The sequence below is a fragment of the Heterodontus francisci genome, chromosome 33 (assembly GCF_036365525.1).
Source record: "Heterodontus francisci isolate sHetFra1 chromosome 33, sHetFra1.hap1, whole genome shotgun sequence".
Classification (NCBI taxonomy): domain Eukaryota; kingdom Metazoa; phylum Chordata; class Chondrichthyes; order Heterodontiformes; family Heterodontidae; genus Heterodontus; species Heterodontus francisci.
The window spans coordinates 31,528,480-31,600,568 of record NC_090403.1 but is presented as its reverse complement, the minus strand read 5'-3'; the positions used below and the strand labels follow the sequence as shown (position 1 = coordinate 31,600,568).

The window sequence follows — 72,089 nt, the reverse complement described above, 5'->3', positions numbered from 1 at the left end:
TGATGCCACTACCAAACGCATCATCCTCTCCCTTCCCCTGTCAGCATTCTGAAAGGATCGTTCCCTCCGTGACACCCTGGTCCACTCCTCCATTACCCCCACCACCTCGTCCCCTTCCCATGGCACCTTCCCCTGCAATCACAGGAGGTGTAATACCTGCCCATTTACCTCCTCTCTCCTCACTATCCCAGGCCCCAAACACTCCTTTCAGGTGAAGCAGCGATTTACTTGTACTTCTTTCAATGTAGTATACTGTATTCGCTGCTCACAATGTGGTCTCCTCTACATTGGGAAGACCAAATGCAGACTGGGTGACCACTTTGCGGAACACCTCCGCTCAGTCCGCAAGCATGAACCTGAGCTTCCGGTTGCTTGCCATTTCAACACTCCCCCCTGCTCTCATGCTCACATCTCTGTCCTGGGATTGCTGTAGTGTTCCAGTGAACATCAACGCAAGCTCGAGGAACAGCATCTCATTTACCGATTAGGCACACTACAGCCTGCCGGACTGAACATTGAGTTCAATAATTTCAGAGCATGACGGGCCCCCCATTATACTTTTATTTTTAGTTATTTTTTCTTTTTCCTTTTTTTATATATTTTTTGTGTTTATTTTATTTTATTTCATCTTAGTTTGCTCAGTTTGCTTACCCACTTTTTTTTCATATTTGTACTTGCGGCTGTTCAATTTTCAGTCTGTTAACGCCCTTTCTGTACTAATGCTTTGTCTTTCAACACACCATTAACATATTGTTTGCCTTTGCTCCACGACCTTCTGGTCAGCTATTCTGTGACCTTGTCCTATCTACACCTTCTCCTTTGTTATCTCTTGCCCCACCCCAACCTCACTTGCTTATAACCTTTTACATTTCTAATATTTGCCAGTTCTGAAGAAGGGTCACTGACCTGAAATGTTAACTCTGCTTCTCTCTCCACAGATGCTGCCAGACCTGCTGAGTATTTCCAGCATTTCTTGTTTTTATTTCATATTTCCAGCATCCGCAGTATTTTGTTTTTATTTAAAAGACGTTGTTTCTTTTCACTTATTTTTCTTTCATGCTGCGCAAGTGTCTTCTCATTCACTCCCCTCATTCAAATAGCCTGATGACACACGTCTAAGCTCACATACAGAAATTAGGCCCTGAAATTCTCTGCGCCTTCTCCCCATCTCCTGTCATAATTTCAGCGAGAAATCAGCAGAACCTCCGGAAAATAGCTGAACCTCCATGGAAACTACAGGTGAGGATGTATGTGAAACTATCTTCCAATAAGAATTAACAGAAGCTGAGTAAAGGGAAAAAAATAGGCCTGCTCTCTGAATTGCAGTGTCGACCTATATTGTTGGAGTGCCCCTTCTGATGTTAGAGGGTTAATCAATTTGAATTATTTTAATGCGTTCCCTGTGTAGCTCGAAACTTGGCAAGGGACTGTTAGGATGGTAAGGCCACGGATTTCGGAGCACACAGCTCTTAAATGCTGCAAATTAAAGTGATGTAGACACATAAAGGTAAGTAACCACATGGTGATGAGGCAAAAAATGTATGTGGCTTTTATAAAGGCTGAAAGTAGCATTAATGCATTTCTCAGCCATTTTAAAGGCAAATTCGCATTAGAACTGAGAGACATTTATGATGTTTAAAGGCTTATGAAGTTAACGTGCTGGTGCATGATGTTGCTGGCAGGTGACTTGCCCCAATTGGCACTCTAGGGTATCCTACTCAGAGCCCAGTAGTGCTTGGCAGGAAATGGCAGTCAGTGTACATTACCTACAATGGCTGGAATCAAGTGGGGAAGAAGATGGCGCACTTTAAAGGTTCTGATAGTTAAGACTAACCAGCAGTATTGTGTAAAGAAAGAAAGACTAGCATTTATATTTCACCCTTCAGCGGACGTCCCAAAGAAATTTACAACCAATGAAGTACTCTTTGTTTTGAAATGCGGTCACTGTTGTAATGTCACAAATGCAGCAATCAATTTGCGCACAGCAAGGTTCCACAAACAGCAATGAGACAATGAGTAGATAATCTGTTTTAGTAATGTTGGTTGAGGGATAAATATTGGTCAGGACACCTGGCAGAACTCCCGCACAATTCGTGCCGTGAAGCTTTTACATCCAAGTGAGAGGACAAATAGGGCCTCAGTTTAACGTCTCAACTGATAGTGCAGAACTCCCTCAATGCTGCATTGCAGTGTCAGCCTTGATTGTGCTCAAGTTCCTGGAGGACTTGAACACATAAATCTTTGATTCAAGAGGCAAAAGACCATCATAGCCAAGACCAACTATATGGAACATGCTGCAAAGTGTAATCTATCAACCTGCAAGAGGCTCTGCAGGAGGCACAGTGCCATGCTGAGAGAAGGACCCTGGGTTAGAAAATCAGATGCACAAGCCAATGCATAGACGGTACTTTGTATATTCCAGAAAGCCCTTCCAAAATGCAATTCGAGAGCTCTTAAGTCTATGGAGATAAAAAGCAAACTTGGCATAAATCCCTGAGAGTTGTGAATGAAGTTCATTTAAATATTTTTGTATGAAATTTGGGACTTTAATGATGTATATGCATAACACAAGTGGATATTCATTGTGGTGAATATATTAAATTGAGGCAATATTAGTGGGTATCTCAGAGAAGATCTCCCTTTAGCACCTCTGCTTCACACAGGAAGCTGCCACCTAGGCATCCTATGTCCTGGAGACGCATCTGCAGAGAACTCATACCACAGAGATGGATCTTCCCATGGGTGTAAAGGTCACTACTTTCACGTGGCCATATCAATTTAAGGTTTAACTAAAGCATGATTTTATAGTTCCCCTGTTAAGCTAATGCCAGGCACAAGGCAAAACCTGCACCTGCAGCTTACTGTGGTGTTGGATAGTTTACCCTCAGCAGCTAGCCATTCAAATCTTCACCAGCAAACACAGATTAAAGATGGTTGGCAAAAGAAACAGAGGCAACATGCAGAAAAACCTATTTTACGCAGCAAATTGTTAGGATTTGAAATGTACTGTGCCAGAGGGAGGTGGACAAAGATTCAATAGTGTCTTTCAAAAGGGATTTGGAAAAATACTTGAAGAAGAAACTGCAGGGATATGAGGGAAGAGCAGAAGAGTGGGACTAACTGCATTGTTCTTTGAAAGAGCTGGTGCAAACTCAACGGGCCAATTGGTCTCTTTCAGTGCTGTACTATTCATGGATTCTGTAGCGCGACTACAGAATCGCTACTAATAATTGGCCCATAAGCAATGATTTACTTTAACAGGCACGTCCCTTTAAATATGAGCTGTGAGCCATATTTTCCATGTGCTCCATTAGATTAGCTGTCAGTAAAAGGTCAAAGCTGCTCTGGGAGCTTATGTTAATTAGTTAAGTGACCTGGTCCTGCACGATAATGAGTGGCCAGCTGTGGGCTAGTTTCATGCACACAATTTACAATTTGCCAGGAGCACAAAACTAAAGCTTGGATGTAAAAATGTTCAATAATGTGAGACAAGCCCACTTACTATTTTGATACTATTTTGATCTCATTGCTATTCTTTTTGGCAGGAGGTGGGGAATGGTAACAGGGTAAGCAAGTGATGCAGATATGTCAGAGGTCTTGACAGTTTAATGGCGATTTCAATTGTACAGCACTTTACTGTCATGTTGTCACTGAAGAATGACTGCCAATAGGCTTGCAATTATACCAAAGCATGGACTTCTGAAAATTAATCGCACACTTCAGAGCTCACACATGTTTCTATTACATTTTCTTTAAACTTATGTCTTCTTAATTCAAAAAGTCTATTGTACTATTTCGTCTACAGCATGTAAGGTTTTATTGCCTGTCATAGAATAAAGTGAAAACATTTTTTGTGTCACAATGAATCTGAACACCACATTGAGCACTTCCATTAACTGTCATGGAATTAAATTACATTTTTCTGTGTGTCACATTGGGTCTTTCTTACACTGAACATTGTTGACTGTTGTAAAGGGAGGCTGATATGATCAGTGACCTTTAGTCATTGATATTGTTTGGATATTATTGTGTAGAATACATGGGTGTAATGCATGGCTAGAAAGTAATGAATGAGAAGCTGTGTAATTATCATGAGTATTATTATAGCATGGGCTGTTTAAATTCATCGCTTCATTCTGTACAAAACAGAAACCAGGGCACATTCTGTGCTGTCTCAGAGAAGCACAGCATTTTAGTAATTACATTGGGAATGAACTGAACAAATTATAAAAGAATGCTGAGTAATACTGAGTAAAGCAAATAAATCTTTTTTAAAAAGTTATTCATTGGCTGTAAAAAGTGCTTCGGAACATTCTAAGGTTGTGAAAGGTGCTTTTTCAATGTAAGTTCTTTCTTTTAATACTTCATCACCACCTGAGAATTGTAGAAACTCCTTTATTATTGATTCCTGTAACTATCATTGACAGTGGGCAATGATTATTGAAGTCGAGTTTTCCAATTGAGCAATCGTCCTATACGATAGGTTATCTATTTCTCTCCTTGCTTGGTATCATCAGTGTTATGATCCAGACTTTCTTCAACACTCTTTTCTCATGTAAATAGCTTGATGATAGTTTCTGCAAACAGAATGCATTTATTATAAATAGAAAACTTATTTTTTTGATTGTATTGCAATGTCCAGATCACAGTAAATTGCTTGTGGGAAAATATCCAGTTTGTCCATCAAGGAAGATGGTTGTGGTTGTTGGAGGTCAATTATCTCAGCGTCAGGACATCACTGCAGGAGTTCCTCAGGATAGTGTCCTAGGCCCATTCATCTTCAGCTGCTTCTGCAATGACCTTCCTCCATCATAAGGTCAGAAGTGGGGATGTTCGCTGATGATTGCACAATGTTCAGCAGAATTCGCGACTCCTCAGATACTGAATCAGTCCATGTAAAAATGCAGCAAGACCTGTACAACATCCAGGCTTGGGCTGATAAGTGGCAAGTAACATTCACGCCACACAAGTGTCAGGCAATGACTATCTCAAACAAGACAGAATCTAACCATCTCCCTTTGACATTCAATGGCATTATGATCGCTGAATCCCCCACTATCAATATCCTGGGGGTTACCATTGACCAGAAACTGAACTGGAGTAGCCATATAAATACTGTGGCTACAAGAACAGGTCAGAGGCTAGAAATCCTGTGGCGAATAACTCACCTCCTGACTCCCCAAAGCCTGTTCACCAACTACAAAGCACAAGTCAGGAGTGTGGTGGATTACTCTCCACTTACCTGGATGGGTGCAGCTCCAACAACACTCAAGAAGTTCGACACCATCCAGGACAAAACAGCCCGCTTGATTGTCACCCTATGCACAACCTTCAACATTCATTCCCTCCACCACCGATGCACAGTGGCAGCAGTGGATACCATCTACAAGATGCACTGCAGCAATGCACCAAGGCTCCTTAGACAGCACCTTCCAAATCCACGACCTCTACCACCTAGACGGACAAGGGCAGCAGATTCATGGGAGCACCACCACCTGCAAGTTCCCCTCCAAGCCACACACCATCCTTACTTGGAACTATATCACCGTTCCTTCACTGTCGCTGGGTCAAATTCCTGGAACTCCCTTCCTAACAGCAGTCTGGGTGTATGTACCCCACATGGACTGCAGCGGTTCAAGAAGGCAGCTCACCACCACCTTCTCAAGGGCAATTAGGGAATGGGCAATAAATGCTGGCCTAGCCAGCGATGCCCACATCCCATGAACAAATACAAAAAAAAACTTCTTCTGTCTATTCATAAGGTAGAAAAATCCATGCTACCAAATCTCTTTGTTTCTGCTAACCTACACGTATCAGTGCATTACTGCCAACTGGAAAATCAAGCTTTAGCCAATCTTGCCTTGTCACCAATCAGAATGTGCTCACTATTTTGCATTGCCATTGCCTCTCTTTGCTCTCTGATGTTGAAGTTTCATTGTGGGTGCATATTCTAATTTGATCAGGGCATTGTGAGGCAGCCCACAATTTTCTGTGTTCACCAATTGAAAGTGGGATTTAAAGGCTAGGAAGATTTTTGCAAGTGAGGAAAGTACAGACCACTGATAAAGTTGCTTTTTTTCCCTGCCGCTATAGGGTTTGCTTTCAAAGTGTCTAACTTCAGAAGATCATCAAGTTCATGGAAAGCATGCCAGGGAGATTAGCCCTGCAATGATTTAGGGATTTAGGGATTATTTCCTAATAAGAAAGAACCAGGTCAGTAGTGCTTGTGTGTCTCGTAAGTTTAAATGTAATTTGTTAGATGACAGAATAACAGAATGCATTGCAGCTTCAACATGCATCCAGTTGTCTTACAGGGTGAAAGCAAAATTGGGTACTAAGTCACTGTGTGATTGTCTCGCACATTGCTCAAGGCAGCATTAGCTGAGGATTGGGATCAGGTCATTGCATGTCCTCATGGCTAACTGGAGGCCTGAGGAAAGGAAGCAGAGAAAATACAACAATATCTTGAAAAAGATGAATTTAGTTGCTGTGCTTCACTTAATGCCAAAAAATTCTCCAGGCCGTTCAGGTTGTTAAGACTTCTCAGTAGGAGGTCAGTGACTCCCAGTATCTTTGGTTAGTAGTCAGATACGTGCAGATAACTAGGATGAGCAGGCTACACATATAGGCCAGAGTCAAGTCTTTAAGGTACAAGGGGATGCCACTGGTTAAAATTGGTGTCTAGAAATGATAAAACATTTAAAAAAAAGCTGTGACTGAATTTTGTTATCACCTTTCACTATGTGCAAAGACTATTTATCTCTATGTAAATATTCAGAGCTTTTGTACAGATAGAGGTTTTATGCCAAACATTCAAATGCAGCCAGGCTCATCCCGATGACCTTTAGGAATAATGTTAGTTTAGCCCCCTGGAGATAACCGCCTGCATTACTACCCCGTTGTCTTCTGCTCAATATCTTTTGTTCTGGGAAGTTCTGTGTTAAGTAAAAATCCATCCAAGGCTGGGAATAAATAATTGTGTCCAGGTCATCACTGAACTCCATCAGTTTTGTCTGCACAGAAATCCAGAAATAAATGAAAGAATTGTGTTAACAGAGAAAGCTTATTCCAGTCAAAAGAGCAAAGACACCTTTACACTGTACAAATTGCAGTATGTATTCAGTATTCTTTTATTTTCACAATGTCAGTGATTCTCGTGTCTGCCCCATGTTTGCAGTAACTACAAGAGCTTTGTTGCTATTGTTCAAAAGCTTCAAAATCTAATTGCAACAATTTTATGCTAGGACCTGACTGCCAACTTTTAGAAAAGGTTCACAGCTCACAAGGAGGCCTTCCTCTGTGCATGATGTGTACTGTGTCGTAAATGTGGTTGTGAAGATTTGCTCTGTTTGCTTTTGTTAGCAAAATCATAGACATTTTAAAAGAAATGCTGAGCAGAGGAAAGGGCCAAGGTACGATTGCCTGTCGTTTGCCAACTCTAATGAAATGAAGCTTTGTTGTGAACACAGATCCCACAAGTTGGTACAGTGTCAGCAATACAGTGTGAAAAACGCAGGCACAACCTCACATCTTACGCCCTCGAACCACCACGTCTGTAAAGTTGCATCTGGAGCTTGCTGCCAAATGGAAAGGCTTTCATTGCCTACATAATTGCTCTATATTTTCCCACAAAGTTCATTCCTTCACCCAAAGTGAAATGGAGGCCAGGGGTTGGGATGATCCACCACCATCACCCTCCCCCCGCAATCCCCCCCCACTGCCCCCTCCCCCCACCCAACCCTACTTGTGGAGGAGTTTGGCTGCTGGTTTGTTTGGGCCATGCAATCCATAACTCGTTCATGGGATCCCTTGTAAATGGAAGTTTCCCCAGGCACTGCTCTTCTGACAAATGGAGGTACATGGGTGTGGGGTGCTAATGAGTAGGTGCAGAATTACTCTGATGCAGCCTGACCTACCTGGCCTCCCTCCTTCACTCTCCCTTCAAAAAGCAGAGATATGGGACAACCCCCATGAGGAAACCTGATGTGACATGAAGGCAGCTGTTGGGGATTAAAACATAGACTGCACCACAAAAACTGCCACTAAGTCAGAAAGAAAAGTCACAAGAGCAAGCAAAACAAATAAGGGCACATAACTGGCTTCAAAATTGTTCAAAGAAATCTTCTTTTGGGTTTCTTAAATAAACTTTAGCAAACACCTTGCAACCTACAGTGCCTGTTTCAGGCTGAGTGTAATTTATGGATGAATGTTGGGAATTTGCTTGCATGGAAAGTGATGCCATCAAAACATAGAAAGGAAGTGGGAGAGTCCAGATCAAGGTAGAATAACCATAAAATTGGAGCCGGGCCATTCAGGGGTGATGTCAGAAATCACTTCTTCACACAAAGGGTGATGGAAATTGAGAAATCTCTTCCCCAAAAAGCTATTAAGTCTCGGTCAATTGGAAATTTCATAACTGAGATCAATAGATTTTTGTTAGGCAGGGGTATTAAGGGTTACAGAACTAAGGTGGGTAGCTGGAGTTGAGATACAGATCATCCATGATCTAACTGAATGCTTAAATGGCTTGAATGTCTGATCGGCCTACTCCTGTTCTTATGTTTCTCTGTTCAAAATGTTCTTATTGATAGAATATTGTAATCAATCTCTGAGTTTCAGGCAGGGGCATCCTGCCATCAAGATTATTCCCATTGGAAATGTTCGTGATGTGCAAAATAATCAGGCTGCATTTCTCAATCGGTGACACCCAGGCCAGAATTTTAGGTTGGGCGGGAGGGCCTGCCCACTGGCCAAAAAATTGGGGGCGAGCCCACCTCCGCTGGGCCTGGGAGCCACACTAAGATTTTACGTGGGCCAGGCCCTCAATTGGTCTCGGGCGGGACTTCCAATCAGCGGGCCGGCAGCTCTCAGTCCCAGCAGCGCCACCGGGAGTAGTGACCACTGCTGGAACTGCAGCCAGGGACAGGAGCAAGAGGGACGCCAGCCCCGGAAAAAAGGCAAGAATGTGGGGCCTTGCTGGGGACATTTGGCCGGGCCCCAGCAAGGCAATGGGTGTCAGTTGGGAGGGGGTGGGGGAATGTATTTCAGTGGGGGCGGTTGGGCCTTGGGGTGGCCCTCCCTGGGGCACCGGATGCCCGATTAGGAGGGCCCCTCCCCCACCCCAGGCTGCAAGGAGGCCACCAAGTTTTACTGAGCCACCCACCCGCCACTGGTAAAATACCAGAGGCAGTGGGAGGAGGCCCTTAACTGGCAGTTAATTGGCCACTGAAGAGCTGTAATTGGCCTGGGGTGGGCAGGCTGTTTCTTGCCACCACCGCCCCTCGTAAAATGGCTGCAAGGATGGGAAAACAACGGGAATGGCTCCGCCTGCCTCCCATTCAATTTTATGATTCTCCCTCCAGCTCCTGCCCGCTCCTGTTTGGGGCGGGGGGGAGGGGGGGGGGGCGGGTGCGGGGGGTTGTAAAATTTCGACCCCAGATTTTACACCTGAAAATCAAGGGTTGCAAATGGGGAAGTACCCAACTAGAAAATTGATGAAATAAAATCATTCTAAGGAAAACTGCCAGCCTTGAGTTCACTCTGTTGACAGAATACTAAACAGATGTCAATTTTATGGATGAGACCTGTATAAGAGGATTAGAGTTCAAAGAGAAAGAGTTTTCATCCAGAAGGTAACATATTCAAACCTCTCTTAAACTGCATTTGTACTTTATATGTTCTTCCTCCACATGGGAGCGGAGGTGAAGGGAAGGGGGCAGGTTTCTTTTATCTCATTGGAGCAGAGCAGAACTCAGAGCAGAACTCAAGAGCACAAACAGTAGGAAGAGGCAGCAGGAGCTAGGGAAGAGAGAAGGGTATATTTAGCTCATGTTTAAAGAAAAAATATTTCACTAACCTGAGGTTTCTAAAGAAGGTTTTTTAACTTGATTTATAAAATGACTGCTTCAGTCAGTTATGACTCTGTGGTAGCACTCTTGCCTCTTGTTCAGAAGCTTGTAGATTCAAGTTCCTACTCCCGAGTCTTAAGCATATAATCTGCGTTGATACTCTAATACAGTACCAAGGGAGTGCTGCATGACAGTAGGTGCTGTCTTTCGGATGAGGTGTTAATTTGAGACCCTGTCTGCCCTCTCAGGTGGATGTAAAAGATTCCATGGTTTATTTGAAAATGAGCAGTGAAATTCTCCCTGGTGTCCGAGCCAATAGTTATCCTTCAGTAAACACCTTCAAATAGATTATCTGGTCATTATCACTTTGCTGTTTGTGGGAGCTTGCTGTGCAAAATTTGCCTGCTGCATTTCCTACATTACAACAGTGATTACATTTCTGGCTGTAAAATGCTTTGGGATTTTCTGAGGTCACGAAAGGCACATTCTTTCTTCTGTACTGTGTGTGGTAACTCTTCATTGCCTACAAAGGGGGCCATAGAAGGAGTGTTCACGTTGTGGTCCCTGTCAGGCTTTCTCCAGCCTGCGAGTCCATCTACAACGCGCCTGCCACCCAGATTTCTCCAGAGCCTGCGTGGAGCTGTGGCGAGGGAAGGTACAGCGACATTACAAGATGGAGATTGTCTACAAATAAACTGACCATTTCTGCTATGCCTATATACAATTTAGGTTGTACACAAGAATTCTTCATAATGTATCGTTCTATCTACTTATCTTAATGTAGATAGAAACAGACCTTTTTATTGTAATATAGTCAAGCATTCAGTGGATCTCTTTCCGCTACACTTTGATGTTATATTGAGATTCCCACTTGGTTGTTATTTTGGGACTTTGATTTATAGACTCTGTGGAATGTATACCTATTATTTGTTTCTGGTAATGCTCTGGAATATATCATTCTCCTATTTACAGGCATTTAAAAATAATCAATGTAATGTCTTTAAAAGTAGTAAAATTAATGTATTGAAATATATCCCAAAACAGACTAGTATTGTCCCCAGAGTCAGTATATATGATTGTCAACCTTACCATGCATGTGCAGGAGTTTGAGAGGGTGGATATCTCCCTGATGGGTGCTACAATTAACCACAAAGTCTCTGTGCTAAGGATGAAAAAGTCAGCCAGGATTCTGGTCTTGAATTGCAATCTCATGAACCCATTGGAAGTGGATGCCTGTAAAAATTGGGTGAAGACAAGGATCAGACTGGAGTATAATTACCTCCCCTCCCGCACCCTACAATGATTGAAATGTCTATGAATCATTGTTTGATTTGATTCATGAAGCACGATCATTTGGATTAGATACCACAATCATTTGCAGTCTGTGACAGCATTAGTCATCTTCTCCATGACAGGAGGGGAGAATCAAGGAATATTTTTCTCCAAAGAAATTTTCTGACCAACATTTGAGAGTCTTGCTGACAGTGGACAGATTATCTCTTTTATGACAGGGCTTAATGGAGGGAACCTTCTGACATGTTTAAATGAATCGTGCTACTGAGCCTGTTCAAAGTGGTGCTCATTCCTGGATCTATCTGGTGCCTTTTCTCTATTATTTTAAATTTATTCTTTCATCGGATGTGGGCGTCGCTGGTAAGGCCAGCATTTGTTGCCCATCCCTGATTGCCCTTGACAACTGAATGGCTAGCTAGGCCATTTCAGAGGGCAGTTAAGAGTCAACCACATTGCTGTGGGTCACATGAGGACCTAGTGCTGTTCCTGGCATGCCCTCCTGCACCCTTCATTGAACCAGGGTTGGTCTCCTGGCTTGATGGTAATGGTAGAGTGGGGGATATGCCGGGCCATGAGGTTACAGATTGTGGTTGAGTACAATTCTGCTGCTGCTGATGGCCCACAGCACCTCATGGATGCCCAGTTTTGCATTGCTAGATCTGTTCGAAATCTATCCCATTTAGCACGGTGATAGTGCCACACAACACGATGGAGGGTATCCTTAATGTGAAGGTGGGACTTCGTCTCCACAAGGACTGTGCGGTGGTCACTCCTACCAATACTGTCATGGACAGATGCATCTGTGGCAGGCAGATTGGTGAGGACGAGGTCAAGTATGTTTTTCCCTCGTGTTGGTTCCCCCACCACCTGCCGCAGACCCAGTCTAGCAGCTATGTCCTTTGGGACTCGGCCAGCTCGATCAGTAGTGGTGCTACCGAGCCACTCTTGGTGATGGACATTGAAGTCCCAAACCCAGAGTACATATTGTGCCCATTCCACCCTCACTGCTTCCTCCAAGTGGTGTTCAACATGGAGGAGTACTGAGTCATCAGCTGAGGGAGGGCGGTAGGTGGTAATCAGTAGAAGGTTACCTTGCCCATGTTTGACCTGATGCCATGAGACTTCATGGGGTCTGGAGTTGATGTTGAGGACTCCCAGGGCAACTCCCTCCCTACTGTATACCATTGTGCCACCACCTCTGCTGGGTCTGTCCTGCCGGTGGGACAGGACATACCCGGGGATGGTGATTGCAGTGTCTGGGACGTTGTCTGTCAGGTATGATTCTGTGAGTATGACTATGTCAGGCTGTTGCTTGACTAGTCTGTGGGACAGCTCTCCCAACTTTGGCACAAGCCCCCAGATGTTAGTAAGGAGGACTTTGCAGGGTCGACAGGGCTGGGTTTGCCGTTGTCGCTTCCGGTGCCTAGGTTGATGCCGAGTGGTCCGTTCGGTTTCATTCCTTTTTATTGACTTCGTAGCGGTTTGGTACAACTGAGTGGCTTGCTCGGCCATTTCAGAGGGCATGTAAGAGTTAACCACATTGCTGTGGGTCGAGAGTCACATGTCGGCCAGACCAGGTAAGGACAGCAGATTTCTTTCCCTAAAGGACATTAGTGAACCAGATGCGTTTTTACAACAATCGATAATGGTTTCATCGCCATCATTAATTAAATTCAAATTCCACCTTCTGCTGTGGTGGGATTCGAACCCATGTCCCCAAATCAATACCCGGGTCTCTGGGTTACTAGTCCAGTGATAATACCACTAGGCCACTGCCTCCCCTATCTGAAAGTTCTAAAAACTGATGTAGAGTTGGGATCTTGATGCGATCCCGCCCTTTTCCGGCCTCTCCCCCAGGTGGATTGCGAGTGCTGCAGTGAACCCCCGTGGGTTTGGTGGAAAGCCAAATGAACAACTTAAAAAGGCAATTAGAAGTGAGTTTACGCATGGATTCCCTCTTTCCCAGCAGTGCACGGGTCACACGCTGGGTCTGCAACCCCGCAGGTTGGAGAAGGCGAGTGCACAGTGGGAAGTCATTGAAGACTGAAACTGACCTGATATCATGTGATAAAAAGTGAAACTGGCAAGCGTGAGGTCAGCCACAGTCAGAAACTCGTGCTAACCGGAGCAGTTCCTTCAGCCTAAACTCACTGAATTTGCGTGGGGACAGCAACTTGGTGTCAATTATTTCAAATGCCTTGGACATATCTGAGGGACAAGTCACCTTATTGCCGGCGAGATTGCACAGTGCCATGGGATCCACATATCCGGAAGCTGGGTGGGCCACTGAGGAGGAGGTGCACCCTCCTCCAGCTCAGCTCCTGAATTGGCAGGGACAGCAACTCCAGGAGGAGCTGCAGCTGCAGCATTCTCCACAGCCACATGCAGCTGGATGGAACCGAGGGACGGACACAGGGTTGCACCTAGAAGGAGGCGATACCCTCAGCACAGGCTCTATAAGCCAAGGGTCAGCTTCCTCGACCTCTCTGAGCAGCAGTGTCTCCGAAGGCTCTGCCTCTCATGGCAGGTGGAAGAAGACATAACACCAATAGGGACAGGTGCCCATCCATTGCCTATGGTTGCCAAGGTTATCACAGCCCTCAATTTCTTTGCATCAGGTTCATTCCAGTACTCAGCTTCAAACGTATGTAGGAAATCTCAATCTGCAGCCCCCAACTGTTGCGCCAGTCAAGCCCAGAGGGCTGTCAGCTTCACCTCCTTTGCAGGTTTTCCACAGGTCCAAGGTGTTTTAGACTGCACCTATGTGGCAATCAATGTGCCATCATAACAGCCAGGCATTTTTGTCAATCAGAAAGGATTCCATTCCCTCAATATGCAACTGGTATGTGACCACTGCAGGAAGATATTGTAAGTGTACACCACATATTCTGGGAGCTGCCTTGACACGTTCATCCGTTGTCAGTCTCAGGTTCCGCAGCTCTTCTCTCTACCAGACAGCTTCAGTGGATGGCTCCTGGAGGACAAAGGATACCTACTGAAACCCTGGCTGATGATCCCAGTCACTAACCACCACAGAGGCACAGAAAAGGTACAACCGGAGCCATCTTACTACCAAGGTCACAACAGAGCAAGCTATTGGCTTGCATAAAATGCGATTCTGCTGCCTTGAATGATCAGGAGGCGCCCTTCAATATGGCCTGACAAGGGTATCCTGGATAGTAGTGGTGTGCACAACTTGGCACTGCAGAAAGGACCGGAGCTGGTGCCAGAGAAAGTTGGAGGATGCCCAGCATCCTGGGAGGACAAGGAAGAGGAACATCCTGAATTGTCATTGGTGCCTGCAGCCATAGGCCTGCATGGCCGAGAAGCCCATGATCCTCTCATTCAGGAACCTATCAGTTGCGAAATGTGCTTGCAGCATTGCACTCATCCCACCAAGATTCCTGTGGACAAAACCCCCACCCTACCACACTCCCCAGCAACAAACCTCCTCGCTACGGACATTACATTCAGAGCCTTATGTCCTGATCAACACGCCTCAGGTCATTCACCACTATTTACCTGCCCAGGTTCAATGTGGTATGGAGCAAAAATTACTCCATGACAATTTGATAACACAAACTCATGCCTTTATTGAAATAAACATTATTGATATCACACTAACAATGAGCAACTGAAACGATTTCCACATGCGTTTTCTCTTACTTCTAATGGTGTTACCCCTGTGGCTTCAGCAGAGCTGAAGGCAGGCTGCTTATTCCCCTGCTCCTGCACATGAGATGCCCATGGCGTACGTCCTCTAGATTGTGAGGCCCATAAGGACCCCATCAAATACTGCCCCACCTGCATCTGTACAGGGGGCGGACTCAGCCATGGGGCAGGACGCAGCGTGTACAGCTCTGTCAGAGGGGCCGAGGGCAAGGACCATCAAGTGGGGGTAACCTGAGAAGTGTCACCACTGCTATCATCCCTGTCTCCCTCTTCCCTCTTAGGGCCAACTTGAACTTACCTGCTAACCAAGAGCAGGAGAGCTCTTGGCTGCAGTTGAGTGTGGTGTTCTGCCATCAAGGCGATTCTTTGATCAATGCTTTGTTTGCAAAGTTGCCCTCATAATGTTCAGGCCATTGTTGCAGGGTTTCCTTTTCTATTGCGGTCAGATGGCCATGGATGCAGCTCCACCCCCCGCTTTTCTGTCTCTCTTGAGAGTTGTGAGCTGTCTTCTCCTACAATGAAAAAAGGCAGTGAGATATGAGTGTGAGGAGTTAACTGATTGCTGGGGATGGAGCTAAGACATTTGATGGGGATGACTGTGAGGAATGGGAGTGAGAGGTCGTGGGTGAGGGTTAACGCTGTCTGCTGAGATGAAGATTTGAGGAGGAGCCTGGAGAGAAAGGAATGTGTGTGGCAACAAAGTGTGTCATTCAGCAGATTGCTGTGTGAAAGACTGCGAAGGAGGCGAGAGATTGATGGCTGCCAGTTGAGAGTTGCAGGCCACTCACTTTGCTGGACCTCAGGAGGTCATTGAGCCGTTTCCTGCACTGGATCCAGGTCCTCCGCACGACCCTCCAGTTGCTCATCTCCTCTGCAACCCCAGGCCATGCCTGTTTGGTGAGGCTGTCTGACCTCCTCCTGCCGTCCTCTGGAAAAAGGACTTCACTCCGTGCCCTGACTGCTTCCAGTATTACCTCCAGGGACGTGTCCACCAACTGAAGGGCCACCTTTCCATGATTTCCATTCATTTTCCTCCTCTTTCCTGCCTCACACTGAGTGATTTACACCACACACTGATGCCATTTTGAGTGCTGATGGAGTCCCTTTTAATACAGATTTGTCTTTCCTCCATGAGACGTGTCCTCCTACCTGCCCTCCCTAATTAGTTAGAGAGACCAGAGGCAGACTGTTTGACTTGCTTTGGAAAAGAGCAACCACAAAGCCTGCGCGTCAAAGAGTCAGATTTCAAACCCGAACATGGTCCTGCTGTTACTCCAGGTGCTAAGGCTGTAAGATTCTGCCCTATGTTTCTGGCCAGGAGCCTTGCCCACCAAAAGCACATCTTGGAAATAATCAGATTGTCTTGGACAGATATCACAGTTCCTTTACTGTTGCTGGTCAAAATCCAGGAACTCTCGAGCTTACCGCATTGGGGGAGTGTCTTCACCACACAGATTGAGACCGTTTAAGAAGAAGGCTCACCACCACCTTCTCAAGGGCATCGAGGGATGGGCGATAAATGCCAGTCTTGCCAACTACGCCCCCATCTCAGGAATTAATAAAGAAAATTGATTGAGTCAGATTATTATAAAAGAGAACATGAAGTACAAGTTATACAAGTACACTTACTTAATAATCATATCCTTTCAAATAAAGTTCATCTTTGGTACTTTTCTGCGGAGGTGGAAGAGGTTGCTATGGATATGAAGAGATCGTATCTAAAGCACAGTAATTAAGAAAATAGAGAGTACTAAATAATCTTTGCATAAAAACGCACTAACTTTGCAGGGTAAGGATGCAGTTTGTGTGTAAAGGTTGTGTGCTGATGACACTTAGTGGAGATAATTGGCATTACATCCCTTGAATTTAAACTAAAACAGCTTTGGACTGCCACCCTGAGGACACAAGTTGTAACAGTTTCCGTCAGTAGAAACTGAAGGAAGGTAGGGAGAAAACGAATGATTTGGTGCAATTTATTCAATGCACTTACTAGTAGACATGTTTCAATAGGTCTCCTCCATCCATAGGGGCTGAAGGGCCTACTTCTGTTCCCAGGCTCCTATGTTCTATTGCTTGTACCAGAGCAGAGTAGCAGACTTTTCAACTTCTTAACGATCTAGAAACATTACCAAGATCCGTAGCACTTTATTGGTGACAGATGATGTCCAGTTCCATTAGCACATTAACACATATGAAATAAAGCTCCCATATTTGCACCACAGCTCATTGCCAAGGGATGGCAAAGAGAGTGATAGAAACAACGAGCACACAATTCCAATTTTTACTTAAAGAAGTAACTGGAAAGGATTTAACTCTACACCACTATTTTGGAACAGCGTGGCTGGCTGTAACACTCAAAATTGGGGATATTTTCAATGCAGCAAGTTGACATAGGCTGATTCCAGATCCATTAGGCATTCCACTTGTAAGAAGTGGGAGACAGAAGGAGTGAATGTTAGTCCAGGATAGATTCTCGGGTGAAGTCAGGAGACCGAGTGCAATTGTAAGACCTGAGCAAATCACAAATTGAAGGAAGAATTCACCCCTTAGCGCATGGAGTGGGCCTCACATCAGGTAACAGTTAATGATCATTAATGGGTGCCACATTGTCAAAGTGTCAACAGTGACTACACTTCAAAATGTACTTCATTGGCTAGATAGCACTTTGGGACAAGCTGCAGTCATGAAAGGCACTGTGTAAAATGCAAGTTCTTTCTTCCCTTCTACATTGTAGGTTGACTGTATTGCTAACCTGAACAGGTAGCATAGACAATGCTGCTCAGTAACAAATACTTTGCTGCATTTGATCAGAATCTGTTGGAGGTGTGCACAGGGGCAGCAGCTCCCACATGCAACATTACACAAAGTACAGTTGACCAGATAAGCTTGGGAGGTTAGAACAGGAAAGATCAAGTTGTGTTTCATGTTTCAAGTTGTGTCCCATGCTTGGGACTGTGCAGGATGACAGTGAGACACAACTCGGATCAATCGGATTATTCAATTATAAGGAAGGGTTAATCAGTAAGGAATAAAGCTCTAAATCAACTGATGGTAAGAAAACAGAAGTGCTTCAGCAAATTGTTTATTGCACTGTGAAACATGGGCGACTTACAGCTACTAGGAAAAGAAGCTCAATAATTTCCATCTTCGCTGTCTACGGTGCATTATGGGTATATCCTGTCAGAACAAAATCACAAATGTGGCAGTCCTCTCAAAGGCAGAACTCCTAAGTTTGCACTAATCAAACAGAGGCGGCTTCGGTGGATCGGACACGTCCGCAGGATGGAAGACGGTCGCATACCCAAGCACCTTCTGTACGGTGAGGTAGCTGGGGCCAGACAACCAGTGGGGTGCCCAAAGCTCCGCTTCAAGGATGCTTGCATGTGTGACATGAAGGCTCTAAATGTCGACTATCGCATCTAAGCTGGCAAAAGAAGGAAATGGCGACACATCCTGTGGACTGGTGTACACTACCATGACGACCAGTTGCTACAGCAGTTTGGCAAAAGGTGCCAACGTCAAAAGCAACAATTCACAGCATCACTTGGCAGCTTGCGACAGAACCTGCCACTCAAGGATTGGCCTTCAGAGCAATCAGCAAAGGTGCACCAAGAGAAGACACCCCACCTAAATGGATTATTTGCTGTGTGTCCATCACCATTCATAGATGCAAGGACGCCAACCAACCTGAAACCTGTAGTATATTGCAAAGAATTATTAAAGGGGGCCCAGAACACTCCATTCACTCTACTGAGGAGGATTTAACAAATGAAAATGCCATGTTAAGAATGAAGCTCGGGATTTCACATAGATGGATCAGTGGAGACATCCATGAGAAGCCTTGTCACATGGGTGGAGACTAATAACACAATTTTATGTGTCTATATATATTTTAAATGCAATGCAACAAAGTCAAACTATGTCCTAACTTGTTACATTCTAATGTAGGCTGCCCAGAATTTCTCAGTGAGAATCTGAGCATTGCTTTGAAACAATGTAGCCAGCTGTTGGCAGCTGTGTTTATTGAATGATGCCATATTCATGATATCTTTAGCCCTGCAGTCATGCTTGCTGTTTGACATTCCATGTTAGAGATGGCTAGACATGTTTACTGCTTCATAATGCATGATAAATATGGATAGACATGTTTGACCTTTGATATTACATATTCAAAATAGATGTATTTAACCATTAATATAACATGTATTAAAGATTGATAGCCATGTTTGCGATTATGTGTGAAAGCTGGGTAACTATTTTTGCTGTTTGCTATTACATGTTAAAGATAGATGTGTTTGCCAATTGATCTAACATATGTTAAAGATGGATAGTTCTGTTTGTTTTTGATATTACATATTGGTATAATCACCTGGTTCATGGTTTGTATCAATATTCTAGAGGTTACTTTTAATTTAGGAATTGATTTTTTTAATGCAAGACAAATGAAAACACCTAGTTTGAGAAGCTGGCAAACAAACCTAGGGTGGTTACAAATCAAAGGGTGGCCTGTGTTTATTTAGCAAGGTCATATTGGGAAGTGTAAAGACCCCCTACACAATGGGAACCCCTCTTAACTTGTTGATGGAGACTGTGTGTCTGCAGCTACCTCAGTCAGGCGTTTAAATTATTCATATGATTTCCTAGAACAAAGAGAAGATTTGGAGTTGGAAATAATTAGTTTAAATTGCTATCTGGGACATCCAACATGCACCACATTGCTGTGGGGATAGAAGTTGCCAGGGTGATGACTTTTGGGTCAGGTTTGTTTTTCAGGTGCTTTCTGACTCAGTTGGCTTTTAAACAAGCAGTTGGCTTGTGGAAGTCAGATGGACTCAAGAGCAAAGAGGCCATCGGGAACCAGGAGTGTTTCTGTTTTGAGGCAGGCCCATACTCAAGTTGGGATGTCCAGATTTTGGAGATGATCTCATACCTCAGAAGACAGCTCAGAATCTAAGGAAATCAAAGTGAATTTCTAAGAGCTGTGGTAAACTTTGGATTGGTCCCAGGAGAAGTGAACAAACCATAAAGATCTTGTAAAGTATAAGGGACTAATGGGGTGGAAGTAACAGTCAAAAAGGAGTGTTCTATTGGGATTTAGAGATTAAAGCATATGCCTTCATGTTCCGTTAAGATTTTAAGTTTAAAGTATAAATGTTTCCAAATTGTAGTGTTAATTTAGTAGTGGATTGCTTTGTTTAACTCTTGTACAGTAAAATTTTTGTTTGAAATGTGAAATCTTGTGGATAATTCTTTCAGTAATAACTGGGAATTCAACTTTCTCTTTTTAAAAGTTAAAGGTCCCTCATGGGATCGTAACAATGTTAAAGATGGATAGATGTGCTTGATGCTTAATATTACATGTTAAAAATAGATAGACATATTGTTTAAAATACTATTTCTGATGGTGCTAGCTATAATGTACAAAAGGTGTTGTGTACAGAGTTCATTTGCACTGTCATACTTACTTCCTGTAACACATTTTGCTGTCACACTTTGTTGATTTGACACAACAGACATATTCAGTCACCATAAATCAGTGGCTCTGACATTGTGTGTTACAGGGCAAAACTCCCCTATTGGGATGAAACTGCCAATTCTCTGCAACACAATGAGTAACATTAGTGGATACTTGCTGGTTATACAGTATAAATTGTCATTTTCCTTGCAGTGTGGAAATTCTGCCAGGATTGGTTCCTCTGTTCCAATCGGGCATCAATAAAATTATTGGGTTTGCATCACCACTTAAAATAGTCTCATTAAACATAGGGACTCTTAAGCAGTGAACCACTCACTTCCGATGCATTTGACCTTTAATTTCGCTGTATATGTATGTGGAGATTATTGCTCCTAAGTAACGTAATTAGAGTTCTTTTGTATGTGTTCCCTTAGTGACAGTGGTCACAGGTTCTGAATTGAGGGTTGATTGTTGGTTTGGTCAAGATTTCCTCAACCCAAAATCAGTTGCTGTCATTCTAATCTCCGAAAGTGTTTTCAATGTTCCAAATTAGCATCAGCAGCTGGAAGAAATCTCACAAGCAAGAAAGAATCAAAAAAAAACTGGGGAGTGAGGTGCTCCCTGCAATTGTAGATGCTGATTTTAACTTGTCCTTACTGACACCACAGTTAAATTATGAGTGGAGTTCACATTCTGTACTGCAGCAAGAGGCTAAAAATACACGTGAAATTGTTTGTTTTGATGATACAAACACAGTTCCAGTACATTCTCCTTCACCCCCCGACCCTATACATAAAATTTTAAATCAGACACTAGGCTATATTTTCCCATTCACTATTGCTGCTAAAATCACACAAATCATTCCTCTGAATATTCCCAACAACGAGCTCACACGTGACAACTAAATGAGGAAGATTAATTGATTCCAGAAAGTTTTAGATTAACGATGTGAATATTTTAAAGTGTCAGCAAAGCGGGTCTCTGAAGAATGAGAGACAACCGAAGTCAGTACTGACCAAAATGCTTCTCCATTGACTCTGGTGGAGTCGGCTGGTTTGGTGCACATTCTCTATTAAAATAGGCCAAAAAAACATGAGACACTTCTAGGCTGCAATAATATTTTTGTTATGTCTGAAAAAGGGGGATGGAGCAGAAAATTATGATTAGTTAGCTTAGATCATCCCAAGTAGATTTTTTTTTGATAAGAAAATAAAACATACACTGTGTTTGGCGAGACGTGCCCAAATTTTGCATCAATGCCTCATATATTCGGGGCTAGAATAAACAGTATGGTGCTCAACAAACTGAAAAAACAAAGCACTCTATGTTATATTTCCCCCCCCCCCCAAAGCAATCATAATTATACAGTTATGACAATAAAGGGAATTAATTAGGGTCCCTCCACAATTACATGTCTTGCTGCTGATATGACAGCTTGACTTGAAGACCGTTACTAAGAGGAGGCACTTGCTCACAGGCCTGGCCCTTTACCCTTTAGGTGAACACAAAGGGAGCAAGGAGGGAAACCCAGACATCTGCTCCATCACTTGAGAGGGCATAGTCGGGGAGTAGCAGATGTCAACATCAGATTGGAGAATGGAGCACAATTCTAGGTAACTAAAAAAGAGAGAAAAAAAGACATTGCTAAATTACCGTACGCACATATCTATCACAAGAAAACATTTACCAAACCCAAGTTTGGCGTACCTCTGACATTGCTGAGTCCAATTGTACAGTGACATTTTGTATGAGTGTTTTCAGTTGTGTAAGTTGTGTTCCTTTATCAGTGATGAGAGATTTAAACTCTTTGATAGTGATAATATTGTGATTCCACAAACAGTCGGAGTTGTACAACTTGTGAAGCTGAAGGGACTGTATGATTTGGATTACAGATCAGTTATCTCCAAACTAGGCAAATTAAATTCTCACAACAGAAATCTACACCTAAGATGGCTTTGTTAACAGGGACAAATATAAAGGGCAAAGATTTTCAATTTCTATTCATTTAGCAGAAATATTAAAGCTTTGCATCTCCTTGCTCCTTCTAATTCTACTTCTCTACCTCTCAAATTAGGTAGGTTTTGATATTCAACCATAAATCATAGTGTTATATAAAATAAAAACAGAATGTGTGATTTTAAAATGGGGACTGAATTATGTTAGTGTGCTCTGTTCCAAATATTCCCTGCCCTCTGACCCTGCTTCACCTGTAGACTACACATGGCCATGACTCCATCTGCATAACATCATGTAAGATTGATTCGAAAATAAAAATTTCAGAATTAATAAAAGTTTGCTGATTTAGAAAACTAAAAGAGAACTGCAAATATTGTAACAGAAAAAAATACAAAGTCTGTTCCCTTTTAAGAGCTCCACTGTATCTGAAAGTTCCCTTGCATCGGTTCAAATGGATTTTAAAATGGAAAAAGTGTCATCCTTGCTTAAAAGCTGGAAAATTACAAGTATTCAGCTGAATATGTTTTCACCAATTCTGGGACTTTAATGAGGCTAGAACACAAAATGTTCAAAACAAGCAAAATGCTGCCATACAGAAAATTTCAGGGAAAAGAATTGGTGCAAAAATATTTTGTGCAGGCCAGATTCTGAATTTGCAGTTTTCTCAATGCAATCAATCATTCCATGATCAAATGTTATAGGGAAATCAGCCCTTTAAATTACAAGAGGCACCAGCTCAGCCAGCGTCGGACTCCGGTAAAAAAGTATGCCTGCTTTATTCTGGAATGCATTAAAGTAAGGGTAAATGAAGTGAAACTGGCAGGAATTTTCACAGATGGGCATTATCCCCTCAGTCATCAGTCCTGCCTTTTTCAGTGATGTCTGCATGGGGGTGGGATGGGGGTGGTGGTGGTGGGGAGTGGGGAATGGTGTAAGCAGTGCCTAACCCCTGCTTTCAGTGGAAATTTCAATGAAAGAAAAAGATCTTTCACAACCTTACACCAAAGCATTTTACAACCAATGCAGTTCTTTTTTTGAAGTGCAGTCATTGTTGCAATGTAGGGAACCGTGGCACAGAAAGATTCCACAAAGAGCAATAAGGATACATGACCAGATAATCTGTCTTAGTGACGTTGGTTGAGTGATAAATGTGGACAAAAATCGGGATGGAGACCCTGTGTAACTCAGCCATGCTCTAAATTCCACCCCACCTTGCTGTTTAACAGTACCATTGCATCACGAGTATCCCAGGAATATTAGGCCCAATATGTGGAAAGACCTATTCACACAATTTCCCAATCCCAATTCTACAGCTGTGCAATTGGTACAATTGTTAAATATGTATTGCTCCCAATGTACGTTCAGCCATGACAACAAACCTAATGCACCAATTCATCTCACCTCAACCATATTACAGGTAAATCAAATGTTATTGTGGTTAAATAAAAATAATATAGAATTGATTGTTTTTATCTGAGGTAGTAACTTTAAATGGATGGATGATCTCTAAGCCATCTCTGTGTCTGCAATGCTATGTTACTTCTGTGCAAGAAGTCAACAATATGTTCAAAAGATAGAACAGATTGATTAAAACAAAAATATCAAAATAACATCAGTTGGTGTGGTCAGATATCCAATATGGTGTTTCTCTTTTCTGTTTACATATCTATGAAAATCTGGCTGCTGAGTTTTGAGAACAAGCCCCATAGGTGGTGCTTTGAATTGAAGAGAGGAGAGGGGAAGAGAGGGGCAGCTCAACCACAGGAGAGATGGCTGCTGGCACCACAGATAATTAAAAAGAGTTTTTTGTTTGGTTCAGTGTTGTTGACTGCTGCCACATTGGCCTTGCACAATTGACCCTAGTATTCAATTTGGTTGCACTATCTATGAATAAAACGCTTTGTCCAGTTTAAATCCTCTTTTAATACTGACCAGATACAACTTTATAAACATAGCATCTTTATCATAGAAAAACATCCCAAGGTGCATTACAGAGGCAAAAGGGAAAAAGTTCTATTTCTGAACTGAAAGAACACAGTTGCTTAAAAAATCCTACAAAACGACCTTCAATTGCTTACATGAAAGCCTATGTTTCTCAAAAAAAAGCACTCAAAAGATGCCAAATTTGTCAGTTTTATCTAAAGAGCAGCATTATCAAAGGGTAACTACAGTTATTTGGAGTTCTCACCTCGACATTTTTAGTAGGTTTTGTATGTTTCAAAAACTGGGCAATTGTTAAGTGAAAATCCATTGAGCCTAGGACACCATTTTCGCACAGCAGTTTCAGTGTGGGTAAGATCTGTTGGAGGTGGAAGGGAAGGAATCTCCATGTGCTACCCCCATGACCAAGCAAAGAATTTTCTAGTTTTACAGGACAGATTATAATTTTTTTCCTTCTTCAATTTTCTCTTCCCTCCATCCCCTCCTAAAGTGCTGATTTGTGTAACAGAACAGTTCTACAGGTATCAACTAATTCAACTTTTCATTTGTGAGTGTTGGGAACCTATTCAGTCATGGGGGCATCATACCTTAGCCGAATCCAATTTGCACTTGACGTCCGTTTTGTATTCACTTTCCAGCAGGGGTCACTGGATGATCCATAGTGGGAGTCCTGGCTGATTTCTTAACACTTTATTTTCCACTGTTGAGTTTTAAGCTTCATACAATACTTGAGTTGCAATACGGTTTTCTTTTCCCTGCTAACCAGACTCTAACCAGAGGCTCTGTCTGCTTGTTCGCAGAAGAACAGGGGTACACTGGCCAATATCCCACAATATCCTTGGAACTTGAGTCGGGTTCAACCAAGTTTGGTATAGGATATGAGGCAAAGATAGAGGGACAAAGAATGCAGCAGCTGAACACAAAGGCTTCTCTTTTTATTCTCTTTGCTAGCATACCTGTTCTACAGCAGCCTCTAGAGTACACAATGCACAATGCAATTGCAAAACATTACAACGCTACAGCATAGTGTCACAGAGTTACATATGGCACAGAAGGTGGCCATTCAGCGCATCGGGTTCATGCCGGCTCTCCCCACAGCTAACCAGTCAATCCCACTCCCCCGCTCGGTCCCATAGCCCTGCAACTTTATTTCCTTGAAGTGGCCATCCAATTTACTTTTGAAGTCATTCATCGTCTCCGCTTCCACCGTACTTGTGGTCATTAAAACAGATTGTTTCATTGCTGCTTTGTTCACAAAATAATTGCCCTGCTCGCCAATTCAGCCACAGTCCCTCAGTGTAATTCATTGCCTTTGGAAGGGCTCTGGGACCTCCTGAAAGATGTGATAAGGTCCTATAGAAATGCCTGTTCTTTCTGGTGGTGTTGGCTCATGAGCACCTCAGTGTCAAGTTATCAGCACCGCCGATCTTTAAAGAGAGAGGGCAGCACCGAGCTTCACTGTGAAAGCAGGAAGTTTCGGAGCGATCCCACTCGCTGCTGCTGCAATGTCACAAGGACTGTGAAGATGGGCTATTTCTAGGTGAACTTCTCTCGACATCATCATTAGCATCATCCGTGGATCTGCTCGACTCAGAACTTGCTTGTGACTGCTCTGGCGTGGCAATTAGCCAGACTTTCGGCGGAAGAAACAAAGAGATAAAGAGAGAAAAAAAGTTCAGTGCCTTGGAGGAGGGAAAAAGTTGAGAATAAAAAGTGGAGCTGGTGTTTACATGGGTTTCTTGCTGGGGACGGAGGCGCTGCTCCGACTGGATAAAAGTGCAGTGAACTGGGGGAAAAGTGACCTAAACTTAGTCAATGGATCGCCATCCAAACTTGATGGCTGTGTGGCTGCAGTTGGAATTATGTGTCATTACCATCCTGTTTACAAAAGGCAAGTAGTGTTACTGTCAAATAGCAACTGAAATAATCTAATCTCTCATTGAACAGGTTTGGGAACAAATCGGAGGAAACAACTTTTCTAACCCTTTCAAAGTTATAAAAATGCATTTTATAAACTTAAGTTTCCGAATAGTTTTTTTTGGCTTTCAATTTTAATTTGCGTTTTCTGATATTTATCTTGTATGGAAATTTCTTCCAGTAAAATGAGAAATGCAGAGGATGGTGCTCCCGCTTTTCGAACCAATAGATCAATATTCCCTATACTGTAAAGTGTAACCTGACAGTATACAGGGTTTTTAGCCTCAGTTTGCCGTTGGCTGTATGAAACTTGTGGTGTTCCTCGACGACCAGTAATTAAGGAACAAGGGATGGAATGAGTTGTGACAGGGGCTCACTGTGGAAACTCATTAATGAATGTTGAGTGAGTTTCCTGGAGCGTGGAACCAAAAAAAAACCGATTAGATTATTGACCAAGAGGACCTTGAACTGCACTAATTGCATGAGAATATTTGTCAAAGGTTCTTGGAACAAATTAGAACAAAGGGTCCTTTTCCAAATGCAGACATTGTTTTCCTCTTTGTTTTATTCGATGTGTTTTAATTTCTTTATCTTTTCCCTTCTCAAACGATGAAACTGAAATCCACCTCTTGTAAATTTCATTTTTCGCTTTATTAACTTCAACTGATTCTCTAAGGAAATCTGTAAAGTCCTAATTTGTTACAGATGAAAGCCTCAGTAATTCACTCTTTCTAATGACCTGAGCTAAGCCAACCAGGCTGGCAATGATCTGATGAAAGGGGTTGTTTAGGGGTCAATCATTGTTATAAGCATTATTTCAAGTTTACAAAGCGTGTGGATAAAATTGGGTTGAAGACACTAACCATTAACGTTACCTATTTCAGCTACTTATCTACTGGGCCCTCCTTCTCGGCAGTAATAACAGCCCAGAAATTACACGCTGAGATGTTTGCGCGCTAATGTTTAACACATTTATATGAAATTACCTTCTCCATGTTAATGGAAACATTTATTTTTAAACAACCTTGTTAAAATAGCAAAGTAACTTCATAGGAATGTAGCACATAGTGCAACCTCTAAGTGAATTCTGAATCACAAATAATTATGCTTTTTAAAATCCTGCCGCACCTTCCTCTCCTCCTTTTAAAACTTATCTTTTTGACCAGTCACCCCCATATCTCCTTCTTTAGCTTGGTACCGGTTGGTTTCTGATTATGTTCCTGTGAAGCAACGTGGGCCAGTTCTCTACAATTAAGGCTTTATATCCGCGTTAAAAAGAGTTTCTCCATCTGTAGAATAATCTGCTTGAGAATGTGTTATGATATCACTGGTGGTGGGGACAAAAGGATGTATCCCTATTTTATTTGGGATGGTTCATGTTCTCCCTCTTCTCCTCCCCCCATAAATGCCCCATGCCTTCCCTAATTCTTTAAGCATGGTTGGAGTTCTGAATGAAACAGTATAAAAAGTGTGTTCCATTTCAGTTTCTAAAAGACTGCACAGTTGGACAGTCCTTGTAAGTTGGCTTTACACAAACTAACAAAGTTCGAGTTCCTCATTTATAGGTCTATGCAGTTGTCAACTGATTGCAAGTTCTTGTAGCTAGTCTACCCATGATTTATCAAGTGTTCCCTCTGTAAAAACATGCTTTGGCCGATTCAGTAAATGATGAGGATATATAATCGGAAATGTTAGTAAATGAGATTTCTAACTTTCAATGAACTCGGGCTGTGAAGAATTGATTGTAATATTTAAGGACATTTTATTCAATTCTGGTGACAATACTGCAGTTTGTTTTCCTTAAACAACGTGCACCACCTGGAAAAGAATGAGAATCAAAAGGCAACACATGAGTTCCAAGAGGTTGTTCAATAATTTATATTGAGTTCTTGACTCCCAACCAGAAAACTGATGACATTGACTCCCAAAGCGCTACGCTTGTGTGGTCTGGCAACTGTAGAATTAACAAAAAAAGGCTTTCCTAACACTGACCGTCTTTGTCCAATTGCTGAAACACATGCAACTCATGACTGCGTTAGGTGTTGCATAAGTTTAAAACCCGCTTTATGGGATCATAACAGCAAACGGGGCACTCGTTCAATGCAGCAGCCAATGTGAGTTTGAAAATATGTGAAGTCACACAATGGGCAGTATGCTGTAATTCTATTGTCTGTATTACTGAGTGATGAGACCAGGATATAATCATTATAAATTGCCCCTAGTATAGGTAGGCGGTAGGGAAATATAGGGACAGGTGGGCATGTGGTCGGAATATGGGATTAGTGTAGGATTAGTATAAATGGGTGGTTGATGGTCGGCACAGACTCGGTGGGCCGAAGGGCCTGTTTCAGTGCTGTATCTCTAAACTAAACTAAAATAAGTGTTCAACAGCAAAAAAAATGGCATCTTGCCCGTTATCTCCAGTCTTGTCACAGACCATTCACACAAACGGACTTCGCCCCACCCATTTAACTGAACGCAGAATTGCCCCTTCTCCTAACATTTCTGTGCTCCCAGCAATTCCGGAGCTATAATATTCTACACAACATCCGATCACTTCAACCTGCATTGATCCATATGACTCTTGCTCCTGTTCCTAACCAGATATTTTCTCCATCTTTTCAAAGGTGCTAAAACAACATTTGCTGCTTTAACTAACAGTCAGATCCTAATCCCTGTAGGGAAAATTATCCTGCTACTCACTGGTCTCACTTGAGGCAGATTGCTGTTATACTCCTGCCCTCTAGTTCTATCCTCAGTCCAAGCTAAATAATCTACTCACATCTACATTATTAGCATTTTAAAAGCCAGTGTCTGTTTCTTTTACTTGCATCTGTGATTGGCCACACATTGACTTCTCAATTTCAGCCCCGACATGGGATGGGATTTATGGGGGCTTGGGAACCACAGAGTGGAGGCAGGTGCTTTCAAGCAGGGAGGGTTTAATTTGGACTCTCTCTCTACCAGGACATCACTAGGACAAGTGACAGGATCCCCACTACGGTCCCAGTGAACCCAACTGAGATTCGGACCACAATCTGGGACCTTTCCACTCTGGGCGACTCAAGTTATGACATGGGTAGTACAAACTTGCATAATTTAATTATTTTGTGAGAGTAAAGCAGGGTGGAGTGCACCCTTTCCTTACTGATGTAACTGCGTTTTGGCACAATAAAGTTGTGAAATCTCCTTTTAGATGGAAAAAAAAAAGACAAAGTCTGGGAAATTTCTCGTTGGTTTCTGCCCCACTTCCGGTGCAGAATGGTGTTGGAGCAGGACCAGCTCATTCAGAGATTGGGCAAAGTACAGATGACAGTTGCCTCACCTCATGCGCAGTCTCTGGTAAAATAGGAGGAAAAATATCTAGAAAAAAAAAGGAAAACATTAAGAAGGAACATGGATTTAGTTCTATTATTGTGGTGTAATCATTTTAGAAACCAGTTCAGAACAAAAAAAAAGACCATTTTACTCATCAATCCCACTCCATCCAGAGTCCATGGCTGATTCTCCTGTCATGGAGATACCATCACATCCCCCCCAGCCCTTGTCCCTTCACCACCACCACAGGATCCCCTACTGTATGGAACACTAAGGGGCCTGAATAACTTAGAGCCACAAACCAGGCGCAATGCCAGCAATGCACTGGAATAGAGAGCACCAAGGACTAAAGTAAATTCATCCTCGGGCCTCACAAAATAAATCAGGCACCCCAAAGTAGCTTGCCTGTAGGGACCTTACCAATTTCACCACTCACCAGGGTCCGGAGGTATGTCTAAGAGCGGAAAGAGGTGAGGAAGGGGTGAACCAGCAGCAACTCAATTGTATGTGAAGCTAGAAGGAACACTCCTGTTCCTGCTGACTCCATAAAACGCTAACATTTAGGGGGTGTTTTTTGAGTGGCCTCCAGTGGTCCCTTAAAGGACCGCATGTTTGGCAGCTCAAGGCCTGGAACTGACAATAAGAACTAGTTTATCACAAGATCCAACTAGGGTGAACTGATTTACTAGTCAGGGTCTGAAATGTGTGCACGAGTCTCATTTCAGGAGGTTGACAAGGCCCTGACTAATTTACCAGTGGCCTAAAGGCCCGGGTAGACTGGGTGCAGGCCCCTGCCCTGCCAGATCGATTAACCCTTTTAAGCCTTTAAAATGAATGCAACAATATAACATTTATACCACTAAGTTCCTTCTACTACTTCCTGAAAAAATATAGTAATATTAACCTCTTTATGACCTGCAAATCCACTTCTCAACAGATAATACTGCAAATGCCTTCAAAAGATACCAATCTTTGTGAATTCAACTACATGCTTTGGGAGTCTGTGGTAAAACAAGTTTTCTAATCTTAATCTTGCTCAAAGGTTTTGAATGGTGTGCTGGTGTCCTCTAGTTCTATGATCATTGTTCAAGTTTAATAGTTTGCTTACTTCAGCATTATCCATACCTTGTATTATTTTAAAGCCTTTTAGTTGTGAATTCTTGTGCCCATCAAGATTAAAAATGTTAGTGACTGGGGAATAGAAAGCATTTTCATTATTTGCATTAGTTGACATGAAGCACTTCCAAGTTAGGCATACTATGGGTCGGATATAGAGTTAAGATCATTGCCTATCACTGGGCCCTAAAACAGTCTCCAAAGATGCTTCCCTTTATATAGGGTTCTGAGTCAAGTGATCAATCCAATTGTTCCCTGGATTAATGGTCAGCTTTAGCAGTGTAGGTTGTGAGGCTGTGCAGAATATTCAATGTGAATGGGCATATGGGGTTGGCAGATGCTGCAGTAACTGAATTATTTTGCACCAAAAATATTGGCATTTGTTCTTCAAATCTGTACCAGGAGCAGATTGCATCAAATTTACTGTTCTGTAGGTCTGGTGCCTGCTGTAAACCCCTTATGCATAGTCTTTGGGCCCTGCTGTTTTCTGAAGGAACTTCATATGACCCTAACCCATCCAAAGTGGAGAAATGGGCCATTGATTTCACTGCACTGGGTTCTCTTCAGCACAGGAGATGACCAACCAAGGGATGTTGTTTGGAGTCCATTCCAGTTTGCTCTTGGCAGCATTGCAGCCTCTTTATTGCCAAGTTACTGAATTGAGCAGGAAGTTTGGAATGCTCCATTGTTCAAATGCCAGGAGAATCTGTTAAGATTACTTACGTGGATCCCATTAGGAACTGGAGTGAGATGACTCAAACTCATTTTTACTCAGGTGTCTTGTGGCGATCTGAAAGAGGAGACGTTTATCCAACTGGGGTGAAATTTAACTCTGGTTCGAGAAGGGAAAAGGCAAGTGATCTAATTACACTGCACCACCTTTGAAAACATGTTTGGAAAGATGTCGTCTATCCCAAAGGACTTTACAAAGTAACATAGGAATTTCAGTACTCACACTCTATCATTGCACTTTCGATGATGGAATGCAGGGAGCACAAATTTCCAAATGATATTTTTGAAGGATTGTGCAAACTGATAATTCTTGTGATTAAATATTCCTTCGGAGTTGCTAAGTTAGCTGCATGGAACTGAGGCAGTGGATCTGCAAGACACCATGCACAAATGAGCCTTAATTCACATGGATTAAATGTTTCCGTTAATATGAATTGCATGTTGCTCATCCAATAAATAAAAGGTTAAAATACATCTGCCTGTTTGTTTTACTGTTGTCGTGATGCCAGCAGCCTTCTGGTTGAACATGATCTTAATGACTGGTTCAAGTGCATGTAAACTACTCCATCATGGCATAGCCAGCTGGGTCAATAAGATAATTAGTCGATTATTGAATCCATTTGTGGGTCCTATTCATCTCCTGGCACTCTCATGCATGCCTACATATGTGACAGCAATAGTTGGCCACTTGGTTGTTAAAATGCCAATATTTCCACTGCTCTTTGTGTGAAGAAGCACTTTCTGACATCACCCTGAATGACCTGGCTCTAATTTTAAGGTTATGCTCTATTCCCCAACCAGAGGAAATAGTTTCTCTCTATCTTCGTTAATAACTCCTTTTAACCATCGTAAACAGCTCAACTAGATCACTCCTTAATCTTCTTTACTCGAGGGAATATAAAGCTAGTCTACATAACCTGGTTAATAATTTAACCCTTTTCAGCTTCAGTATCGTTCTGGTGAATCTGTGCTGCACCGTTTCCAAAGTCAATATATCCTTCTAAGGCACGAGGACCAATTGTATCACTGATACTCTAGCTGGGATCTTGGCAAGACAAAACTAGAACTTTCTTTATCTGTATGGGCCATTTCATGTATCTGCATTTACTAACCAAGGCATTAAGGTGCCTTGTTCAGATTTTTGGACAGCAATCCATTATCAAGACGCGAAAGATGACCCAAAATGGATTTAGTGCCAGCTGAGGTCAGCATGAGATACTTTTGGAATTTCAGAGGATTCCTGTTGCTGTCACTTTCAGTTTCTGAGATAGACATGCAGCAAGAAGCAGGAAATAACATTCCCAGGGCTTCTTTCCAATATCAAAGTGGATTTCCTCTGAGGAACAGTTAAGAAAAATTACTCTGCAGGAACATCACTTTGCAGGAAGTTGGATTGCTTTTTACAATGACTCCACCTTCACATCTTGCAGTGCCCTTGATTACAGTCCCTAATGAAGAGAGGCTGTGCGAGGAGTCCAATGATGATTAGAATGAAGTCATGCTGTGGGATATTGGCAACAGATGCATTCGTATAAAATACCACTATTTTAACAAAGGCATTTTAAAGCAGTTACCTCTTTTATTAAGCAGCCGCCAGCAGAATTTCATGCCAACTTTTTAATCCATTGCGTACTAACAGCACCGTGGACATACTTGCAACCATATGGACTGCAGCAGTTCAAGAAGGTGGCTCATCACCACCACCTTCTCAAGGGCAATTAGGGAACTCCAATAAATGCTGGCCCTGCTAGTGATGCTCACATCCCATGAATGAATAAAAAAAAACCTGGTATCACACAAATGAATTTCAACCACAAAGTGCGTGTCTTATTGAAGAGAAAGTCAACAGTAAAAAGCCATATCACGTAAAGTGAGTGTTTATCACAGCGAACTGGACTTATAAAGGAGATACAGCAAGTGAAAAGACACTTGGATTTGTAGTAAGATGTCATCTCCCATCAATCCCTATTTGGTGTCTATGATCCATATCTCTGGCAAGGAGTGTAAGAATTTGTTACTATTCGGAGAGAGGGAGAGAAAATTGAGAGAGATAAAATAAATTAATTTTCAGGCTTCTTTATATAGTTATTCCATTTGCTCAGTGAAGTGCTTGAGCATTGCTGATTGGCTGAGAAGATGCCTGTTTTATCCCTAGTTTCCATATGATTGTTCAGTTTTCAGAAATATCCGGAAACCTTTCTTCCCCTTCGGTTCTTCCCCTATGTCTTATTATAACAGAAAAATAGAACAAAGGAGGGAAACTAGCAGAAAGATATCACGCGAGCAGCCTCAAACAAGCAAGCAAAACGCACGAGAATCTTCTTGACTGACATCGCGAGAGAGTCTGCCATAGTGTTTATAGAATCATGGAATGGTTACAACACAGAAGGAGGCTATTAGGCCCATCGTCGCCATGCCGACTCTCTGGAAGAGCAACTCGTTTAGTCCCACACCCCTGCCTTTTTCCCATAGCCCTGAAAATGTTTTTCACTTCAGATTAGTATCCAATTCTCTTCTGAAGAGCTTGAATTGAATCTGCCTCCACCACACTTGCAGGCACAGCATTCCAGATTCTAACCACTCTCTGCGTAAAAAAAAAAAAGTTCTTCCTCATGTCGTCTTCTTTTGCCAATCATCATACATTGGTGCGCTGTGGTTCACGATCCTTCAACCAAAGGGAACAGTTTCTCCCGATCTTGTCTGTCCAGACCCCTCATGATTTTGAATACCTCTATCAAATCTCCTCTCATCCTTCTCCAAGGAGAATAGCCAAGCTTCGGCAATATATCCACATAACTGAAGACCCTCATCTTTGGAACCATTCTTGTGAATCTTTTCTGAACCCTCTCTGATGCCTTCACATCCTCCCTAATGTGTGGTGCCCAGAACTGGGCACAGTACTCCAGTACAGGTTCATCATAACTTCCTTGCTTTTGTACTCTATGCCCCTATTTATAAAGCCCAGGATTCCATCTTCTTTATTAACCACTTACCAACCTCCCCTGTCACTTTCAATATTTGTGCACAAATACCCCCAGTTCCCCCTGCTCTTGTATCCCCTTTAGAATTGTATTGGTGATATGGAGATGCCCAGGTTCAAAAGAGGAAAGGCTTTTTAAAATGCAACTTCCTGGGATATCTCTGAGGTGAGTACTTGCTATTCACAAGATTCATCTCTTCAGTCATCTCTTTTAAAGGATCCTGTAATTTGTCCTCGGGATGTGGATGATGCTGGCAAACCAGGATTTCTTGCCTATCCTCTCTACCTTTAGAAGTCAACTGCATAAATCAGACCCGACTATGTAGACCTGGCAGGTTCCTTTCCCTGTAGGACTTTCGTGAACCAGTTGGGTTGTACGGCAATTAAAAAGAAGCTTTCGTGATCATTTCAACTTGTCATGGTGGGTTAGGAACTCTGAACCTCACAGCTACTAGCCTATGTTTCCATTGTAATGTGAACTGTAGCTTTGGGAAAATCCTATTTGCTCTTCCAAGCAATTGACTCAATTCATAGCTTAAAGAAAGCAGCAGGGAATCCTTAACATCGGTTCTGTTGCGAGGTGTGTGTCTGTCTCATCTTTTATTAATATACTGGGTTAAATATTGCTGTGACCAGGCTATTTATAAATGTTTTAACCAAAAAGATGCCTTGAACATCAATGACCCTTGGTTGCTGTTAGGCAAGCCTATTTGTGAGTTATGAATAGTTATCCCATATGCCAATTATCCCTTACTGTACTAACAAACTTTGGAAACACTACACCTTGTCACGGACTTGTATTTATTTTTCCTCACCGGATTAAGAGCAGTGTGTGCCTTTAAGACTCTGTTAAAAACAGTGCACCTTTCAGGGAGAGAAAGTTCTGGAATTTCTAAGGCACAGTGTGCCAGCAGCTGCACTTGTTACCCTAGGCAACAGCAGGAGAGAGATAGGTCACATGGTTCAATGTTTCAATTTGACTGTGTAACGCTGGCAAAAACCAGTCTGAACCAGTTAGTTTTGAGAGGCTCTCCAGCGAGGTGTGCTACTGAAGCCAAGAGAGATGTCTATCTTTTGTCAGAAAAAAATTCTACGGGGAGCTATGGGCCAAGTTAATTGCCTAAAGAAAAGAAAGTCTTTTTTCAAGAGATCATTTGTAATGCTGAAGGAACTGTTGATGCCTGCTGCAGCTGAAGAAATTGAATGGCTATAAAAACGGACTGTTTCATCAAATCCACGTGAAGACTTTGAGTAGCCTTTGATTATTTTCACATTAGAATACCTCATCCATCAGGAACATAACCCACAAAGACTAACTTACTTATTCTTAAGAGACGGCTGATTTTTAAAAACACCACTTTTAAAACTGATTAGTTACTGTTATTTTTGAGTGTATGTGTGTGAATTGGGGAGCCAGATTAAAAATAAGAAGTTATAAGGTCTTTAGACATAGGTCTATCTTAATAGTGTTTAAGATTTAGTTTTTAATAAGTAGTTAATTTGTTGTTGTCTAAAGATATCTGGTTTGGTCTGTTTTATTTGGGGGTTACTAGAGTGTTTAATTTGCCTGTTTTCCAGTTGGGTGGGGAAAGCTTTAATAATATGCTGTGACCTGTGGAGTGACGGGACTGAACTGACAGTGCGTTGCTCCCGCAGTGGTCATAACAATCTCAAAAAGAAAATAAAACCCTGATTTTAACCTAACATTCCCAGCAAGAACTGTGCAGATTCATGTTCGATACCAATTTACACCCTACCTGATTTTACATTTGTGGAAGTCAATGCAGAATAAAATCAGACCGGGTGTAAATTGGACATTGGCCTGAACCTACACTGTTCTTGGTTAGGTTAAATCAGAGTTTGAGGTGGAATCCCTGGTCTGTGCTGATTTAGCTGGCTTCAGCTGTTGTGGTGTTAGAATTGGCCTTAGTGCCCATAAACTGAGGAAGGGGAAAATAAAGCGAGCATTGTCATTCCTGATCACTGTCCAATGATCCCTGTTTGAAGGTTGATGTACATGGACGTCCGTTGGGATCATGTTTGAAGCTGAATTTGATGCCTCCCATGTTGGACAATATTAACAACATGCTCCAACGTACAGAATGGCCACTTGGACAAAGCACTGGAGGTCTCTGGCACCCTTACATAACTCATGGGGAGAGGAGAATATTGTGGGGGAATGGGGGGAAGCACTTAAAAGTGAAACCCATGTTAAAGCCAGGGCTTTCATCAGGTGGAAGGAGGTGGTGGGATATGCAACTATTCCGAATTAAGGGATCTGAGAGGATTATCAGGAATTACCTGATTGCAAGAATAAAATCAATATTGCACTATTCATGTCGGAGCTAAAAATATAGGTTGAAATATCTAAAATTACATCTTTCTGTCTATCTGGCCATGTATCTATAAGCCATTTTAAAAGAGAATTTCAGTCCAGGTATTGTGAGCAATGTCGCAAAGATTTATAGTCAACCTCGACTTGGTTGTACTTTGACCTCCCAGTATGAAGGTTGTGAGTTCAAGCCTCACTGCAGTGACTTAAGCACATAATTTAGGCTGGCACATCAGTGCATACTGAAGGAGTGCTACACTGGTGGAGGTGCTGTCTTTTGGGAGAGTTGTTAAACCGAGAACCTACAGACCTGTCGGTTGGCCATAATTAAAAATCAGGGCATTCTCCTGGTGTCCTGGATAATGTTTATTCCTCAACCATCACCACTAAAACAGATTATCTAGTTAGTTATTTCTTTACTATTTGTGGGAACTTGGAGTATGCAAATTGGCTGCTGCATTTCCCTATGTTACAATTACTTTTAACAGTAATTTAAAAGCTGTGCAGAATCTGGGATATCCTGTAGCTGTGAAAGGCACAATATAAAATGCAGATTCTTTCTCATATCATATAATCTTTGAATCAAGCACTTATCTGTCACATTTCACATTTTAAAGTGTTTCAGGATGTTACAGTTGTAAAATAACCTCAACAAGAGAGAGAAAAAGTCTGTCATTTAATGTTGGATTTTTCTTGCCTGAAGTTTGAAAGCACCTTCCCATCTTTAAACCACCCTCATTAATAGTTAAACCCTAATTGAACTCAGCCTGTGCTTACGATAGACTTTAGCACATCAGCGCTGCCTTAGCAGCAGAATAATACATCTTGCATTACATGGTATAACGAGCCTGTCCTTCCAAAAGAGCACACCATCCAACTTAACGTGACACCACGAGTGATCCACCAGTTTAAAAAATCTTTCTGATGTAGAAATGTTTATGCTAAACATTTACTTTTTTTAAAGATAATTAACTACCCTGGATCCCCATGGATCCTGTGATGGTGAGGTGGGGTGGACTGGGTTGGCAGTAGAGCAGAAGGCCAATGCTGAATTATACGGAGATGAGAAGCAAATGATATGCTGGAGTTTTGCTGGAATACCTCTGGTGGCCAAAGCATAGTTCTGCCAACCCTTCCCTCGGTAAATTTAAATTGGAAGGGACAGAGTTCCGGAGAGGATAGATTGTAGATTGTACACAGTCTGTGCAAGAAGCCAGCTTAATTGGCTGAATGACCTTTTCTTCTTCATTCTTAAATATGCTCTTCAGCAAGTCCTTTTGGACAGAAGGTGCCATTGTCACGTCACGAACAGGAAGCGATAAAGGCAGTCAACTGCAGCGGAGTAGCAAAATGTTAGTGCTTGTGAGATTTGGTCTGTATGATGCATGTTATTTAAGTAAAAGGTCAAAGGCAACCATCAGTGAGTGGGCCAGAAGACTGCACTTTCACCTCTGGACCTTTGTTTGAATGCAACTCAGACTGACCAGGTGGAAGTTTCAATTCTCTGCTGACTCTAAAGGTCCAAAGTGAAATGAGTTTGGATAGCCTCAACCCAGTTTCTCGAGGACAGAAGACTTTAGTTTATAAAAAAAGAAAGTGTAAATTGGAACTTAATTGACAGCTTCACTGGTGTTGACTGATATGGAAGGTAAAAATGTCACACTGGTGTAGCAGGTGCTGTTTTTAAGACAAGTTAACCATAGCTGTCATTTAACCCATGTCATGGTGACGCGAAATGAAAATTGTTCTTTTCTACATCACTTTGCTTACTGAACCCAAAAAAATTCATCCTCAAAATCTAAAGTAAAAATTAGATGAAATCATTAGGAGATTGAAGTAATGTTTTGAACTAATGTTTTCATAGAAATGATATTAGGAGAAATATTGGAATGTTTCAGCAACAATTTATTAAATCCAGTATATGAAAATGGGCACATAGTGAAAATTTCAATGGAAATTCCCAGTGCAAAAGATTAATATAGGTTTGAAAGACATTTCCTTTTAACAGTGGGTTGTAAAATGTTGCTAATAATCATCTCTCAAATGGCTATAATCAGCCAGAATTCAGTGAGGAAAAAATCAAGTCAGCTCTTCTCTCTCATAGCATTGATGAGAAGAAGTTTAAATAAAAGTAGAAAATATTGAAGATGTGTAGCATGTCAACAAGTATTTGAAAGGAAAAGGGTTAGGGTGTTGGGTGTAACCATTGATCATTGATCGCAACCAGAATGTTAACTTACCCCTCTTTTCATAGGTTTTATGTACACTGCCAGCATTTTGTTTTTTTCCCAGCAATTGTGGTTTTGCTCTTTTTTTTCTCCTCCAGTTTAAATGTCAAAGTGACAGAAATGTTGGCACAGATCACAGTGCCACAGAATGCTGAGGCGTGCGTTTGTGTCCATGACTCCTCACCCTACAAGTTCTTGACTATAGGCTGTTTTAATACTATGCAAGACCCACCAACAGTTCCTGACGCATGGGCCCAACCTGAAGGTAAATCTGCTGTGATTTGCCAGGGAAAACTCGCTCTTTGATTGGGACTCCACGATGCAGGGCTTAGGGAGGCTGGCAGGCAGCAGTTTTTTGGCATTATTAAGGCTGGGGGCTTTCTTCAGAGCAAAGGGATCACTGTTGGTAATCCATACTATCTGAGCTTGTATAGCTCTAGTGGCCAGTTCAAGAATGGCTGGTCCCAGCCTTCTCACCCAGGAAGTGGGATGTGACAGAAGAAAACCTAAAAAGAGTAGAGTAATCCTTCAAATAAAATAAAGAGAAAATAAGTAGTCCTTTGGCAGTACCGAACTTGAGTATTGCTGAAAATGGAAACATTTTGTCAAAGCTTTTCATCTTGCACTTATCAGGACAATTTGCAAGAATACCAAAGTATGGGAAAGCAACAAATTTATACTGTATGAGAAGAGATTGCTGATTGGCTCCAATCAGCACTCTCTTCTCATATAGTATAAATTTTTTGCTTTCCCTTACATTGGTTATTCTTGCGAATTGTCCTGATAAGTGCAAGATGAAAATCTTTGACAAAATGTCTCTATTTTCTGAAAATAAGACCTATTCTTAAGAAAATGTTGCAACTAGTATATTACTGACTATTTCCTGTAACATGCCAAGAGTTAGAAAAATGGCCAAAAAATAATCAAGAGCATAAGAGATAATCAAGATAATAAATAGGCCTGATTTAATAAAATTATAGAGAAATGGAATTTAAAAAAACAATCCTGCCCTTTCATTAACTCTGGCAATAAAAATTTTTTTAAAAAGAATTTCAAAAATCAGTTCTCCTCTTTTCACAGTACAATTACATAGAAATTACAGCACAGAAACAGGCCATTCAGCCCAACTGGTCTGTGCCTCCTCCCACCTTACTTCATCTAACCCCCTATCAGCATATCCTTCTATTCCTTTCTCCCTCATATGTGTATTTTTCTTCTCCTTAAATGCTCCTATTTGCAGTAACTACTCCATGTGATAGTAAGTTCCATATCCTGGTTTCCCCGAACTTTTAAACCAACTTTACACTTGATGTTCAATTTTACTGGTATATTCCAATAGTTCACAGGGAAATCTACTCCTTTTTTTAAAAATTCATTCATGGGATGTGGGCGTCACTGGCCAGGCCAGCATTTATTGCCCATCCCTAATTGCCCTTGAGAAGGTGGTGGTGAGCTGCCTTCTTGAACCGCTGCAGTCCATTTGGGGTAGGCATACCCACAGTGCTGTTAGGAAAGGTGTTCCAGGATTTTGACCCAGCGACAGTGAAGGAACGGCGATATAGTTCCAAGTCAGGATGGTGTGTGACTTGGAGGGGAACTTGCAGGTGGTGGTGTTTCCATGTATTTGCTGCCCTTGTCCTTCTAGTTGGTAGAGGTCGTTTGTTTGGAAGGTACTGTCTAAGGAGCCTTGGTGCATAGCTGCAGTGCACCTTGTATATGGTACACACTGCTGCCACTGTGCGTTGGTGGTGGAGGGGGTGAATGTTTGTAGATGGGGTGCCAATCAAGCAGGCTGCTTTGTCCTGGATGGTGTCGAGCTTCTTGAGTGTTGTTGGAGCTGCACCCATCCAGGCAAGTGGAGAGTAGTCCATCACTCTCCTGACTTGTGCCTTGTAGATGGTGGATAGGCTTTGGGGAGTCAGGAGGTGAGTTACTCGCCTCAGGATTCCTAGCCTCTGACCTGCTCTTGTAGCCATGGTATTTATATGGCTACTCCAGTTCAGTTTCTGGTCAATGGTAGCCCCTAGGATGTTGATAGTGGGGGATCCAGCAATGGTAATGCCGTTGAATGTCAAGGGGAGATGGTTAGATTCTCTCTTGTTGGAGATGGTCATTGCCTGGCACTTGTGTGGCGCGAATGTTACTTGCCACTTATCAGCCCAAGCCTGGATATTGTCCAGGTCTTGCTGCATTTCTACATGGACTGCTTCAGTATCTGAGGAGTTGCAAATGGTGCTGAACATTGTGCAATCATCAGCGAACATCCCCACTTCTGACCTTATGATTGAAGGAAGGTCATTGATGAAGCTGCTGAAGATGGTTGGGCCGAGGACACTACCCTGAGGAACTCCTGCAGTGATGTCCTGGAGCTCAGATGATTGACCTCCAACAACCACAACCATCTTCCTTTGTGCTAGGTATGACTCCAGCCAGCGGAGGGTTTTCCCCCTGATTCCCAATGTTTTGCTAGGGCTCCTTGATGCCGTACTCGGTCAAATGCTGCCTTGATGTCAAGGGCAGTCACTCTCACCTCACCTCTTGAGTTCAGCTCTTTTGTCCATGTTTGAACCAAGGTTGTAATGAGGTCAGGGGCTGAGTGGCCCTGGCAGAACCCAAACTGAGCGTCACTGAGCAGGTTATTGCTAAGCAAGTGTGCTTGATGGCACTGTTGACACCTTCCATCACTTTACTGATGATTGAGAGTAGGCTGATGGGGTGGTAATTGGCCGGGTTGGACTTGCCCTGCTTTGTGTATAGGACATACCTGGGCAATTTTCCACATTGCAGGGTAGATGCCAGTGTTGTAGCAGTACTGGAACAGCTTGGCTAGGGGTGCGGCAAGTTCTGGAGCACAGGTCTTCAGTACTATTGCTGGAATATTGTCAGGGCCTATAGCTTTTGCAGTATCCAGTGCCTTCAGTCGTTTCTTGATATCACGCGGAGTGAATCGAATTGGCTGAAGTCTGGCATCTGTGATGCTGGGGACTTTCGGAGGAGGCCGAGATGGATCATCAACTCGGCACTTCTGGCTGAAGATTGTTGCAAATGCTTCAGCCTTATCTTTCGCACTGATGTGCTGGGCTCGCCCATCGTTGAAGATGGGGATATTTGTGGAGCCACCTCCTCCAGTTAGTTCTTTAATTGTCCACCACCATTCATGGCTGGATGTGTCAGGACTGCAGAGCTTAGATCTGATCCGTTGGTTATGGGATCGCTTAGCTCTGTGTATTACACGCTGCTGATGTAGTTTGGCACGCAGGTAGTCCTGTGTTGTAGCTTCACCAGGTTGACACCTCATTTTGAGGTATGCCTGGTGCTGCTCCTGGCATACCTTCCTGCACTCTTCATGGAACCAGGGTTGGTCTCCTGGCTTGTTGGTAATGGTAGAGTGGGGGATATGCCGGGCCATGAGGTTACAGATTGTGGTTGAGTACAATTCTGCTGCTGCTGATGGCCCACAGCGCCTCATGGATGCCCAGTTTTGCATTGCTAGATCTGTTCGAAATCTATCCCAATTAGCACGGTGATAGTGCCACACAACACGATGGAGGGTATCCTCCATGTGAAGGCGGGACTTGGTCTTCACAAGGACTGTGTGGTGGTCACTCCTACCAATACAGTCATGGACAGATGCATCTGCGGCAGGCAGATTGGTGAAGACGAGGTCAAGTATGTTTTTCCCACGTGTTGGTTCCCCCACCACCTGCCGCAGACCCAGTCTAGCAGCTATGTCATTTAGTACTTGGCCAGCTCGGTCAGTAGTGGTGCTACTGAGCCACTCTTGGTGATGGACATTGAAGTCTCCCACCTAGAGTACATTTTGTGCCCTTGCCACCCTCAGTGCTTCCTCCAAGTGGTGTTCAACATGGAGGAGTACTGAATCATCAGCTGAGGGAGGGCAGTAGGTGGTAATCAGTAGGAGGTTACCTTGTCCATGTTTGACCTGATGCCATGAGACTTCATGGGGTCCAGAGTCGATGTTGAGGACTCCCAGGGCAACTCCTCCCTACTGTATACCACCGTGCCACCACCTCTGTTGGGTCTGTCCTGTCGGTGGGACAGGACATACCCGGGGATGGTGATGGCAGTGTCTGGGACATTGTCTGTAAGATATGATCCCATGAGTATGACTATGTCAGGCTGTTGCTTGACTAGTCTGTGGGACAGCTCTCCCAACTTTGGCACAAGCCCCCAGATGTTAGTAAGGAGGACTTTGCAGGGTCGACAGGGCTGGGTTTGCCGTTGTCGATTCCAGTGCCTAGGTCGATGCCGGGTGGTCTGTCCGGTTTCATTCACATCGTAGCAGTTAGGTACAACTGAGTGGCTTGCTAGGCCATTTCAGAGGGCATGTAAGAGTTAACCACATTGCTGTGGGTCTGGAGTCACATGTAGGCCAGACCAGGTAAGGACAGCAGATTTCTTCCCCTAAAGGACATTAGTGAACCAGATGGGTTTTTACAACAATCGACAATGGTTTCATGGCCATCATTAGACTAGATTTTAATTCCAGATTTATTAATTAAATTCAAATTCCACCTTCTGCTGTGGTGGGATTTGAACCCATGTCCCCAGAGAAATATGCTGGATCTCTGGGTTACTAGTCCAGTGATAATACCGCGACGCCACCGCTTCACCACATCCAATTTAAAGTTTTACCATTACATCCTCCCCCCCGGCACCAGCACACATAGGCATGATTTTGTGATTCTAGCCATGAGTTTTTTTTCAATTAAAAAAAAACTCAACATACATGATGTGCTTTTTGTTCTTGAGTCTTGGGAATGTGGCAGTTTGAACCCTGCTACATATGAGAAGCTAAATATAATTATGTCTGTCATATGATTTCTTGAATTGTTCCTTCAATACATATATATCCCCTGCCGGCATTTTATTGTATGAATTCCGAACTAATTTCAGATTCTTTCATCTGATATTTTACCAGACATGGTGGCTGGAATTTTACTGGCAAGAGTGAAGTCCTGCCATCAGGATCAGAAATGGGACACCACCGGTGATTTTACTGGAGGCAGCCAATTAAGGGGCCACCACCAGGCCCGCCATCCAATTAAGGACAGTGGCCTCTCAGAACTGCTGACCAATCAGAAGGCCAACAGCTTGGCAGCCTCGGCAGCACCAACATAAGGGTGGCTGTTGCTGAGCCTGCAGCAAGAAGGAGAGGCCACCTCCATGTTGAGGCACCCTCGAAGGGTGGCTAAGAATTCTTTCTCAATGTGCTGGGGCCAGGCAGGCAGGTCTTGGTGATTGGAGAGGTCAACCCTCCAGCGGTGACGGTGGAGCCACAGGGACGGCCTTTGCCGCCAGGGGTCCGGAAAGGAAGAAGGCCTCTGTCCCACCCCAGGAACCCACTGGGAGGCTGCCATGGTGTACCTGGCAGTCTCTCCAACACAGCAGGAGCCAGTCTTGATATCGGTAAAATCCTGGTGGGGTGTAAAGTGGACATTAATTGACAGCTTAATTGATTTAATTGGCTGCCCGCCTCCGGTTGGCGGGCGGCCATGCTGCTGCCATTTGTGCTTCTGGGAATATCCTGTGGTGGCGTAAAAATGTTGGGCTTCCCACCTGATGCCTTCCATTCCGATTTACGAGCCCTCCTGCCTCGTAGCCCAACTCCAGAGGGCTGCAAGAATTCAGCCCATTATTTACTTTTAATAAATAATTATGCAGTAAATACTTTCTGATAACCTCTTTGAACACTAAGAAGTTCCAAGTATAGCACTCTGTTTTTGACTGTTCCATCATTGCTCAGAGAAGAAAGATTAACCGACGTAATCCCTGTGATGTAGCAGGTCAGCTGATTTCAGCCAAGGTGAAGGTGGGTACCCAAGAAATGCTAGCAGTGGGGGGATTGATAGGTGCTGGCCCATTGTAAATGAAGTGCTCTCCACTGCAAACCCGGGTGGTACGAGCATTGGAGATCAGCTGTGGGCACAACCCTGCTGTAATTGTTAGTATAACAGCCTGTGAATTTTTGATCCTTCAATGTTTAGTGATCCTTTCTAAGTGAACTTTAGAGAAAGGATTCAGTTGGTGACTTTGGTCCTTCAACTTTTTTTTTACTGACTTCTAAATGTTGGATTATTTTCTGTCTTTGGGCAAAAAACCCCTATTTTAGAGTTGCTGCTCGTCATGTATTTAATTTATGCAATCTTCCTCCTACGTCTTCAATTGAAATGAAGACTCATTGCACTGTCTCCAACTCTACCCTATTGCTTGCTAAGACATCAAAAATGTCGATCGCCTATGTTCTTTCTTCCTGATACAACTTTCAGTCTTTTAAAATCCTGATTTTGAGTTATCTAATCACTGTTCTTGATTTACATTTGTTTCTCTCCAACCCTCATGAACCTTGGTGACGTCCTGCATTATGTGACTTAGCTAATCACATAGGTTTTTCATTTTAAGAAGCAATCTTGTCAATCAATGTTTTGCTGACAACCTTCAGATTTAGGGCGGCGCAGTGGTTAGCACCGCAGCCTCACAGCTCCAGGGACCCGGGTTCGATTCTAGGTACTGCCTGTGCGGAGTTTGCAAGTTCTCCCTGTGACCGCGTGGGTTTCCTCCGGGTGCTCCGGTTTCCTCCCACAGCCAAAGACATGCAGGTTGATAGGTAAATTGGCCATTGTAAATTGCCCCTAGTGTAGGTAGGTGGTAGGGAATATGGGATTACTGTAGGGTTAGTATAAATGGGTGGTTGTTGTTCAGCACAGACTTGGTGGGCCGAAGGGCCTGTTTCAGTGCTGTATCAATAAATAAATAAAAATTATTTTGAGTGTTCAAATGAACAGCATGGAGTTCTTTTGCTCCTCTAGGGTGATTATAATCTTGCTGGATGGAAGACTCCAGCCACTTCTCAGGAAAGGAGTAAAGGTGAAAGATTGAATCTCCCAAGAGTAAACATTGAAGAAAGTCAACTACGTTTCCTTCTGAAGAATGATCCATGATCGAGGGAGGGGGTAAAAATTACAACTAGAGAGAAAATAGAACATGGATGATAATACATCGGTAGATGGATTAATAAGACATGATTGAACTGACATTTATCTGTATTAGTTCTCCACATTGAATTGAATTGCTTTGAATTACAAACATCAAGCCACAAGGTGCAATCTAATGCAGGCAGCAGAGGTCCAGCAGGTTTGAGTCACAATAGGACATGTGGACATGCCAAATGTTGCCTGTTGTTTTTAACACTTTTTAAGTTAGACTTTTATTATAGAAAAAGAAAATAAATTTTTGTAAAGACATAGCCATAAAAGAGATAGTAACAGCAGATTGAGGGTTCAGAGGAGATCTGAGCACATGTGTTTAAACTAGACAAGGGCAGGAATAGACTTGATGTTGTTCTTATCCTAGAAAGTAGCAAGCCTCTGGAATGCATTGCTGGTTGGTGCAGACTCTCTGCGTGCCTTCAAGAGGGAACTGGACCGATTCTTTTTGCAGAAATTGCATCATGTAGAAGCTTTACAAATAACACATGCTCCATGCGATCTCCTGGACTGGTTTTGATCGCCTGAGGAATTTTTCACAGTATCTTTTCCCTGTACTGTCCCTGGGTTTTTTTCTCTTTTTCGTCTTTCCCAGGAGATTACATGGCTATGGAGAAGGTGGTAGTTAGGAAGTCTAGTCATGATGCTCCAGCCATCATGAGTGTGGGTCAGGCTTAATGGACCAGCCAGTCCTTGCCTGCCCATCATTTCTGTCTGCAAGTATGTTTAGTGTTTAGTGATTAGGGAATGCGATACATGTCCAGATGCAGTCACACTATCTGTACAAGCTGTACATATAAGATGAAAAGGATTGGATGAGATTGCAAGATTGCACAATAAGCCCGTGGGTGATTCATGCAATCTGGAGACAACATCACCCTTATTGAAGCTTGGGTGGGTAAGGGAGTGGCAAGCACTCTCAGTCATCTGTCCATCATTCCACAAAGTGAGCCTCTGGAAAGAGGGGAGAAGGGTAGATGCAAGGCACAAAGAAAAGGAGATGGACCCACTGAATTTTTTTGAGTCATTTGTCATGACTTTTGCTTTTTCTCCCTCCATTACAGGATCATTCTTTGTGGCCGAAGTAACAACCAAATCACTGAATACCAAATAACTAGACTACATTCTCCATGATACTTTTCATATAATATCTCAAAACTGTGAATTTTCTCTGAATTTTAAATTAATTAATTTCCTGAATGAGAATCAGAGAAATGTACGACAGGCAGTCTTCTGTAGAAATTCTTGGACTAAATGGAGAACAAAATCAGTAACTTTCACCAGTTTTGATTGTTTGTTTGTTTTTTTGGTGCATTCCCTCAAGGTTTATAATGAGGGCTCCACATCATTTCTCAAATGCAACAGCTGATAGAAATGTTCAAAGACAGACTAGTTGAGACTGGTCTCCCTCTCTATGCATCACTTTTATTGGAATCATAAATGATAACAAGCTGATTTCAGGGTATCAAGAACAATCATGATACCAACTGGAATGACAGGCCTGGCACATCTGTATGTATCTCCATTTTGATATGTGTTAGTCACCAAAGTAGTAACTCAAAGACATTTAAGCTACTGGCAAATAAAAGTCCCTCTGCAGTCAGGTTTTTTTTTGGATTCGGATCTTGAAATTAGGTTTTCTGAGTAGTTTGTTTATCGGCATAGAAATTGAAATTGCACCATGGGAGGCCAGTGTACAAATATTTAATATGCTTATCCAAACCTTCTCTCTCTGCTCCATTAACTGAAGCTTTAACCCTATTTTTTTAACTGGGTTGATGCCTGTGATAAAATAACAGAGCCAAGAACATCGGACAAGCTTGCACACCAGTATCCCGTGGTACAATGTCAGTGCTATTATGTTATTAGCAACCCCTTCATAAGGGGTTGTTCAATATAGCTATTAACCAACTTATTTCATATATATGTAACAGTCTTGCTGTAGTGCATGCATCATTCTTGAAAATGTCTCACATGCAAAGTCTGTCACACTGCTACTGATTGGTTCAATTGTCATATCTGTAATGTAACAACACATTGCAATGGAACAGATAGAGGGCCTACCAATGAATAAATGGCATTTTGAAAAAAAAAGTATAACAAAAAGTGAAAGGTCAATCATTACTGTATCTTTTCTTTTTCTGACCTGCAGTCAGAGATTTCTAAGTAGTTGCCAATCTATAAACCTCCTTCAGTAACAGCAATTCATCTCTAAGTGACCTCAGGATGTGCCTACTTTTAGTGATTATATATTGTTGCCTCAAATATAGCTCTACATTATCAATAATAAATTGAATGCTGCGTAGTATAATGCTTCTGTTTTAAAACCAATTTTCCTCTGACTTGCTGTAATGCCATGGGAGATCCACTAGGGCCATATTATTTTTTAAGATTTGCAGAGGAGTTAGAGTCATAGAGTCGTACAGCATAGAAACAGGCCCTTCGGCCCACCGCTCTGCTTTTTTGAAAATTCTCTGACATAATATTGAGGTGTCAACACTGCAGTGCTCACGTTTGAGTATTCTTCTACAGATGGCAGCAACCCTTGCCCAAGACATCTTTCTTCATGTGTGAGCTTGGACAGTGAATGTTGGGAGGCCGTTCAACCATGAAGGTGCAACTCAATTGAGCCCAATTCTTTCCTTCGTGTAATGTCCACATTTTGCATGGTGAAGTCCCTCCATATGCATTTTCCAGGACCAGTCACACAATAGTGACTTCTCCTCTGCCTCTAACCAACTGAGTCCAATTGTAGTGTCCCTATTGATGGTTCATCTGACATCATCTAGTTCAACGCAGACGAGTGATCAAACCCTAGATCTTGCAGCTCAAAATGCTTCAGTATCACATCACATGGTGTACTTACCCACTGAGATAATGGGGAATCAACTTGGCTGTCTTAGAAATTATGTTCTCCCTTTTTTGCCTTCTGCAACCTATCCATAACGTACATCACCCCCAGCTCATAGTGCAGGTTAGTGATCTGTTTCCCTACCACTGCCAATATTACTGCATTACTGGCTGCTGAGAGGTGCATGAAGATGGGCAAAGAGAACTCTCATTCCAATTTTCCCTTCCTCCCTACAATCAAGTGTTTATCTAGTACCTCATTGTAACAACATAACTAGAGACTTACCACGTGAGGAATAACAGCTGTGAAGCCACATCGGACCACATTGTGACATACTGTGTTAGTCCCTTGCCCAGCAATTATATTTTAAAAGATTCATCACATAGCTGAAACTTTCAAATGGCAGACACTTTGAATATAAGTGAAATTAGGAAACACTTCTTGATGCAAAGGATGGTAGCAGTTTGGAACTCTCCTGTGCAAATGGCAATTGATGCTAGATCAATATTTAATTTTAAAAATGAGATTGACATCTTTTTCTAAACCAAAGGTATTAAGGGATGTGAGGCAAAGGTGGGTATATGGAGTTAGGTCGTAGATCAGTCATGATCTCATTTTATGGCAGAACAGGCTTGAGGGGCTAAATGACCGACTCCTATGTTCCTACGTTTGATGGAAGCTAAGCAAAGTGTGGCCAGTATCAGTTAGGTGGCTCACTGTAAATTCAGATGCAAGGATCAGTCATTTAGTTGATCAGGATCATGATTTATAATTGATTTAGATTTAGGGTAAGGCCTGAGACTATCTCCTTAAACCACTCACCTGAGTTGCATTATATTGCTCATGCTGATGCAAGGCCAAAACCACTTTCCTTCAATGTGAATAATGTGTGACTGACCTGTTGTAAGGGCATATTACTGAACAATTTAATTGAAACTTAATTTCTTTCTACTCGTTGCACGTTTCAACACAAATGTAAAGATTTAATTTTTCACACTGGTACATTTGTGCCATATGTTTATGATTTTCCAAACTCTTTCATAAAGTGTTTGGGATTCCATAAGATTTCTTACACTTATTCTTCAAATATAAACTGACAGCTTAAGATACAACAGTACATCTGAAACTTGCCTTTCTTAACATTGCTGAATACTGGCCCTGGTCTGGCTCCTGAACGAAACAAATATAGAAATACTGGCAATTCTAAGAAGAGTGAAAATGCAAAACTTACATCAAAACACATGTTTGAAACTACATGATGCAATCCTGTGTTAAATACTGGACATTTTTCCATTTGAGGTACCCAGGCCAACATTTAGTACAATATTTGAAGTTGTGAGTCACCATCCTCAGTGGCGCAGTGGTTAGCACCGCAGCCTCACAGCTCCAGGGACCCGGGTTCAATTCTGGGTACTGCCTGTGTGGAGTTTGCAAGTTCTCCCTGTGTCTGCGTGGGTTTCCTCCGGGTGCTCCGGTTTCCTCCCACATGCCAAAGACTTACAGGTTGATAGGTTAATTGGCAATTATAAATTGCCCCTAGTATAGGTAGGTGGTAGGGAAATATAGGGACAGGTGGGGATGTGGTAGGAATATGGGATTAGTGTAGGATTAGTGTAAATGGGTGGTTGATGGTCGGCACAGACTCGTTGGGCCGAAGGGCCTGTTTCAGTGCTGTATCTCTAAAACTAAAAACTAAAACTAACAGCCTGGAGCTCCCTGACTGACCACATGTCTTTGAGGAAGTTGAAGTATTCTTAAAGAAATGTCTGGGATGACATAGGATTACATAGAATGCTCAGCACAGAAACAGGTCATTTGACCCAATTGTCCATGCCGATGTTTATGCTCCAGACAAGACTCCTCCCACCTTACATCATCTAACCCTCACAGCATAACCTTCTGCTGATTTCTCCATCATGTTTTTAATCTGACCTCCCCTTAAATGCATCAATGCTATTTGCCTCAAATACTGCTTGTGGTAATGAGTTCCACATTCTAACAACTTACTGCGTGAAGAAGTTCCTCTTGAATTTTGGGTTGACGCCCACTGTTGCAGAAAGGAGTTCAGCTGTATTTCCAACCAAGTTTAATGGATTTAGGAGCAGGAACATGTTTGCTATATATAGGAAAAAATCCATTTAAATATAACTTTGAGCTCTCTCAATGTTTAATTAGATAAATGCACTACCTACTGAGCCATGTAGAGCAAGAAGGTCCCAGGTTTGATCCTTGGTCCTTGCTGAATTAAGTGTTCTCTGCCAGGGTGACATTGGGAACATTGATGTTACACTGAACGTCCCCAACCTAATCAGGCAGAGTTACTGATTCTGATTACTATTCAGTGAGCAAATCCGAGCTTGTGGGTGTTGGGTGCAGACAGAGTGAGGTTCAGTTGGATGCTTTTGACAACTTAATAGTCTGCTGACATTCACAGTCTAGACTCTCACATCAAGAATAGCTATTTGACTGAAATACAGGAAGGCTCCCTGTGATGGTGGAACCAAACCCAAATATGAATCAGACTTCAGGGGTGTAAGGGAAAATGTTGCTTGATATGCAATGCTTCCTAATTCAATTATGACATTGGTGGTTTGTTTTATTTATGCATTTATTGCAATTTGCAAAATATATTCATTGTCTATTGAGGCAACCTATTAGCTTGGATAGCAAATTGGTTAGGAGGTTGGAGGCAGAGAGATAATGGGCATGTACTCAAATTGGCAGAATGTGACTAGCGGTGCCACAGTGATCTGTACTGGTGCTTTAACTTTTTATTATATCTATAAGCGAATTGAATGAAGGAATAGGGAGCTGTAGATCTAAGTTTGATGACAATACTAAGTTAAGTGGCACAGTGAATTGCTTAAGTGAGAAAAAGAAGTTGCAAAGGGCCATTGATCGATTAAGTGAGTGGGTGGCGCAGTGGTTAGCAACGCAGCCTCACAGCTCCGACGACCTGGGTTTGGTTCTGGGTACTGCCTGTGCAGAGTTTGCAAGTTCTCCCTGTGACTGTGTGGGTTTCCGCCGGGTGCTCCAGTTTCCACCCACAGCCAAAGACTTGCAGGTTGATAGGTAAATTGGCCATTGTAAATTGCCCCTAGTGTAGGTAGGTGGTAGGAGAATGGTGGGGATGTCATAGGGAATATGGGATTAATATAGGATTAGTATAAATGGGTGCTTGTTGGTTGGCACAGATTCGGTGGGCCAAAGGGCCTGTTTCAGTGCTGTATCTCTCTATGACTATAACTAAAGCTGTGGCAGTTTGAGTTCAATGTGGGGAAGATAGATCAGGCTATTTTCTAAATGTAAGAAGCTAGGAACTGTGGATGAGATTTAGGAGTTGAAATACAAAAGACACTGAAAACTAGTGGATAGTTACAAAAATTAAATAAATAGATTGTTGACCTTTTATCTTAAGCTGGCTGGAATACAAAAGGCTCGAAGTTATGTTACAGATGTACAGAGCTTTGGTTATACCCCATCTGGAGTATTGTTCTAAGCACCACATCTCAGGAAGTATAAATTAGCCTTGGAGGTGGTGGAGTGCAGATTTATCTGAATGAAACCCGGGCTAAAAGAGTTAAGTTATGTGGACAGGTTAAATAGACTCGGCTTTATTCCCTTGAATATAGAAGATTAAGGCGTGATCTGATTGAGGTGTTTAAAATGATCAAAGGATTTGATAGGATGGATAGAGAGAAATTATTTTCTCTAGTAGGGAATCCAGAAAAAGGGGGCCTAGCCTTAAAAATAGAACCTAGGTTGTTCGGGGGTAATGTCAAATAGCACTTCTTCACACAAAGGGTAGTGGAATTCTGGAACTCGCTCCCTCAAATATCTGTTGATGCTAAGGTTAATTGCAAAAATTTAGAACTGAGCTTGATAGATTTTTCTTGGGCAAGGCTATTAAGGGGTATGGAACAAAGCGTGTAGATGGAGTTAAGATACAGATCAGCTGTGATTTAATTGAATGGTGCAACAGACATGAAGGGCTGAATGGCCTACTTCAGTTCCTGTGTTCCAATTGTGACATTTTAGTTTTTCAAAAGTACTAGTAAATACCTTTCTCCAGGTTTTTATATTGCTAATTTTTCACTTGCTGCCTCGGTTTTCTCTGTGTCAGGCCGGAACATTCAAAGGTTTTGTGTGATTTCCTCTGTTGCTCTCAACACTGTTGCTCCATATCAGCTAATAAGTGCATCTTTAGGGTAGCAAAAGTCTCCTTCAAATTCTTTCCCCCATCTCAGTTTTCCTTTTTACACCAACACAAGGGCCCTGGCAGCTCCCCCATGAGCCTGTGAAACTTGAGGATGGAGGAGAGTTCAACCAATAGGGGAGTCGAATCCTGAATTGAAGTGAATGCTCATCATTGCAGCTACCCAAAATAGAAAGATATTGTATCATAGGGGAATTGTTAATATTTCACTGTCCTTCAACGGATAAGAATAATATTCCAGATGATCTGAAAATATTTTTCAATGGTTCTGTGTTTTGAACCTTCAACCAACAAGGTTAGTGATGGGTTGTTCCAACTTAGTTGTTGTTTATGGCTTTCTGATTCCCTCATTACATTACTCATCACAACTTCTTATCTTTTTCAGGTGAAATCAGATGCTACTGTGATGGACCACAGTGTGTAGCAACAGGCTATATGTGCAAGTCTCAGCTCTCTGCCTGCTTTACCAGACTACTGGACCCTCAGAATGTCAATTCTCCCTTATTGCATGGCTGTATGGACACTTTCTCAAATACGACAGAGATCTGCCATTCGCAAAACTCCTACCAACATAAAGGACATTGGTCACTCTTAGAGTGCTGCTGGGAAGATATGTGTAATTATAAAGGGCTGCAGGAAGTTTTGCTGCATTCTGGGAGTAGCATGTCAGGTAATGAATCTTAGAGCGCTACTAGTGCATGGTTCCTTTGAGAATCACCTCATGCAAAGAGTGTATAAGGCATCACACTCCATTTGGCTGGTACATGGGACAGTATCACAATATACTGGGACACTGAACACTCCCAGTAGAATATTTCCAAACATATTCTCGTTTTTTTTCAGCTTACTTGTTCTAGTTTTGCCTTATATTTTTCCTTGTTATGCTTTATTTACAACCTTTTTCTATGAACTAAAAACTACAATGATTGATTGCACAAGTTAAAGATGGTACAAAGCTTGATGTAGTCTTTGGTGTGTCTGAGCAAAGCTAGGAATTCTAGAATGAGCTTTAATTTAGAGTCTTAAAAATATAAGTATGTAGGAATAGGAAAAGGCTCATTCCAGCCCCAGATTCTGTTCTCGATCCAATTGGACCATTTGTCATTCTGATTCCCACTTCAATCCACTGTTCTCTGGTTGCCGTTGAAATGGGAATTGATACAATTCCAAATTGATGTTTCATTCTAGTCAGCACATACTACGAGGAGACAGTCGAACATAATCAATCAGTCAAATTGTGAAAAGGTTATTCCATTTTGCTGTGGCTTCTTCAGGCTAGAATGTTGTCTGCTGGCTCTATTAATGTTGCAGAATCATAGGTGCAACTATGGGGGCAGGGTGGGGAAGAAGTGGGGATGTGTTTCCCCTTCCTCCAAAACTTATGACATTGCTTATGTCTCCCTCTCCACCTTGCTACAAATGGACCTTAATGTTCTCCCTCACTAGCTCTTTGAATGTGTTGTACCTCTATTCACAAAGTGCCTTTACATTTAAATCATCAATCATTAGGCAAGGGGATCAAAGGCTATCGGGGTTGGAGGGGAGTGTTGAATTCAAGACATAAACAGATCAGCCATCACCTTACTTGACAGCGGAGCAGGCTCAAGGGGCCGAATGGGCTACTTCTGCTCCGAATTCCTATGTTTGTATCCATTTCCTATGTTACAGTCTAGGTTTCCCACTAACCTATATTTTCTGATGAGAACAGATTTAATTCCTTTAGTTTATCTTCATAGCTCAATGATCTAAAGCTGGAGATTATCTGTTTAATTTCTCTAAATCCTTTCCACTGCCTCTGTATCCTTGTGTAAGTACAGTGACCACAGCTGTACACGATACTGCATGTGTGGTCTTGCTGATGCTTCATAACAACCTCAAGTACTGTACCCCTGCCGCAGGAGTAACATTCCATGGTTGCCACAGCTGAGTGGGGATGGTTTATGCAGTTATTGTTTTTCTGTTGTGCTCCATAGAAAATATTCATGGAGGAAACAACGTGCCTTCATTAGATTCTAGTTAGAAGTTAGAGACAGACCTCTCTTATAGACCTGTTATACTAAAGCATCTCCAAAGCAAGTTCTTTGCTGTGAGGTAATGCTAGAGCTGTGGAGGACACTGAGACCCACTTCATGAAGTGGGTGTTCATGGTTCCTTCAGAGGAAAATCGACGGCGAATGTAAACAGATGCCTCCACTTGAGCTGGCTGCCATTTTATTTTTATATCTCTGACCTGCATGGACCTTCCCCTGAAACTGAAGAAGGTCTACCTCCAGAAAGAACAAAAGTGGTGCAATTATATAGCACCTTTTATGATCTCAGGACATCCCAAAGTGAGTTACAGCTAATTAAATACTTTTTGAAGTGTAATCATTGTTATAATGTAAGAAACTTGGCAGTCAATTTTCAAACAGCAAGGTCCCACAACAGCAATGTGATAACGACCAGATAATCTGTTTTAGTGATGTTGGTTAGGGGGGATAAATATTGGTCAGGACACCAGGGCTAACTCACCCGCTCTTCTTTGAAGTAGTGGCATGGCATCTTTTACATCCACCTGAGGGTAGACGGTGCTTTTGTTTACCGTCTCGTCAAAAAGACAGTATCTCCAACAGTGCAGCACTCCCTCAGTAGTGCACAGGAGTGTCAGCTTAGATCTTTTGCTCAAGTGTCTGGAGTAGGATTTGAATGCACCAGCTTCTGACGAAGAAGCAAGAGATATAAATAAGGTTGATGCGATCGAAAGACATGTAGCATGATTCTGCACTAATCAGTATGGGAAATACACAAGTGTCCCATCCTTGATCAAAGATTAAGAATGGGAATCACTACAACAAAGGTGGGAGAAAAGTAGACTGGCCATGTTCCATAAACTATGGAATAAACTGATGGGAATTGACAGAAATAAGTACCTAGTGCCCTCTGACAATGACAAAGTACAAGACAGTGGGCTGAATTTTATGACAGTGCTGCAATCGCAGTGGTGGGCTCTGATTTCGGCAGTCTACCCACGTGGATGCGCCGTCGCTGAGCCCCCACAATATTTTGCGCTGGGGTTTATTTAAATGGACTGGGCAGAGCGGCCGCCCCCAATGACGTAGAGGCGGTGGCCGCTCCATCCCCAGCAACGACATCCGACGCCACTGCGTGGACACCGGCACCATTTTAAAAGGGCTTCAAGCCCTTAGAAGAAATTTTAATTTTTAAAGTTATATTGTGGTGCATTGTTTTTAAAAATGTAAATAAATGCTGGAGGCCCTTTTCCACCCCGATTCCCCCAATGTTTGTTTTTGGGCCTATATCACCAAAATGAACTTTATTCCCAACCCAAATTGTCCCTCCCAACCTCGTAACATTTGCCCTTCAACCTCTTCCCACCATCCACACAGCCAATACAAAGTGGTTTCCCCACTCCCCACCCCCTCACTGATAATCTCACTGCTCCCCCCCACCCCTCCCCACTAGTGTCACACCTCGGAACTCCAAACTGAGTTCCAAAGGCACAGGAGTTCAGGCCGGCGGCTGGAATATCGGCGTGGGATGGCCGCCGGGACAAGGTAAGTTAATTTACATCTTTTTAACTTAATTTTAATATTAAAATGAAAGCCCCACCGCTAAGCAGTGGGGTGGGGGGGGGAGGGATTGCACCAAGGCCTCGCTGCTGCCGGTTAAATGCGGCGGGCCCTTCTCAGCATCGGGGGTCGTGGTGGGCCTCTCCTGGAAGTATTTTCCGGGCCACCCTGCCACGATCCCCGATGTCGGAGGGCTTGTAAAGTTCAGCCTAGTGTATCAACAATGTTTCTTTCCAAGAACAATCCCACAGTGGGACAAGCTGTCAAAGGAAATAGTCATAGCCCCATCACTTGAAATTTTCAAGACCCATCTTTAGATCATCTCCATTTAATGAGTTCTTCTTTACCATGACTACCATTTCAGCGGGTCATGTCTGGTTTAGCTCGTGCTAACCACATTCATAATGTTGGCGGATGTTAGTCTGTGATGCCAACACAACCAAAGCAGAAGCAGAAGATTGTTGAGCCATGACTGGCAGCTAGAAAATTCAGGTTGCGAAAACAACCTTTGAACAACTGTGCCCTTTGCACGATCTTGCGCATGTCCATATGTGCTACAGCCACTTCTTTGTGTCCACTTCAGGAAATAAACTGGGTATATTCAGAGCATCGGTTGGTGAACTGCTTCCATCAGAAGTAATGAGAGTATCTTTACCATCTGGTGCCCCAAGTAGATAGACTGTGGTCCTGTTCACGTTGATGCCAGGAGTCACTGGTTTAGGTGCTCGAGATGCCAGCCAGAGTAATGTTAATATACCCTGTTTACACTACAAAACAAAACAGAATAACAAACAACGTAAACCCCAGTAATGGTGCAATGCACAGATTTAAAAGCACCAGGAAAGTTGCCTTCTAATATTGTTCAGGTCAGTGGTTCTCAAACTTTTTTGGTTGAAGGACCCCTTTCAAATGGATTCTAATTTATAATACTATATAATACTCATCATATGAAAGTGCTGCTTGTAACAATTGTTTAACAATGCTCAAGGAATTTTTCACAATTATAAGAATCGAACAGTTACGACCTCAGTGAAACCATTAATGTTAACACACGAGATATGAACTCCCCAGACCAATTTAGAGAAGTACATGACAAGATTTCATGATTTAAGACTTTTCTTGTTACAATTAAACTAAAAGAAATCCCCATTAACTAAATAATACTTTGTAAGTAGCTGATACCCCAAATTACAGAGAAAGATATTTTCTTTACTTATAAAAACTCTTTAAAACCATTACACAGTCCTCCTTGACAGCAAAGCTTTTGCAGTTAAAAGTTCCAAACTCCTCCCAGTTGCAATAGGTTGGATCTCCCCAACCTTTCACAAAGTTAATGTCCTCTTTGCTCACTTCTTACGAGCACTTTTGACCTGGACTTCCCTGAATAAGGCAATCCCTGGTGATCCTGTTGGTCTTTTACTTCTCCACAAACCTCAACTTTTGAAACAGGTTCAAGTCTTCACAGCCTTTCGCAGTATCAGTCTTCTGAGAGCAGGTTTCCCTCTCTCTCTCTCCATCGAAGCTGCCACCACTGGTCTTCCTTCTTACAGACTTCTCGGGGGCTGCCACTGCTGGTCATCTTCCTTACAGAAAATCTGTTGAATTTATCTGGAATCATGTATTTGCATGAAGTGTCTTGGTATGTTTTATTACATTAAAGGCTGTATTTAAAGACAGTTCCTCAGGGCAGTGTCCTAGGCCCAACCATCTTCAGCTGCTTCATCAATGACCTTCCTTCAATCATAAGGTCAGAATTGGAGATGTTGGCTGATGATTGCATAATGTTCAGCACCATTCGCAACTCCTCGGATACTGAAGCAGTCCGTGTAGAAATGCAGCAAGACCTGGAAAATATCCAGGCTTGGGCTGATAAGTAATATTCGCACCACACAAGTACCAGGCAATGCCTATCTCCAACAAGAGATAATCTAACCATCTCCCCTTGACATTCAACAGCATTACCATTGCTGAATCCCCCACTATCAACATCCTAGGGACTACCATTGACCAGAAACTGAACTGGAGTAGCCATATAAATACCGTGGCTACAAGAGCAGGTCAGAGGCTAGGAATCCTGAGGCGAGTAACTCACCTCCTGACTCCCCAAAGCCTGTTCACCATCTACAAGGCACAAATCAGGAGTGTGATGGAATACTCTCCACTTGCCTGGATGGGTGCAGTTCCAACAACACTCAAGAAGCTCGACACCATCCAGGACAAAGGAGTCTGCTTGATTGGCACCCCATCTACAAACATTCACTCCCTCCATCACTGACGCACAGTGGCAGCAGTGGCAGCAAGATGCACTGCAGCAATGCACCAAGGCTCCTTAGACAGCACCTTCCAAACCCGTAACCTCTACCAACTAGAAGGACAAGGACAACAAATACATGGGAACACTACCACCTGCAAGTTCCCAGCCAAGTCACACACCATCCTGACTTGGAACTATATCGCTGTTCCTTCACTGTCGCTGGGTCAAAATCCTGGAACTCCCTTCCTAACAGTACTGTGGGTGTACCTACCCCACATGGACTGCAGCAGTTCAAGAAGGCAGCTCACCACCACCTTCTCAAGGGCAATTAGGGATGGGCAATAAATTCTGGCCTAACCAGCGATGCCCACATTCCATGAATGGATAAAAAAATGGCCACCCAGCGATAGCTGCCAGCCTTTCCACATGCCGGGGGGTCCTGGCAGTTGGGCACAGGGTGCCCGATTGAGGGCTGCCTTCCACCCCCCCCTTCCAAACGACCATTCCAGCCTCACCAGGGAAGGACCGATCACACTGGTGAGACATGCCCAACTTACCTTTGCTCCTGGCTCCATGTCGTCGGCTGGGCTGCAGTCCCAGCAGTGGCCACTGCTCCTGGTGGCTTTGCTTGGACTAAGAGCTGCCAACCCACTGATAGGCCGGCAGCTCACTGAGGCAGGACCTCCTCCATCAAGCAGGTGGAAGTCCCGCCTTGGGACAATTAAAGCCCGGGGACCCGTAAAATGAGGGACGGATCCCCGGGCTAGGCGGAAGCGGGTTCACCACTGACTTTTACGTTGGTGGCGAAATCCCGTCCGCCTAAAGTAAAATCCATCCCTATGTTACACAATTGGATGATTCTTCACTGTTAGTCAAATAGTCTTTATTCCCATGCATTAAATAAAAGTATTCAAAGAAATCAAAGAAAACACAATGACCCTGTTATTTTTCTGAGATTAATCTTTAATTCCTGGAGATGCCAGGGCAATCCTGGAGGGTTGGCAACCCTATTACCTAATTTTTATTTCTATTGACTTCGATTGGGAGAGATGAATAACAAATGGCTAGATTGATATCATCATTTTATGCTATTACTCAAAGTCAAAATTACCAATTATCCGTGCTAACTCTATACATTAAGACAGAAGATATTTGTCACTCTAAAAACAAAATGACCATAATGCTATCAGTCTTGAAACAGAATCATTAAACAAAATTGTTAGGAAAGGATAAGTTCTGTATAATGTAAATAATGCCAGCTGGTTGGTGGCAGTTGATAATAGTAGTGGAATCTCAAGGCCTTGCTTCAGGCTCGACCTCTATGACATGATGGGGGAGAGGATTCTCCTCCGTCATTCTGCCTTTTGTGTAGATGTCCTGTTGTTCTGAGTGAGCACTGATGTTCTTTCTTTTGGGCCTCCTTATCTCGAGAGACAATGGATACGCGCCTGGAGGTGGTCAGTGGTTTGTGAAGCAGCGCCTGGAGTGGCTATAAAGGCCAATTCTGGAGTGACAGGCTCTTCCACAGGTGCTGCAGAGAAATTTGTTTGTTGGGGCTGTTGCACAGTTGGCTCTCCCCTTGCGCCTCTGTCTTTTTTTTTTTTCCTGCCAACTACTAAGTCTCTTCGACTCGCCACAATTTAGCCCTGTCTTTATGGCTGCCCGCCAGCTCTGGCGAATGCTGGCAACTGACTCCCACGACTTGTGATCAATGTCACACGATTTCATGTCGCGTTTGCAGACGTCTTTATAACGGAGACATGGACGGCCGGTGGGTCTGATACCAGTGGCGAGCTCGCTGTACAATGTGTCTTTGGGGATCCTGCCATCTTCCATGCGGCTCACATGGCCAAGCACTGATGTAAAGGTGATGATATTTGGGCCCCAGTCTGACTCCTGAGTGCATTAAAGTCAAGCTATCTCATACTGTTTTAGATTCTCACTGTGTGGAGTATAACTCCTGTCTGACATGAAGGCAGAACTAAAAAAAAATGCCCCTTCTGTCCCGTGGATTTGCAATCATTATACGCTAGTATTGAACATTTTTTTTAACGTGAAGAGAAAGCATAGACTGCACACTGCTAATATCAACAAAAATACTAGCTGCCAAGCAGAGCACTGTAAGGGTAACAGGCAGAAAGCGAGTCAGAACCAGCCACAGCCCACTCTACAGCCACTGGGAGTGTAGTACTGGTTCGTCCTTAGAACAGAAAGCAGTCTGATGGATCTTGAGTTCAACTCTGTGAGGATACAGGAAAAGCACATAGGACTTGCTTATCAGAGTGTGCATATGCATGTGTTGTGTGTAGGCATATTATATATACATTTATATAGGCACGCACATGTGTGCGATATTCGTAACATTCCCAATTTTGAAATTTATATAAAACTATAAAAACTCGATCTGTAATCATAAACATCTGTGGAATCCAAAGAGTAGCGGAGGCAATTCAAACCAAAGTGGGTTAATTGAAAATTATAATAGTTTTAAGATGGGTCAGTAATATTGAACACAAACACCCTGTCATTCTAGTTTTGAATACTAAGCTTTCTATAACTTTTTATCTGAAGAAACATCATTTTACAAATATAAATCTTTTAAAAGGGAGTCTGTTTAGAATAATGAATAGCAGCAACTTGAATGTTAACCATCAGCTTAAACTATAACAGTTAGAAACCACTGATTTATAGGCCATGGTGAACCAATTATAGGGCTTTAATTACTTCACCCTGATCCTCCTCTTCTTTAAAAGACCTTTAACTGTTGCAGAATCTTTCTACCAATTGTTGTGCTTCTTAAAGAAGATCTTTCCCTGTTTAAAAATGTGCAGTCACTTGTCCTGGACAAGTCTAATCTCCCAAAACTGCCTCCATATTTGTTATTACATCAACAATGGCCTAGTTTATGGACCTGAGGTGAACATGTGAGACACTGCACTCTCAAGCAGAGTCTCTTGCCTAGTATGGAAGTATTGATGAGCCTGATTGTATCCGTGATTGCAAGAATGGAGCAGTGCTAAAACTCATTGGTGCTCCATACACTGATCAGAGTGACATTATTCTGTGGTGAAGCTCTAATTCCCTCATGATGAGTTTCTGATCTTTAGCTGCACTGTACTTGGGGAAAGGGTGAGCATTGAGTAGCAAAGAAGGAAAAAAAATGGAGACCTAGTCACCCCAGGCCACCAGCAGACAGCTCACGAATGGCAGATAGAGACTTTGGTGATCGTCTTAATCTGCATCTTCTCACTCAGGGATCAACCCATGCACCAGGGAGACCTAAAGAAGGAGAGAGGGAGAGAAATAAAAACAACAGACAGACCAGCTTTACAAAAAAACTGGGATAGATTGCGACTGGGTACAGGTTTCAGGTGGCTGGCTGATGGAGTGCAACTACCGGCTGACTGGTCGTGCTGACAACAACAACTTGTATTTATGTAGCGCTCATCTATTTGAGTCAGATGGTAGGCCCTTCTATATGCAAATCAGGGTATTATGACATATATTGGAGCCTGATTTCCATTTTCGGACAGTATGCTCCTTCCATGCTCCACGTAGTATTATCTGGCCATCAAGGCAAAAAGGAACCTAGAAGCTCCTCCAGGCTCCAAAAAATCAACCTGCCACATTGCCGTACGCATGGGATGCTCCCGGCCCTCCCCTTGCCCTCGGAGAACAGACGCCTGCTGGCTCCTCAGTATACCCGATTGTTGTAGTAGCTCAGAGCCTATGGGCTAACCCTGGGTGCTGATTTTCTGTTCGCAGCCCACCAACCATATGCTAACAAAGCCCAGCCCTCCAAATGGACCAGTCCTCCTGTCACCAAGATATCTTCACGGCTTTCCTCCCTTAGCCTCTGCATCGAGTAACTTCTCATCCTTGGTGATTTCAACCTCCATCTCAACTCATTATGCTGTCCTCTGAGTTTACTGTGCTCTTATCCTCCCTTAATCTCTCCCTCCATGTTAGCTCCCCAACCTGCATTCATGGCCTCCACATTGATCTTGCCATCTCACATGGCTTCGCTATTCCAATCATATCAATTACAGATTGTGCCAACTCTGATCACTTCCTTGTGTCACTCTCCACCTACAACCTCTTCCCTGTCCCAAACCTACTTCTTTCTGTATCCACCCCTGAAAAAAAACTATCCCCCAATTCATTTACAACTGCACTTTCAAGATCCCAATTCTCTAGCCTTTGGCCCTTCATTCGCTACAACATTTCTGCAGCTACTGATTTGCTCAACCACATCTTCACCTCCACCTTTGATGCCCTAGTCCCCACTAAAACCATTACTCTCTCTCAAACCTTGGACATTCTTCCTGTTACGACCTTCATCTCTGCCCCCTCAAGTCCAAGGGGCACAGGACTTGAACAGAAATGGCGACAAATGGTTTAGCCATTCACTGCCCAATTTAACTACATAAAGCACTATCAGGTCTTATGCCTATCTGCTAATATTGCTCATTTATTCCAGGATCATCCCGGAATGCAAAAGAACCCTCTTCTTTTCTCTACTGCAAGCCGTCTTAAACCTCTCTCTTCCCTGGTTCCTCCACTGCACCGCGCCCCCAACCCCCCTCCCCCATCTCCAACAAGTGCAAAGAGCTCATGGACTTCTTTGTCACTAAAATTGAGCCCATCTGATCAGCTACTTCTGCTGCTTCCCCCCCCCATCCCCCTTCCACTAGCCGACCAGCCCCAACTTCCTCTAAAACTCCCCCCGCCATAGCCCTGAACTTGCAACTTTCTCTAGTTTCTCTCCTATCTCCGCTCATGGCCTCTCCAAGCTCATCTTGTCCATGAGACCCACCTCCTGCTCCATCGACCCTATTAATGGATGCTCTGTCTGTTGAAAGGTAGACCATGGGGAGAATAGATCATCTACGCTGTCAGTAGAAACAGGGCAGTAAGTCAGTTGCACCATTTCAGGGCACTACACATCCCCTTTCCTCAAAATCTGCCCCACAGTTTGAAACCTTCTTTGTATTTTCTTCCTTAATTTTCTCTTGTGAGGGTGGGACTCTTGTTGTTTGGTTCACTGAGTGCTGGCAGCCATCTGGTCCTTGGTTCATTGCCTGAAGAGGTGGTTTTCATTTGAGTCTGCACAATCCATATTAGCAGGCAAGTTGACTGGAGGGCAGGGAAGAAAATCACAGCCAAACCCAATCCTGTCCTGATCCAAAGCCCACATACACTTACTTTCCAAGAGATCGGGGGCAGGAACTTTGGCTGATTTTTTCCCTTCTGGAACTTTGATCAAGAAGGCCAATTATAACACCCCCAGTTGCTACCAAGGCAGAGATTAGCCAATTTAGCAGACTTGGGTTCTTCCTAGTCAGTACTGCCCCATACCGTACTTAATCATTTGAAGGAAGCACACTTTTTGCTAAACACTGTTAAGTTTCTCTATTTTCTCACTCAGGCCCAGTATCACTATGCACTTGAGTTGCAACACTAAATTTCACTTCTCTGCCTGCTACTCTCAGCCATGTTGTGAAACAAAATGCAATTTGCAATATTGCACTGGAGAAAAGGTTCCAGTTATAGAACAGTGTGCCATATGTCACACAACTTTCCACTAATTTGGGGTGAGTATATTGGAGACTAGTTACCTTTGCTTACGTTAGAATTTGGGAGATTCTGAGTTAACCGAGAAGTTTAGGTCTTTAAACTTTTTGAATTATGACGACAATTCACGACAAAATATGCTGACTGGTGATTCATCCAAATATCAAGGAACATAAGTTTAAAATTAGGATAGTAAGAGTCAGAAGTGAGGTCACATGGAACTTTTCCACCCCAAATGCAATATTGTTCTGAAAAAAAATCAAGGGGAAAAGCTGCTGCAGGAAACAGAATAAATCGCTTCACGAGATAACTGGAACTATTTGGTAGAAATCAAGAGTAGAAATTGAGAGATACGCTGAGAAGCATTGGTGGGGTTGGTTTATCAAGAAGGGACAGCCTTGTTGGGCCTAATGGCCTTTTCCTGTTCCTAATAATTCTTATGTTGGGCCCAGTCAGTAAGTTCAGCACCAACCATAATGACTGGATGTTGGTAGCATGATGACATGAGAAAACTTGTGAAGCAGAGAATGGGTTAAGTGATGCTGTACAAGTAGAAGTCGACCTCTTGCCCTGAGTGCTTGGTGTTTGTTTATAAGTGTTTGATTGTTAAGGGGTTGTGTAACTAGATGCTACTATTGCGTTAGAATATTGCTGTGTGAATTGGTGGGAAAATAATTGTTTATGAATATAACATAAAGGAAATGCATTCCAAATGTAAGGAAAATACAGATTCCCTGATTAGAGGCAGACTAAATACTGTCAGTAACAGAAGAATTAGATGTGTCAATAGCTCATTAAATAATAAATGTTTTGGCATGTAACTTTATGATTCATCTTTGGTATTTAATACAAGTACCAGCAATTTTGCTATAGTATCACAGATTACACTATACAAGGATCTATGGCTGAAGTTCCACAATATTAACTTCCTCCTGCAGTGGAAACTGTTCAGAGTCATCATACTCAGAGGCTCCTGTTTGATTTGACAATATCCAACCTAACCAGCCATTTTTCACCACAGTCACTTGTGTACTGTGTTACGACCAGGTGAGATGGGTCCAGGGGTTCCCTCTCAGCCTTTGCCTGGTTTAACCGTAACAGGGTTTAATTTTTTAAAAACACCATGTTTTAGCTCCCCCTTAGTGAATCCTTGTTCATCGCTTTCCAATTGTAAGGCAAAGAAATCAATTCAGGCAGGTTTTCTGGTGGATCTGGTGGCCCCTGTGTCTCTGAGGATTGCTATGGGCTTGCTTGCCCAACTCGAGGGTATCGGGTTACTCTCCCTTCAGACACACAACTCTGATAACCCTCAAGAATCCTATTAAATTTTCCTGCACTTGCAGCTGTAAGCTTCCTGGGTCTCACTGTGCTTTCCATCAGGTTCACTTCTTCACTGAGCGCGTGTGCCCTGATTAACCCTACAGGTTTTCCTTTTAGTTTCCAGCAGTCAGCACACAAGTCTCTGGGTCTCGCTCCTACTCACAGAACCTTCCTTTTTGGCTGGAGAAGGGCCCCTATGTCTCCTGCTTTTCCTTCCCTCCCAGGAGTGCTTGGGCTTCTATCACCTTCCCATCCTTTGTCCTTTTTGGATTTGTGATGATGAGGAAAGGTTTTCCCCTGGGAAACCAACTTCTAAATGAGAGCAAACTCATCGGCCAGCACTGTGGCTTGCCTGGCTGTATGAGCCTTCTGTTCCTCTACATGTGTCTTTATGGAGAGTGGGCGAGAGTGTTTAAATTCCTCTAGCAAAATTAGTTCTCTGAGATTTTCATAGCTGAGCTGTACTTTAAGAGCCCTCAGCCACTGGTCAAAAGCCAGCTGCTTATTTCTCTCAAACTCCATAGAGTCATAGAGTTATACAGCTTAGAAACAGGCCCTTTGGCCCATCGTGTCTTCCCAGCCATCAAGCACCTAACTATTCTAATCCCATTTTCCAGAACTTGGTCCGTAGTCTTGTATGCTGTGGCATTTCAAGTGCTCGTCTAAATACTTCTTAAATGTTGTGAGTATTCCTGTCTCTACTGCCCCTTCAGGCAGTGCATTCCAGATTCCAACCACCCTCTGGGTGAAATATTTTTTCCTTAAATCCTCTCTAAACCTCCTGCCCCTTACCTTAAATCTATGCCCCTGGTTATTGACCCCTCCGCTAAGGGAAAACGTTTCTTCCTATCTAACCTATCAATGCCCCTCATAATTTTGTATACCTCTATCAGGTCCCCCCTCTAATGAAAACAACCATAGCCTTTCCAGTCTCTCTTCATAGCTGAAATGCTCCAGCCCAGGCAACATCCTGGTGAATCTCCTCTGCACCCTCTCCAGTGCAATCACATCCTTCCTATAGTGTGGTGCCCAGAACTGTACACAGTACTCCAGCTATGGCCGAACTAGCTTTTTATACAGCTCCATCATAACCTCCCTGCTTTTCTATTCTATGCCTTGGCTAATAAAGGCAAGTATCCCATCTGCTTTCCTAACCACCTTTATCTACCTCCAGGTATGTTTGATCAGCTTGCTTCTTGAGGGTTCTAAACCTTTGGCGATTAGGCTTCCGGTACTAACTCATATGCCCTGAGGATAGCATTTTTTGTAAATTCATAATCTGATGAACTTTCATCTGGAAATGTAGAATAAACCTCATGGGCTTTTCCTACTAATTTACTCTGTAACAGCAGAGTCCAAGCCTCAGCTGGCCACTTTAACTGCCTTGTCAGTTTTTCAAAAGACACAATAAACGCTTCTATGTCTTCCTCATTGAATTTTGGGATCAGTTGGGAAGGTTTTAACAATTCTGTACCCAGCCCTGAATTACGCTCCTCCATATTGGCCATGCTTTCGCTGGGGTTACTCTGTTGCCCCCTAGTTAACACAAGCTGCTTCAGCACTCTCCCTTCGCATTCCTTCTGGAAGGTTCTTTCTCTCTCCTCCCTCTCTTTGTCTTCACGTTCCTTCTGGAAGGCTCTTTCTTTCTCTCTCCTGTCTCTCTTTTTCTCCTGTTTCTCTACTTTCTCCTCTAATTCAAGTTTCCTCTGTTCCAATTGTAGCTTTGCTAGCAATACCCTGTCTGGGTCTACTTCTAACCCTGCTTCTGCTTCTTCAGATTCAAGGAAAAAATGGTTGGCCACTAGTCTTAGGAGTTCAGACTTCCTAGCCTTGCCACTTACAGTGATCCCACACTGCTCAGCCATTTTTCTCAACTCCTCCATAGACAGTGCTTTTAACTTATCACAAGTTACTTCACCCTGGCTTGGGCAGCTACTGGCTTCAGTTGCAGACATGTTAGTATTCTAGCACACACAACCACAAGAAAACCTGTATTGAAATCTTTTCTCTTTTGTTTGGGATCAATTTGGATTCCCACTTCCAATTTTACGTTTTTCTGTGGGTCAAATCCTGGATGTTAGCCCCCAAATTTCTGTTATGACCAGTTGAAAGGGGTCTAAGGGTTCCCTCTCAGCCTTTGCCTGGTTTAACCGTAACAGGGTTTAATTTTCAAAAAAACACCGTGTTTTAGCTTCCCCCTTAGTGAATCCTTGTTCATCGCTTTCCAATTGTAAGGTGAAGAAATCAATTCAGACAGGTTTTCTTAGATTTTAAACAAGAAAGGTAGAAGTTTATTAATCTTAAATTCTAATTCGGTTACCGACTACGAATATGCGACATGACCATGCTAGCATGCATACGCCATAAACACGCACGCAGATAGAGACAGAAAAAGTAGAAGGAATAAAGGGGAAAAGTTTGAGACGATCTTTGGTAGTTACAGTCCTTTAAGTTCAATGTGGAGTCTTTGGTTGCTGGTCGGTCCTGCTCTTTGTTGGGGCCCAGTTCACACTTCAACTTGTTTCAATGTCGGAGTCTTTTCTCTCGAGGTTTACGTGTCTTCCTTATTCCAGGTTTTAGTTCAAAGCTGCCTCTCTCTTTCTCTGGTACAATTTTTTAAAAAAAGGTTCCCCAGCAGGTTTGTTATGTGACTAGCTGGTTTGACCACTTCTGTTTGTGGATTCTGTCATCTTAGCAGTCATCCTAGAATGTGAGCTTCCTCACATTCATTGTCTGGTGATCACAGTCCATTTTGGGTTAAATGGACCAGGGAATAGTCCTTTGTCTCTCCAAGCACTGTCTGTTAGTATGCAAATGTTTTTCCAGCTAAGTGTCTGGTGAATTTTTTTTAACAAGTCATCCCAGCACCAGTTTAAAATCAATGTTCATATGACAAAATTAATATGCCTCATTCTTGGCAGGTGGGGGTCTGCATGACAACTGCTGTTACAAGGGTACAAGTTGGGAGACATACATTGATGTGACCAGACCACATCATCATGGGCACAGTGTCCAATTTTGGCCAGTGAGACACAAGGGAGAAACAGTCAAGCTTTGGGGGCAGTGAAGAGAAGAGACATGTGGTTGGTCCCTTAAGTCAATGAGCTGAGTCATGAGGTAAAACTGGAGAAAATAGGACTCTTCAACCTCAAATGGAGGTGGTGAAATGGCAGTGTACCTCATATGTAAGATAGTAAATAGGTGACTTTAGAACTTTGCTTAAAATTAAATCACACCATTAAGACTAATACTAGGGAAGCACATGCTCAAACTGGTGAAAGAGAAATTTAGGACAGATATCAAGCACTTCTCAACACCGACGATCAACACATGTGTTGTGAAGGCAAAAACCTTATTTAAAATTAATAGCATGAAAACTGGTCAGTTTCTATAAAGGAATGTCTTTCCTCACTGCCAGATTAGAGTCTAGACAGTGAAGACACAAATCTACCCTTATGTGCATATTTCAAAAATTTGTTTAAGTACTTATAAAGAGACACAACAGAATGTAGAACTCAAATCTTCATTTGACTTCTCACTTACATGAAGTACAAACTCTCTGATAGTTGATTTCATTAGCTGAATCCTTCTGAAGAGTTAATTATTGCAAACAGAGTTTATAGAGCTGTTACATAACACATTTAACATGGCTGTGAAATGGTTTTGTCCTCACAGTAATGCAAAAATATGCAATAAAACTAACAAGATCAGTATGAGATCAAGCTTTAGCTTCAGATACGGGATCACCTTGAAAGATGTTCCAATACAACTTCAACCTCATATTAATATGTGTGGGTATTAAGCCAACTTTTGAATTGTTCAGAGTTTAAGGAATTCCCAAGTGATTTCCTTGAGACATCTTTAAGTTTTAATGTTAGTAAATGGGAAATGTTGCCAGCACTCTGCTGCTGGTTGATGGAACATAACAGATGTAGTTAAAGTACTCGTACTATGCAGTGCTTTCTTTTGTAGAATACACCATAGCTCAGTACCATGCCTTGCCTGTGTTCCTGATGTTGTAGAAGCCACACCATTTACATTAAAAAACTATTTCTAGAGCAATGAATCAACTCTCTTGTCCTCTGCCAAATTTCCTGCTCCAGCTGCTCATCTGAATGTGTTGATTCTGTGCTGAGATGTGATTCTGTGGGCCTGTTACCCATCAATTACTGATCAAAATGGTCATTATTCATTTGAAAACACATAATAAAGAACTTCCATTTATATAGTGCCCTCCATGCCCACCAGATGTCTCAAAGTGCTTTACAACCAATTAAGTACCTTTTTGAAGTGTAGCCACTGTTGTAATGTAGGAAACATGGCAGCCAATTTGTGCACAGCGAGCTCCCACAAATAGCAATCAGTAATGACCAAATAATCTATTTTTGTGATGTTGATTGAGGGATAAATATTGACCAAGTAACCCCGGAGCGTGCCGGGGGGTGGGGGGGGGGGGGGAGGTGTGGAGGGGAATTTTATGCTCTCCCCCATGGGAGGTTTGGAGGCAGGGAGATCATAAAATTGGGTGGGATGTTGGTGGGAGGGGATCCACACCACCTTCCCACCTCCGCCAAAATTAAGTCCGGGTTGGGGAAGCTTGAGAATGGCCTTCCCACCGCGCCGCCAATTGAGGCCCCTAACTAGGCCATTATTGTCCCACCACCACCACAATTAGGCTTGCAACGATGGGCTGAGGCCCTTAAATATCTCAGAGAGCAGATTGCTGCCTACTGAGCCACAACAGACACTTTGATAAGGGCATGGCTGTCAACCATAGGGGGCATCACAGCTGAGGCCAATCTTCTCCTCATCCTGACATCCACATAACCATAATTCCAGCCAGGATTACTACATAAATCTCAGGAGCCAATATGCATAAACCAAAATCACAAACCCTAACTCTTAAATAGCTGTAAGTGCACAGATTTGTGCACTCCAGTGCTGGTCAATTCACCCCATAGTACAAGAGCTGACACAGATACGATTGTTTGAATGGCCTCCTTCTGGGCCATATGATTTTATGATCTTAAGAAATTTTGCATTTAACAGCGGAACACTGTATTAATGTTTACAGTGAAAGACACATTTTTGTGAATTATTGTATGTTTTCCTCTTTTTTGTATTGGAATGATTAAACCTCTACACTGATTAGAAATAAACTTGAGTTGCAATAAGTTGCTAAAATGGCCTCTCAATCTGATTTCAGACCGGCGAGCCAAGAAGCAGCGGACATCTGGGAATAGGAACCTGGCCTACCAGCAAGAGGCCAATGCCAAGGAGATCTGGTTCAGGGCAGCCGTGATAGCTGTGTGCATTGCAGGTGCTTTCATCTTGGTGCTGCTGGTCATGTTAGCCCTTCGAATGCTGCGAAGTGAAAACAGGCGCCTGCAGCGGCAGCACGAGCAGATGATCTCCCGACTGCACTATAGCTTTCAGAAGCCTCCCACAGAAAAATTCCTGGTGGGAAACTTGGACCTTGAAGCCACGACAACGACTGTCAGAGACCATGAAAACTACTGCATGGTACATAATAAGCTACAGCACTTGGACCCATACAGTGAAAAACTTGGCTCATTTTTTCCTTGGGACGTGTACAGTGGCTACAAGAAGCCAACGCTGGTGTGATTATGGGTGTTCCTGCTTAACCATTAACTTGCCGGGTAAATCTCAAGGCCCGCAGTTAACCATGCAAGTTTAAAATTGGCCTCTTATTTCCATTAAAATGCAGCCATGATTAATAATGAAATAATTGGCAATGCTGTTTGTAGTTTATGACTTGTTTTGGTGCCAGTTTCTGAGTTGCTGTTTCAATGCCCTGGCACTGTTTTACTTGCCAGTGTCCAACTTGAGCGATCCCTTGGCAGGCTGGGTGTGGGTGGGGCGGGCGGGCAGGGGTGTAGAGTGCAATGCTTTTCTTTGATATAATTGCCGGATTGTAAACTCTAATGGGCCCTTGCTGAATAAGAATTTCAAATACTGATGGACAATGCATGTCAGGTTTATTTACAGATACACACCTTCTGAATGATTGTATTATAATGTTAAATATAATTATAAATTTGGTAACACTGCAAACAGTAATCTTTTTGGTAGCTTTATCTGATGCTATTTCATGTATTCTGCCTTTGGGGATATCTTCACCTTTATTCTCTTATTCTGTCAATTACATTTTGTAAACTAACGGAATGTGGTGACTCACAGGGCTGGATTTTACTTTAGGCGGACAGGAATTCGCCACCGATGTAAAAGTCAGTAGCGAACCCGCTTCCGCCTAGCCCGCAGATCTGTCCCGTATTTTACAGGTCCCCGGACTTTAATTGTCCCGAGGCGGGACTTCCACCCGCTTGAGGGAAGAGGTCCCACCTCAGTGAGTTGTCAGCCAATCAGTGGGGCGGCAGCTCCTAGTCCCAGCAGCACTACCGGGAGCAGTGGCCACTGCTGGGACTGCAGCCCAGCTGATGCAATGGAGCGTGGAGATGAGGTAAGTTGGGCTTGCCTCACCAGGGAGAT

At 42.8% G+C, this 72,089-nt stretch overlaps 1 protein-coding gene across 1 annotated transcript; it reads left to right on the top strand.

Annotated features, from left to right (window-relative positions):
• The first annotated feature begins 25,670 nt into the window (after positions 1-25,670).
• On the top strand, positions 25,671-71,449 carry LOC137347914 (BMP and activin membrane-bound inhibitor homolog). Its single transcript, XM_068012963.1, has 3 exons — positions 25,671-26,056; positions 53,248-53,532; positions 70,786-71,449. Exons 1-3 carry the CDS (start codon positions 25,981-25,983, stop codon positions 71,202-71,204), a joined length of 780 nt encoding a protein of 259 aa, XP_067869064.1. The 5' UTR covers positions 25,671-25,980; the 3' UTR covers positions 71,205-71,449.
• The last annotated feature ends 640 nt before the right edge of the window (positions 71,450-72,089 follow it).

What these genes read in the sequence shown, in the direction of transcription:
- LOC137347914 (XM_068012963.1), top strand. Translation starts at nt 25,981, where the DNA reads ATGGATCGCCATCCAAACTTGATGGCTGTGTGGCTGCAGTTGGAATTA. An exon ending in TACCATCCTGTTTACAAAAG is followed by an intron (nt 26,057 to 53,247) that starts GCAAGTAGTGTT and finishes TATCTTTTTCAG; the next exon opens with GTGAAATCAGATGCTACTGT. An exon ending in TTCTGGGAGTAGCATGTCAG is followed by an intron (nt 53,533 to 70,785) that starts GTAATGAATCTT and finishes ATCTGATTTCAG; the next exon opens with ACCGGCGAGCCAAGAAGCAG.